Source organism: Hetaerina americana, unplaced genomic scaffold (genome assembly GCF_022747635.1).
Source record: "Hetaerina americana unplaced genomic scaffold, ioHetAmer1.1.p SCAF_7, whole genome shotgun sequence".
Classification (NCBI taxonomy): Eukaryota; Metazoa; Arthropoda; class Insecta; order Odonata; family Calopterygidae; genus Hetaerina; species Hetaerina americana.
Window position 1 is genome coordinate 82,308,146 of NW_027287316.1, and position 72,089 is coordinate 82,380,234.

At 43.1% G+C, this 72,089-nt stretch overlaps 1 protein-coding gene across 1 annotated transcript; it reads right to left on the reverse strand.

The window, feature by feature from the left end:
- Window positions 1-1,879: 1,879 nt before the first annotated feature.
- Window positions 1,880-16,614, reverse strand: LOC139696810 (protein cueball-like). Its single transcript, XM_071595675.1, has 4 exons — window positions 16,461-16,614; window positions 12,017-12,271; window positions 6,529-6,715; window positions 1,880-3,476 (listed from the first exon to the last, which is right to left on the reverse strand). Exons 1-4 carry the CDS (start codon window positions 16,516-16,518, stop codon window positions 3,026-3,028), a joined length of 951 nt encoding a protein of 316 aa, XP_071451776.1. The 5' UTR covers window positions 16,519-16,614; the 3' UTR covers window positions 1,880-3,025.
- Between the last annotated feature and the right edge of the window lie 55,475 nt (window positions 16,615-72,089).

Here is a 72,089-nt window from a genome sequence, read left to right on the forward strand (position 1 = left end):
ATACTACTTTCTCTAGTTCACGCTAAGTCGTCTTCAACATAAACAGATACTCAAATGTTGCCGAAAAGTATAATAGCCTTAATCCTGCTTACATCTCAGTTGTTTTTTAAGTCTGAAATTCTTTCAAGACATTTCATTCAATTCGAGGTATCGTAAAAATCAGTATACCTGCATACATGTACTTACAGGTAAAGCCCTTTGATCGGTACGCTACTGAAATCCATAATACCCAGACAAGTACACGAATACACACGCGCACACACATATATATTGTGAGTGAAAATATATGTTTGTGTGTATTCTATGTGAGTGAATATTATATATATATATATATATATATATATATATATATATATATATATATATATATATATATATATATATCATTGGTGTAAAATGATTCTCTGATGAATTTTTTTCCATATTTGGTGTTTAAGGAGTATTGAGATATACTCCACCTGTCCTTCGCGTTTGTTTTTAATTTCTAATGATATAGTTGCATTACCAATCTATTAAATTCATATTTTCAATGTTGGCTGCCTATGGCGGAAATTGCTGGGTATCATTAATTTCCAGTGTTATTAAGACTTATATGCAATAATTTCTCAATTTTGGGGCGCTGTAGTTCCATGGATAGGCCTCTCAGCTGCCGACTGGAGTGCCTCACTTCGGTTCCGGGTGGGCACATTCGCTCCTATCTAATTGCATGGTTCCTGCTCGCCATCACTAGAGTGTGGGGGGCGGGGGCGATTACACACAAAGCATTCGACATTCAAAATTAAGTCTTTCGTAATTTTTAGTCACAATTTATTTCTGTGAAATTGCTGGTTTTGTTAAAAACCAAAAAGACTCGTGAAAACTTTGATATTGAGCGTAGCGATGTACGGCGCGGAAACATGGCCATGGAAGAAGGATGATGGGAGTAGATTGGAGGCATTTAAAATGTGGGTGTGGATAGGTGAAGGTGAAGAGGACCGAAAGGAAAACAAATGAGGAAGTGGTAGTTATGGTGGGGGAGGATAGAAGGAAATCCTAAGGAGTCATGGAAAAATGGATGAAGGGCGGTTTTAATTGTATTGGGACGTTGAAGACTGCAATGGAGGTAGCAATGTTTGGAAAAGGAAGAAGGGGTAGGAATAGGATAATTGACGTTGAATGAAAGAATGTTGGACGGGATGAAGGGAGGAAGGAAGTACACAGAGATGGAGAGGGACTTGATGTAGAGTAGGTTGCTGGAGTGTGTTTTGTTAGGAGATATTTATTTGGCAGTTGTGTCCATCCAAAACATACCTTAACCTAAGATTACCTAATAATATACAATGCTAAACTATCATGTACCAGACGCCGGGAGATATCGACTGCATATACATGATTAGCCAACTCACTTCTTCGTGGTACACATCGCCAAGGGCCTGGAACGATCCTGTTGCAGATACCTAACCTCTTTTTACATCATTCCTTTGGGTGTAGGAAGCTTAGGTAGTTTTTTTATTATTTGGACTTTGAAAGCAGTAAACGGTGGAGGGTGTTGGTGGAGGCCACCCAGTAAGGAAAGGTCGACCCTGGTGACAGTAGTTACCTTCGGAGACAAGCTGAAGGTGAAAGGCAGTGAAAGCTGTGACGAACCTGTGGTAAAAATTGTCATCAAGATGGCACCTCCGATCCTCTCGTACCTCTATCAGCAGATCGATGGCCTTTCCCATATTTCTGTATCAATTCGGACGTTCTACTGCCAACTTTTTGATTGCCAGAACCCGACCCTTTAAGGGAAAGGGGTGTGTGTGTTTATTCTTAGATTCAAATAAATTATGAACTAAACCAGTATTCCGTCGGCATTGATTATCTGAAGCCACCATGAAATTAAAATATACGGTCAGACTTATTTACGATTTACAAGTATATTTACCAATTTTATCGTATTTATTTTACACAGGTTAATACAAAGGCCAGCTTCTTTTCTCTCTGTAAATATTATTATTATTAAAACACTCTGCTTTTCGTGGTTCATGTAGTTCACGGATGGAAATCCGTCGCCCCTTCACTCGAAACCGCAGCTCGGTAGTGTATTTGGGCATGGGGACAACCATTAAATGCCTGTAGTAGTAAATTAAAAGCAAAACTCGGGACATTGTTGTAAAGTCAATGTTTATCCGTAATTTGATGTATCATTGGTTAAGGGAACAATTAATAGCTTAAACTTGTTTATTTTTAGTCACGTTTGAAAAGAAAATTCCGGCTACTGAATGAACACTTTTTATATTTTTTTTCGGTAAACCAGAGAAGGTTTTTAAAGAGTTTTCAAGTGTATTTTTTATTTAGTCTTTCCAAGCTTTTGTCTTTATCGTTCCTCAAGTCTTTGCACAGATCTTCATATCACTTCCCGACAGGAACAGCAATGGCACCAGGTACAGTGCTCACTAGTTACTCTCCAATCTGCCTTTTCTGCGCAAGATTCGAACCTTCCCCCTTCACCACCCATGGAATCAGGCACCCACAGATGGGCCTCTCTGGTAATCGGGAGGAGGTGGAATCGGGGAGGTCAACTGGAAATCTAGTCAGGACAAAGAACCAGTGGGGGGGGGGATCACTCATCCACCTTTAAAACACAAACGTGTGCACAAAACGGGAACATAATGTAAACTGTGATTGATTGGAATTTTATGCGGGGTTTTTCGAAGCCATCCAATGTTTAAAATCAGTTCTTCGAGAAGTTTGGACGGTGGAATAAAAAAAATTCCAAGCGGATTAAGATAGAATAATGGAGACGTTTTATCGGCGTAACCTCTCCTTGGACTCATTACTTCCATCAAACCAATTTTCGACCCATCACATCAAATTATTCACTTTCCGATATTTTCGAAGACCGGTATCTATGAGCACATGCACCATATGGTAGCATTTATACCAAAGTTTGGGTCTATGTTCAGTCAATTTAGAACCTAAATATCAATTAGTCCTGAGTTTAGGTTTCTACGGAGGTACTGTGCGCCTCCACTGACTGGTAGGTTCCTCGACAGTCGTTCTCCTAGCACGCAGTCCTGTTCGTAAGCGAGCTTTTCAACAGAACTCCCATCGGTAGATCCCTGTGGCTGCCTCGGAAGGACATTGCCCTGACTCCTTTGTCTTTGTCGTCCAGGTCCAATGTCCAGACGGCGTGGCTCGTCCAGTCGGACCAGTACAAGGCTCCCTTGGGTGCCTCGGGGGTGGGTGGGGAGAAGGCCAAGTCCATGGGGCTCTGGTAGAAGCCTCTCAGCTCCGTCCTCCGGTTCCCGCCGTCAGTGTCGGCCGACTCGATCTTGTACCCGTCACCCTCGGAGTCATCCGTCCAGTAGATCCTCCCCCGTCCGGAGGGGTCGACCGCTATTCCATTGGGCATGAAGAGGTCATCGCGGACGATCACGGACGACTTCTTGCGCTGAATACGAATTCGATTAATAGAAGGCGATGTGTGGTTGTTGTCCGTCCAGTACAAGTGCCTGGAATACAATTCAGGGTAATGATTAAGGCCTAGCTTTGTGCGAGCAAAACATTAGCATACTTTCTGTAACATGTAAACGCAGTAAACATTTGTTCATGGGACCTAAAGATCAATACTTCCAAGCATTAGCGTCGAGCGCGGTTAGAGTCCATATCGGTCTTATCATCGATGCAGCCCTCATAAAAAGGGAAACAGGGTATCCTTCATGTGGACCCCTGGCCGTGTGGGAATTACTGACGAAGAGAAAGCCGACAAAGTAGCATTGCAGGCCCCTGACTAACTCGGGACCGGTTCAACGTTGGTACCTGTGGAGGCCGCCGTGCAAAACTTGGTCTTCAACTAGTAGAATGGAGCTTGGCGGTCTATCAACAACAACAAACCGAGAGCAATAAAGTCGGTCGTTTCGGCGTGGCCCTCATCCATTCGTAAAAATCGGAGGGAAGAGGTCGTCATCATGTGCTTGAGGATAGGGGCACTGTGCCCGGACTCACTTATACCTCTTCACGGAGGAAAAGGTGCAACCCCGTTGCGACGATTATGTCCTGCCCCGGACAGTGAGCCATGTGCTGAGGGAGTGTGACCGGAGGGCACGCGAAAGGCTGAACATGACGGGAGACCTAGGATCCATCCTAGGAGATGACCCCGAGGTTTTAAGCCGCGTTTAATACGCATTTTTAAAGGCTTAACTGGCCTCTTACGTAAGATATCAGAACAGTATCTGTCAGTAATTAAAATTAAAAACTGGCAATTTTCCACAAAATGAAATTTATGAATGCGACCGGTTTCAATGTGTAACTACATCCTCGTCAGATGTACCTGACGGTGATGACTCTTACCTGACGATGATGGTTTAGCTACTGCATTGAAACCGGTCGCATTAATAAATTTCATTGATTTTGTGGAAAATTGCCAATTTTTAATGTTTAATTGATCATGATATTCCACCATATCACGCCTGAAACGTCTCTTGTTATCAGTATCTGTCAGGCTGTTTTTTTTCCATTATCTATCTATTTATTCAGTTTTTCATTAAATTTTATTAATCTATTTCTTACATATTTATCATTTTTTCAAACTTTTTGCCTAAAATGACTTTGATTTTACTTTTAAGCATCATTTTCTTAAATTAATTGGCAATTATGCAAAATGACCTTAGCTGTCGACGCACCCAGAAAAACTAAAACTAACTAACTATTAACATTAGCTCATGGGACAAAGGGAGTCTGGGCCAACCGTTTTTATACTTCCTAGCGCCATCCTAGACGGTGCCAAGTGCAGTACACCCATTTCGACATTCAATTACCCTGTTTCCCCTGACTTCAAACTCCCCGCCACCTTCGCAATGCTCCAAAAAAGACCATCCCTTCCCACCACCAGTCCTAAGACCTCGTTTCTTTTCCTTCCAGGCCACTTTGTTTTTTCTAGTCTTCTCCGCGCACACAATCTAAAAATCCACCAATCTTTTCTTCAGCCTACTTCGCAATCGGGATCGGGGTGAAATCGCACTTAAACTCATTCATGGGGCATGCGTGTTTCCATGGGGAGGCAATGCCATCGCCGATGGAACGTCAGCGCTCAAAGTCAATCGTCATTTTCAAATTCCAATCGGGCTCCGCTCTCAGGACTGGCGTCGGCTCGTGGACTCCACTCGCCTCGGTAATCGCAAAGAGGCCTTTAAAATGAACGTCTTGGAAGATGGACTGTGATTCCGTGCGTCGACCCTCGTCCCGGTCGAAGGTCAATCGTGAACCTTAATCGTGCGCCTGAATCTAAGTTACGGTTGACTCTCCGTGTTGACGCCGTTCATGAGCCGGGATTCATCGGAGGAAGCAGCGATCCGGAAGGGGAGAGATTGAAGTGGAGGGAGGTGGGATCCCTCCCCTCCACCCGAGGGCTTGTTCACGCACACCTCATGATACGCACGAGGGTTGGCTGAAAACCAATGCGCACATACTTCTTAGACCACAAACAAATGGCAAGATCAAGCAAAAAGTACATTAAAATAAAATTCTTAGGTTTCAAAATAATATATTTATTTTTCAACATATGTAGTCACCGTTAAGGCTAACAATACATTTCTCTCAACGTGTAACATGTTTTTTCATTCCGTCACTGAAAAAATCTTCCGACTTTTCTCGAATCCAAGACTTGACAGCTGGCTTCGACTCATCGTCCGAGGTGTAATGATTACCCTTGCGGTGTGTCTTGAGTTGAGGAAGAAAATAAAAATCGCAAGATAAAGAGGGTTTTGTTTGTTCCCGTATGTGAGACGGCGTGGTACCCAGATTGGGTGCACAGATTTTACGGTATCCCAATTGTTCCGTAATGAAGCCGACACGTTCCTTAGATATTCCAATATGGTTTGTGATACGCTTTTGGCTAACTTTCATTTTGAATCAAATCTTCGACGAATTAGAAATGTTTATCGTCTGTGGCAGTGATCGGACGTCCACTGCGTGTTTCATCAACAATTATAGATTTTTCCAGGTTCGCAACCACGAAATTATACTACCCATTGATTTACAGCAGACCTATAAACAGCATATTTATCATAAACGGCCTTCAAACGACGATGAATCTCAGTAGGAGTCAATTCTTCAGCATTTAAAAATTCGACAACAGCACGCTATTTAACTCGCGTTGGCATAGCACTAGAATACACGTATCCATACTTCCGCTTCTCAAAATACACTGGAATAATGCAGCGACCTCAAACGTGCGCATGCGCGTAAAGGGGGAATTGTACTTCATTATATTCCTTGCCCGAAATTGCCATTTGTTTTTGTTCGCGCCCCACAAGTATGTGTGTATTACTTTTCAGCCGACCCTCGTGCTTCGAAACTTGGAATCGTCCATACCAAGGGCGCCGGACAGGCGGCGCCACATGCATTCGCCACCCTTCCGCTCCCCTCCTGCACTTTTCAACGTCCTCGAGTCGACTCCCGCCGAATTTTATATTTTCGCCGGAATTGGATTCGCTCCGGCCGTGATCTCGACGAGCCGTCTCGTGGAGACGAGTCTCGGGGGTGTGGCTTCCGAGACGGACTTACCCTCTGCAGGGGTCCACGGCGATCGCGGCGGGTTCTTTGCCCTCGGGAAGTCTCATGAGGGCGGTAGGGTGTTGACATCCGTCGTGGGGCGCGCACTGCCAGATGGAGTGGCCCAACATGTCCGTCCAATAGAGGGTCTTCGTCTTGTCGTTGTAAGCCAGGCCGCGGATGTGGCCGACGGACGTGTCTGCAAAAGAGAGGAGCTCGCTTTAGGTCGTGCGATGTCCATTGGGTGCTTGTCCTTTGGCTAGAAACAGCAACATACAAAATGGACGAGGTTGATGTCAAGAGGAAATTCATCTTTCGATCATCTCCGACTATTTGCAGTTTTAGTCGACTCTTCCCTGCTTATGCTGTCTTCTATTCAACTTATATGCAGAGGAATGGATGGGAGATGCATTAGAAGGAATGAAGCTAAGAATTTATACAATTGGGAAGATAACTGAGAATCAGTTATTTGCGCTGATGATCAAGCTGTCTGCGAAAGAAATTGGATAATTACCGAGCCCATTGCATTAGGAATGTATTGGGATACGTAAAACATTGCTAAAACTTAGGTAATGCGGATCTCTAGGCATCGGAAGGCGAGGTTAAACATTGAAATTTGAGACCATGAACTTGAGCAGGCTCAACTATCAAGGAGGTGTTTTGGACCAAAATGGTAGAAGCGGTACGGACATAAGCAGAAGGGTTTATTAGGCAAATAATGGTTGGAAAATGGAATGTAGAAGTGGTCTGAAATAAAAAGAAAATATCCTTAAGATAAAGTGGAAACAATGGTGATTGAGGACAGGGCATGGAAAAACCGATGACAGTTGGGAGCGTAACAAAAAAAGGATTTCGAAAGCAGCATGCGAAACTACAGGGGCAGCCAATAGGAGAAGGAAACAATGGAATACTGACAGAGATGATTAGGAAGATAGATTTAAGAAGTAAATGAAAGTGTGTAGATGCAAAAGGAGGTAGAAGGAAGTGCAAAGAGGTAACTAATAATAAGAGGTGGGAAACTGATAAAAAAACTGAGCAAAAGGATTTTGGTGGAGGAGGCGTTGCCGGGAAATGGAGAGCTTACAAATGGAGGGAGAAACAACGCGTGCGCTTAGCAGAGAGGTGTCTACATCTACATAGTACCCCGCAAGCCGCAGCAAAGGCATGTGGCGGGGGGTGTTTGGTAACCACTCATAATTATGAATATAACCGCATGTAAAACCCTCATACTCAAGCCATTTACTAGCAAAAAAACGTACACATTCATATGCAAAAACCTGTATAACACATGCGCATTAAAAAACAGTATTATCAAAAAACATACACATGCACCTAAAAATGCACCTTATTTCTAGAAAACCTTTAATCTTGTCCTGACCTGTAAATTAAATGTCTTTACTATTTCAATAATGACTTCGGTTTCTTACTATTATGATTCATGATTTTCTGGGGAAAGAATGAGTATTTGTATTTATCTGTGATGGAATCTATCTCCCTTATTTTATCTTTGTGGTCTGATCTACCTATAATATAGTGCGGGGGCCATTATAATTCCTTTAGTTGGATTTTTAAACTCGTTTGTTCTGAACCTTTCTAAAAGTCTCGCTTGTTCTCTTCGCTTCTCAGGTGGCTCCCAGCCTATATCCCCTAAAAGGCCTGTCGCAATCATCTTCTTATTGTAACAATTTTTAACGAAACTGGCGGATTTTCTCTGGAAATTATCTAATTCTTTTTGCCGTTCTTTCTCCCAAGAATTCCAAATGCAAGGCTCTCATATGACTTGCGGCATATTCCAAATGTGGACCAACTAGAGCAAAATACCACCTCTCTTTAACTTTTTCATTACACTTCCCCACCAACCGTTTTATGAAGCCGAGTTTCTTTAAAGCGGATCCGCATATTGTCCTGATATGTGCTCCCCGTGAATGGTGTGGTGCTAGAACTACCCCCAAATATTTAACTTGATTGGCCGTAGTCCGTACTGAACCCTCTATTTCGTAGTTTATATCCTGTTGTTCGTTTCCTTTGATCCAAAATTTCAAAACTGCGTATTTATCTATATAAAGTGTTAATCCCCATTTATTGCACCATTCCGAGATATTGTCTAAGTCTCTAGAGAGTAGCTCGCGATCTAGTTGGCTCCTTATTTCCATGTATACCACCGTGTCGTCAGCAGATAACCTCAAATTGCTACCAACGTGTGTGCTTAAGTCATTAATGTATATTAAGAACAGAAGAGGCCCTATTACACTTCCCTGGGGGACGCCCGAAGTTGGCGTGATGAAGATAGGTAGAAAGAACTGAAGCGGAATTGAAGTGCAGTAGGGTCGAGTGTCGGGTTTGTGCTTTGTTGGAAGAGGCAAAGAAACGTGAGGGTATTCCATGCTTTCCAGTCCAAAGCCTGCCATAGGCGTTGAAATACTAAATCGGGGTTGGTGGGAAAACTTCGTGATCCCACCTCATGTGTCGTCTCATCACGACGACATACCACTCGTCTTTCGTCGAGACGAAACCCGTGTCCTGTTGATTAGCGGATTTAGCCAAGTTTTTCAATTATATCCGTTTTGGAAAACTTTCCCAAAACAATGCCTGAAACATTTTCCTTCGGTAGACTCCGAAATAATAATAATACTGATACATTGGAGGTTGGGGAGGTAAATCAAATTGGCATTACGTGTGTAACCCACGAAGCACGCGGACTCGTATTTAAAAATAAAAATCCTAAACTCACAAAAATGATTCGTCATAATGATTTCCAGGATGAAACTAGCAAATGAAATACATTGGAATAATATTAATTAAATGGCAGCAAAAAACAGTAGCATTCAATGTTATAATAATAATTATAATTCTTTCATATTCATCTTGATTAAGGTTTACATTCTCTCACATTTCTTCTTATAAAGTTTTCCATGGGGTGGAATTTTAGCATACAAAAACATGTTAAGAAGTCAGCCATTAATGAGAACAATTTTGCAGAAATCTAAAAAGACAATGTTATTAGTACATAGAATCTACCTCCCTAATTTAGCAGTAGATTGTTTTTGTTTGCATTCAATGCAAGAAATGTGCGCGAAATCCCTCGGCGAAGGCACTGCGACGATCTGCGACATGGAAGTTAAGTGATCGGATTGCGTTGATTCAAAGAGTTCTGAGTATGTAGTATTTCGGAGAGTGACGGGATTGGCGTGGCATAGGTAAAGAGACCCTTAAGAGAGTTGGAGGGGATGTGAAGGTTGTCAGAAGGGGGGTGGGGGTGTGTGGCAGGTGCTGATGGCTTTGGAAAATAATGTGGGAGAGAGAGTTTTGTGGACTGCAGGCCTGAAGACGAAGACTTGAAGCAGTGGGGAAGGAAATCACCTTGCGACGGTTTCCGCCCCCTAAATGTCCTTACCCAAAGCCGTTGCATTCTGAGTAAAACGACTTGTCGTTCCAATCGTCCTCCACGCTTTGGCTTGGCCAATGGGAGGCCAATCGCCCCAAATTACTATCAAATATTAGCCGCAATCGACGGCATACAATGTCAGTAGCCGCATTTCAATATTAATTGAAAAAATTATCCAGTTGAATCATTCCAAAACCAAATAGGATTTCTCTCAAAAAAATCCCTCTCTTCGCCCACCACACAAAGTACTTTCTCATTTGTTTTCTTCTCTGTCCATTTCACCTTCTCCATTCTTCTCCACACCCACATTTGAAAAGACTCCAGTCTACGTCTATCCTCCTGCTTCAATGAACACATTTCCGCGCCGTATATAACAACACTCGATAACAAAGCTTTGACAAGACTATATGTAATAATTTGATTGATGTGTGGTGTATTGTATCATATGTAATAGCTTAATTTTTTAAAATTTTTCTTTTTTTTCTAAATGATTGATGGATGTAAATGAGATGGGGATTCGCTTGTTTTGTTAAAGAGATTTGTGTTTTGAAGTCTGATTTTATGTATTATCTTTTGCAATTATTTGGGACTTGTGTGCCACCTGACAGTGTCTATCAGCACATGTGTATTTTTAATAATAATTAATAATAATAATTAATAATAATAATGTGGAAACGCTTTAATAATTCATAATAATAACTGATTTTACGTATTCCCCGCCCACTTTCATTCCTACCTCCAATTCTTCCCATGCCTCTTTAATCATTTCCTCCACATATACGTTGAACGGCACCGGTGATAATGGGCAACCCTGCCTTACACCTCTTCCTAACACTGCCCAAACGGACTCCCCGTTCCCCACCCGCACCTGAGCAGTCTGAGACATATACAGGTTGCGGATTAGCCTCCTTTCCCTCCAATCTATTCCTATTTTCTGCAATATACTCATTAGTTTTTCCCAGTTCACTCCATCAAATGCTTTTTCGAAATCTACGAAACAGGCAAATACCTCCTGGTTGTGTTCTATATTCCTCTCGATTAATAATCTCATTACTGCAATGGCATCACGCGTACCTCTCCCCTTCCGAAACCCAAACTGAACATCCCCTAAGTAATCATTTGCCCTACTCTCTATCCTTTTGTTTGTGATCCTGAGAACAACTGTATCTGCGTGGGACATCAAACTTATTGTCCTGTAGTCGTCACATGATGTAGCCTTTACCTTTTTCGGAATAGGGAGTAACGCTGATCTCACTAAGGAAAGATTCCTTCCTCATAGATACTACGAATCAGTCCCTATCATCTTCCTCCCACATTTTCCGAAACCTTTTAGTAGTTTCGCAGAAGTGTTATCCACCCCATGGTAAAAGTAGTAGGGACGTAAGGAGAAGAATTGCGCTCCGCAAATAGGCTCTCACTGGGAGGAGGGAGTTGATGACAGGGACGTTGAGTAAGGATATTAAGAAAAGGCTCGTGATAAATTTGATATAAAATGTAGTTTTGTGCGGCGCGGAAACGTGGTCATTGAAGCAGGAGGATAGACGTAGACTGGAGGCTTTTGAAATGTGGGTGTGGAGAAGGTGAAATGGACCGAAAGGAAAACAAATGAGGAAGTACTGGGTATGGTGGGCGAAGAGAGGGGTTTGTAGGGAGAAATCCTATGGAGGCAGAAAAGATGGATAAGGGGCGTATTGATCGGCTGTGGGATGTTTAAGACTGTAATAGAGGGGAGAATGTTATGCAAACGAGGAAAGGGCAGGAACAGGGTAAAGGTATGTTGGAAGGAGGGAAGAATACGGGATCGTAGAGGGGCTTGTTGCGGAGTAGGATGTTGAATTGTGTTTTTTTGGGAGAGGCAGGAGATTTATTTGGCAGCTTGTGTCCATCCAAAACCTACCTTAATTGGTAGATTACCTACATTATACATGTATGTAATCATACGGATATAGTAGCCTTTTGTCTTAGAACTCAGTGTCTTATTCCGAATTGGCGGTGGACTCTCGCTGGAAAATTAGTAAGAAAAATACCAGAAGGAAGTCTTACTTGATAGTTAAGCACCGCGCGATGTTATGCGCCTAGGTTGGGAGGAGGCGGGTGCCACTAGGTGCCACTGACCTTCGAGGGAGAGCGACACGGGCTGCGGGTTCGGGCTGACCCCTTGCCACACGTTGACGTGCTTGAGGCGGGTGATCATGCGTCCGTCCGGCGTCAGCAGCGGCAGGCTGTAGAACACCTTGGAGTCGAGGGGGTCGGCGGCCAGGGCGACGGTGCGGTGCCCGGAAACGGCCGTCGCGTTCTCGTACCGGAGGATACTCCGCTCGCTCGCCTCGTCGGCTTCCACCAATCCCTTCTCCGTGGCCACGATGACGACTGGGAGGGCCGTTTGGGAGAGCGGGTGGTTCCATTAATTGACAACGCAAGGCGATCCGAACGGTAGATACTCTCTCTTTCATGGCCGCAGGCCTCAAAGAGCCATGAGGTAATAAATATATAGTAGTACTTCTTGCACATAACATTAGAATAGGTAAATAAAAACAGATCATGTACCATAACTATACCAGAACATAAAGGACAATTAACGCACATATAGCGATTGTTTGGATAAAAACGTTAAGATGCTAGTCTGATATAACATATATTACATATGACCATCATTTGAGCACTCACAGAATGTAAGGTTACATAAACATAGAACGGACACAACTTGCATTATTGACCCTTCGATATTAGAAGGTAGTACTCCCAAGGTGAAAAGTAAGATTAATGGTTTTGTAAATTTATCCCAGGCACGTCTATTTTGTGAAATATTCCTGAGAACTGACCGATACATTTGAAGATTTAGCCCTTAGAGACACATCCCCTATTCTCTAACGCCGTGACAAATGTGCCAGGTTTCCTATTACATACTACATAGCGTTTACGTTGTTGCAACTACTGATCCCTCCTTAGAGCATTGGTAAAAAGTTAAAACATTTAAAAACTTCAAAATACGTATAATAGGGCAAAGTATTAAACTGTTTTCTGTACAAATTGAGATCATTTGGGTAGTAGTAGTTTTAAGGGGAGGCGACCGACAGCTAAGGTCATTTGCGCCATAGGGGATGGACGGGAGAGGATGGAGGGTGGAGAGAAACCCGGCGTCGGCATTAGCCTGCTCTTTACGAATGGCGCCAAGGGGTCCGCAGTTTAACGTCCCATCCGACGGACGGCGTACTTACTCAAAGTGCCCTCCACAAAGCACCTCGAGCAGGGATCGAGATACCTCTGAAAAATATTCAACACCGCCGGGATTTGAACCCGCGCCCTCAGGGTGGCAAGCCAGTACGTTAGCCCCCGCACCATCTCGATCCCCCGATCATTTGGTAATACACTTAAGGTACGGAGCGGAGTATATATTACCCAAACAAACACGCATCTACTGGATCGGTATACGTATGTGCATGCCAATGGAAGGGAAACTACCGTAAACAAAGAAAGTTGTTTTTTTTTAGTCGGAACTTCTCCGGTGGCAGGAGCGTAAAAGCCTCGGTGTAATCATTTCACAAATACATTAATGCTTTTCACGAAAATAAGCGACATTGCTGCTACGTATGTTGAATTTGACTTTGGAAAATTAAGAATTTCTTCTACATCGTAAGTTTTTTCGAGATACTACCTATATGTATATTTATACGCAAGCACATAAATATACATGTCTGTAGTATCTTGAAGAGTGAGCCCAGCTCCGTAAATGGGGCAATGCGGAAAATTTACTTCCATAAAAAATATAAGTTTCGCAATGTTTATCCCAAGCAGTTTAATAGCAAATCTAATCTTTCAGTTTAATATTTTGAACGTCAGCCACAAAAGTTTAAAGCTCCTCTATTGATTTGCGTGGGAAATATAAATCAGCGATTCTTTTAATGAATAAGGACGCTCCTATTCACTCTCTCAAGTTGAGGACTAGGAAATCTCTTTCTTTCGTCCGAAAACTGCAGGGTCATGCTATTGTCTCCAAATCCTTAGAATAGAACGTATGGACAAACTTATTTCATTGAATTGTAAATGATGCATTTTTCAATGATGCTCAACCTAGTGAAGTAACAATCGCATCCATTTATCTATGTTTTGATCAAATATAAGAACTAGCATTACTTTTACTGGATTTTAGCTCCTTTCAATAATTTTGTCGAAAATTGAGATCTACACTGGTCTCGGGGAATATATATATATATATATATATATATATATATATATATATATATATATATATATATATGTGTATATATATATATATATATATATATATATATATATATATATGTATATTTATTCTGTCCCTCTCTTCCTTGATAAAGGTGGCCGCGACCACCAAAAATTCAAAAAATAGTGAGTCTCTCTTTTTTGTGTGTTTCTGTGTGTTTTTGTCTGTGTCCGCTGGTGCTAAGTGTTATACATTATATTATATATATATATGTATATATATATGTATATATACAGGGTTCGTCCGGAAAATAAATGTACTGACTCCTGGGCTGGGCTCCAGGCGCGCCCAGCACCGCTCTGACGGGCTGCGATTGGAGGGGGGTATGTTGGCAAGCGACGCTGAAAAAGGCAGTCGGCTCTGAGCTGTGGTGTAGTGAGGAGCTCTGTTAACGCGAACCTCCACGCTTCGACCCACGTCACGGAACGCGATGCCGAAGTTTTTGGAGCAGCGTTATTCCATCAAATTTGCGGTAAAGCTTGCGAAATCGTCTACCGAAACTGTCGGTATGATTAACCAGGCTTACGGGGAGTCAGCCATGTCCAGAAACATGATCTTTCGGTGGCACAAGATGTTCGTGGAGGGCAGAGAAGAGGTCGACGACGAGTCTTCGAGAGGTTCCCGATGATGCCTTCGCGGGAGCGTTCCAGGAATGGGAACGCCGCTGGAACAAGTGTATCGACTCACAAGGGTCCTATTTTGAGGAATATTAGCTTAAGATATGTAAAAGCGTAATAAATGTTTTTTCCTGAGCTCAGTACACCTATTTTCCGGACGAACCCTGTATGTGTTCCTTTCTCCGGGAAACGGTATTCTCCCCTTAGCATCGTTTTCAAGTTGAAGTGCACAAGATTTGCTCAATTCATACTGTAGGATAAACCATCTGTCTTGAAGAACTGGAACATAACGGGATGAAATAGATGTGAGGGATTCCCAAATGGAACAAGGGTTTTTTGAATGCTTACGTCTTAAACGATGGCGAATATGAATCAAGTCATACCGCGATTGTCACCGAATGATCCTCCAGCTCCATTCCTCTTTCGCCGATGCGATCCGTCTTCCTTGGTCCATGTTCCCTTGTCTAAGTAAGGCAACTCGATCACGATCGAATAGATATGCGCGAGTTTTCGCATTTGTAGCAATCGATGGCTGATGTCGTATTGTGCTCGGGCTGCAAATTCAAAACTAATTTGATACCGAAGCTGACAGTTTTTTCGCTGATTTTTGCCGGACGAACCCTAAGCTGAGGGGATAATATGTTTCTCGGAGTATCACAGTATTATCTCGGAGTGTGCCAAGAGTTATGAGACTACAGATTTCTTCTTGGCTTCACTTCTTACATTCTGAAATCGATTTCGAGCTAATAGCACGATGCCTTCTTTTTTCAAGTGATATGATGACGCCTATACTTAAGCGAGGATTTATGTGAAAGTAGCTTTTTTTTCAAGGAAATTAGAATATTCCCTCTTTTCTTCAATACAATAATGTTTGCTCCCAATCGTTGGCAGACTGCGTCACATTGAACTGAAACCATGGCAGTGCGTCTTAATTTGATGGTTCATTATTTTCAAAGCACGCCAGAGTTATACGCTTAATAGCAATTTTTGAGGAGCGATCGACAAGTAAGTGGATCAAGCTTTCGGATGAACTTATGGCCTTGGGTTCGAATCCCTGTACCGATGTCTCAGTACAGCCCCATCTAAAAATCTTACAAGTGGTACAATTATCCTATCGGTCGCTAGAACTCAGTGAGGACTCGAATGGAGGCCCTGGAAACGAACTGGTCCTCCTCATCAACATCCTGTTATCACATTTGAATACGTATCGTGCGTCGCGACGGCACGTAGGAATAAGAACGAGGTGAGCGCTACCTTCAAACCAATTAAACAGACATTTAGGTTTGATAAGTGTAGCGATAGTGCACGCAGATTATGCCAAACACTTCTAAGTCTTTTATGTTTTTTTGGGTATCCGCAGCTCCCATAACCGACTTGGTGCAACTGCCAAGCATTTACCCGACAGAGTAATTGCTTCCCCTGTTGCTATTGCCACACTTCTCTTTCAGAGAAGCTTCTCTACTGTGCCATTATGCCATGCCATGAGGGGTGCAATGGGTCGAATGTTATTTAGGGAAATGAGGGGCACTATTTCACGTTTTGTAATTTCACGGTGTGGCCGCCAGATCGCGGCTGGCAGAAACTGCTGGCTTTCGACTGAAGGACGACCCGTCTGGTTCCAGCTGGATAAAAGTCTGCGACGGAATTCGTCTGGAGAAAAGTATTCGAGACTTTTCTCCAGTCGGAAACGAGCCCTTACCTTCTCCATGCACGCCAACTACGAGGAGGACCAAAAGGCTGAGGTAGAGGTCCTTCATCTCCGATGGCAGCTTGTCTCCGAGTGGAGGCGCTCGTTGCTGGATGGGAAGGACGACTTAGTAGCGTGTCTCTCGGTTAAGTGTGACTAGAGCGAAGCGAACGAGGATTTCTAAGCGAGCGGAGATCGCGTCTCGCCCTTTTTAAGTCACGCTTGCGAATCTTGGCGAGGGCTTGCGTCACCTGGGAAAGACGCTATCCTCGGGGTCAATCCAACGCGACAACAAAGTTCGCACGCCCCGGTCGTACCGCCGGCCGGCCGGCCGGGATAGCCTGGCCGATGGTGCGCTCGGCTCGCGATCTTGGCGCCCAGGGTTCGAATCCGTGACGCCCCCACAAGTGGCGTGACCGTTAAGGGAGAGCGACCCTCCCCCCCCACCCTCCTCCTTTTCCACGAATATATGTGCTTTTTTCTCCTTGCACGTTTAGCTTAGTACAAGGTCGTCTCCGCCCCCACCCATAAAGCTGACCTTTGGCTTAGTGGCTGTGGCTCGGTTTGTTATTGCAAGTGTTCGTATCGATTACGCACAAGTTGGCTCGTTCCAGTTTGCTTCTTTTTCATGATGTTAGCGAAGCGTGAGATGGAAGGAAAGAACGGTCAATTCTGCAATGTGAATTAAAATAAGTTTTTAATCTCGTCAGAGTGTATCATAATTATCGCTCGGACTTCTATTCGAAGGAAAGAATGCTGAATTGTAACTTTTTTAGTTTTCCCCTCTCTTGTTCTAGTCCACTGCTGTTTCTAAGGTCTCATCTACATCTATCACTACCCCGGAAGCCGTGACGAGTACGTGTGGCAAAGGGTGATAGGTGACCAGCCATACTACATCTATTCCAATACTTGCAAAAACATCTGGCACGCCGTGATCAACTGAATGATCACTTGGGAGGAGGTCGACTCTTCACAGAACTGGTACCATTTCTCATTGTCCTGTTTAATCCCGAATTCAGATCTTTCTGCTCATGGCCCCAAATGCTTGGATTATATTTTAGGTGAGGTAACACGAAATCTATCCTTACCTTTTGATTTGAATAATTGGCTGCCATTCGCGAGACAATTCCAAGTTTCCTACTAATGAAGCTCCGAGTAAGTATGCTCCTAACGAGAAACCAGAAGTAATGACCCAAAAAATCAACTCGGACGCCAGCGTCAAATGAATTTCTCGAACACAACAATAATTGCAAGTCAAGATATATTGTCATTGGCACTGCATTTGTCTCGTTTAATTTTCATTCCTCCTTGAAAAATGTGAGAAAATCAAGTCCCCAAGATGAAGTTGCCGTATATTCACTGCCCTTCAGTTTGAGGAACCCTTTTCATCTCTCAGTTTCGTGACCGCAACGAGGGTTATGCATCGCATTCTGCAATTTTTGCCGAGATAAAAATGTCCTCACCCTCGTCTCGGGGGGTGGGGATGGGGATCCTCCCGCTGCCGGCCTGCCGCGGTGTGTCACATTCCCTATCTGTGCCTTTGAGGGCGGAGACCATGAATCCCATGTCCACGTAAATGTAGAATTTCCCCTCCTTGCTTTTCATTTCTAATTAGCCACGTTATTAAAATAGATTTTTACTACATTTGTAGGTAATTGTGCAAGTTGATTGATAGCACATATTCATGTATGTATTTCCATGCGCGTAAGTTAAAAAGTTAAGAGCATTAGGCTTTTAACCTAAGGGTCCTGGGTTCAAGTCCCTGTTCGGGCGATTTTTTTGCTGAGTAAGTTAAGCATCTAAAGTTTGTAAGTTGTACAAAAACTTCATCGTAATCGACTTCGAAGACCAAGAATTTTCTCAGTCAGGAATGCACACATGGTATTAGTAGATCAGGCCACCTAGTTACGATTATAGAATATAGAACTTTTAACTGCTAATAGTCCGTTTGATTTGCCCCCTGCCACACACCTTTTTGGTGGGTCGCGGGGTATCGATATATCTGATCGTCTGGGCGTACTTTTTCGAGTAATCGAGAGGTGAAAGAGGAAATACGTGTTGGACGGATGGAAGGGAGGCGTGAAAGATGCGGAGTGCATGTAGTCTTGGTAGCGACGTCTTCGTCAGAACCATAAACAGTGCTTCAACTCTGGCTAAACATGCGTGGATCGAAAGAATCCTCTCGATATGAATGGTAATACATCATTCCGTTCCTCGGGTGTGCAATTATTCGATTTCAGGTGACTCCATTAAACATTAGAGTTAACTGTTCACATGTGATATCATTAATCACGCCGTCATTGCTAAAACGCGTGAATATAATCGGCCTATATTTGATTTTCATACTGTTTGGAAGCAGAAAACATGTACGAAAAATGAAAGTAGAAAATGAAGATAATTAAGATGGAAGACTGGGTGCAACGTTACATGATTTCAATCAATATTGATCGACCAGGATTTTTTGATTTTTATTAGAAACATATCTTTCTATTTTTCTAATTGTTCCCTGTCCTTTAAAAAAGCGCGAAAAGAAATATGAAGACGTAGTATTTGAAGAAATTTATGGAGATTATAGAAGAGCACTCAGGGAAAGAAGGATTCCTACATCTACATGATACCCCGCAAGGGTTTTCGGCGGGGGGAGGGGGGGTTAGTTCTCCACCCGTAAAAGAGAATAAAACCGCATGCAAAACCAACAAATTCATCCCAATCTACGCCCACAAAATCACATATATTCATTAAAAAACCTTATAACTTAACAAAACCATAAACTCAGTCATCATCATAAGCCTAAAAGTTAAAATCATAAACCATCAACCCGAAGGTCGGTTTGGAATGGGTGATGGTAGAGTTCACCCAGTAGTAAGCCCTATAAGGCGTGTGAAATTAACACACCAGGGTAATTATGGTGGATAGTGCCTTTCCCAGTGACGGTCATGGTTCATTTAGATCTGCTACCCAAAAAATCACATAGCTCGGGCGAAGCTGAGGGTGCCCAGAGAGGCTTGCTCGGGAATGGAACCCGGACCCTCCGCTAAACGCGGTACCCCTGGACTCCCGCAATCCAGCCTTTATTACAAGCATGCATGCAATTGCATATATTACCAACTAACATGCACATGCACCTAAAAATATACCTGATGTCTACGCGGCGTTTGAATCGCGCCTACCGCGTGGAAAGGGGGCCTCCGAGCACCAATCATGCAGCATGCCTACGTACATATATTACGGATATCAAATGATGAGCAGCGATTCCTATGCCGAAACAAAGAGGGCATGAAAATACGTTGAAAGAGGGCAGGCGTACATTCAATACAAACACTTATTACCGGTTATTATTCTACGCATTTCGGACGGGCAATCCACAAATACAATGGGCTTCATATACGATACAATCACCAACACCCCACCCGGCACAAGGGCGCACGGCGGAGGGCGTTAGGACGCCAGACTCCAGACGCCTGACGAAGAGAATTTTGTGAGACTTTAATCTTGTTATATCCCTATTTTCGACCCTATGCGATATCTGCTTGACAGAGGACACCGCCAAACACAGAATTGAAGAGTGTATCCGTCATGAAAAAACAAGGCTAGAAATATGGCATAACATGGCGGTGAAGAAAATTAAATTGCGCGAAATAGTATTATTCTGCTTAAACACCAATTGTAAACTCCTATTTGATTTCGTCACATGAGTGGTAATTAAGCAATGTAAGCAGACACATCTAACACATTTTACTGTCAGTGTAAATTTTCCTATTTAACGTGCTCTACAACTAGGCGAAAAATCAAAATATATCATACATTCACGATACAAATTATTTTTATCTGTATACATTATGTTGTATGTTTCTGTACTTGTGCTGATTATTGTGAAAATATGTACGCATTGTACTCGAAGTGCCTAAATTCAAATGTTCTGTGTATTCTGTGAATGGTTAAGTGTGTAATTCCAAATGTATTATTATATATGTTTTGGATACTGGTGAGTTCATGTAAATAACTGTTTAAAAATCTCACATCGAGTAACTTTGGCGGTTGAAGACAAAAGGGGAATTTAAGCTTGAGCAGGTATCCCCTCAATCAACATATAGCAGTGTTGTATAACTATGTATGTTGCTACTGGAATAAACTATTGATCTACGGGGAGGAGACTCACCGTAGTATTTTAAAAAAAAAGCGCGCACCTATTATTTTCTTAGGCGTTCCCCCATATATTGCCGTCGCGAATAGTGCGCGGGAAAAACGAATACTTGAATCCATCAGTTCGCCGATCTAACTCTCTCATTTTGTGGCAATTGTCGGCCTTGCCAATGTAATTAGGGGGCCTAATTATATTTCCAATGTCGGATGCAAATTTCCACGCTTCATATCTTTGTAATAAGTTTAAACTATCCCTGAGTATTCGCTTATCTGAAGGTTCCCGCACTAGATTCGGTATTTAATGTGTAAGCGATATGTACCTACGAATAAACCTTATGTCTACGCGACGTTTAATCTAGTCATGACTCGTAAATCGATTTACTTTCATATTTCTATGGTGAATTTGGTTTCTTGCTATTCTGATTTCTGATTGTTCGGGGAAGGAATGAGTATTTGTACCTATCTGTACTGGAATCTATCTCCCTTATGTTATCTTTGTGGTCTGATCGACCTAAGTAGCGTGGGGCCATCATAATTCCTTTCGTGCCATTTCTAAACTCGTTTCTTCTGAACCTTTCTAAAAGTCTAAGCCTCGCTTGTTATCTTTGCATCTCAAGTGGCTCCCAGCATAAATCCACTAAAATACCTGTCACATTTGTGTTCTTATTATGACAATTTATAACGAATCTGACGGATTTTTTCTGAACTTTATCTAATTATTTTTGTCAAATTTTCTCCCAATGATCCCAAATAGTCGCGGCATATTCAAAATGAGGTCTAACTAGAGCAAAATAACACCACTCTTTAACTTCCCCATTATATTTACCCACCACCTGTTTAATGAAGCCGAGTTTCTTCAAAGCGGATCCAAATATTACCCTGAATGTGCTGAGGACTGAGAATAATACGCGATTGAAATGTAAGAAATAATATGTAAAGTAATGTATCACTGAGGAACGAGAATTATGGCTATGATCAGCGACTCAGGTCTTTATGGAAACCCTTCGGAGGAGAGAAGATTTTTTATTGGTTTGGGGGGGGGGATGTTGGGATGCAGCAGATTGGAAGTCCGGAAACATCAACTGTAAGGGACCAACTCAAACGTTTCGTGCTAATTTCAATGCATTCTGTCATTTTTGTCCCACTCGAGGTTGCTTCAATAGGAGTGTGTCCCTCTCGTAGACCTAGACAAGCGTATATTTGTAATACAAAAACAAAGCCATTTTTGTTTAACCAGTTAAATTGCCTTATTTAATCAATCATATGATTTTCAACTATTTATACGATTTCTTAAACATTTTTCTTGGAATCTATTATTCCTTGGTTTCTCCTTGTCTCCGTTTTTACATGTCGTGGCTGTATTAGCCGTGTTTCAGTCACTGGGAACCTTGTGACCTGGATTCTCGTTTAAATCATCAGTTAATTGTTTCCTATTTAATTCGCTTTAGGCATTCCGAAACTCCTTTTTGGCTGGAAATTGGAACTACAAGTTATTGGAAAACTATGAAATGGAATCGGTCTCGTTACAACTTTGATTGCTGCAATAGGTCAGCAGGCCTAAGTTCACAGCGCCCGCCCACGGACGAGGAAAAGTCCTGGAGATAAAAAATGTACTTCTCCCTTCGGCCATTGATGGCGGGGAAACCCGCACTCATGCCTTCGTACGTTTGGCAATCCCTCTATCGGGAAACGAGGAAACAAAGAATTCGAGGTCAAAAAAAGTCATGAAGATAACTTCTCGGGTCTATTATTGACGGGATAAAATATCATGGCGGTTTATTGTTGTAGTTGGTCTGGTTTATGGAGACGCCATGGACATCTGTCGTCACTCGCACCGCCGAAGATGGTCAATTTGATAGAGGTTGGACATTCTGTGCAATGGCGGGAGGAAATCTGGATTGTTCTAATTGGTTTAATTTTATGCATACAACCATAGGTACCAAGGATGCAATTGAAGTGTTCTTCGCATGGCGCTGAAGTACGGAACGGAATAGGACTGAAAATTCAATTCCACCGCTGGGATGCAAACTAGGGTCCTCAGGACGCGAAGCCCACCTACGTACCCGGTCACAATGCTTGGCCTGCCACACACAAGGCTGACTGGCCTCCTCCGTTTCGATTAATGGCACCGAGGACGAGTGCAAGAGAATGTATCCCTCCAAAATTCTATCGAGTGGCTGCGGTAAGACGTTGATTTTAAAATTTATTGATTTACGTCTTTCCTCGATTCGATCACATTTTCCTGGTCAAACGTCGATCCGAAGATATTTGCATATATTTTTGATCAGGGGAGGCTGTGAGTCCCATGGGTTAAATATGCGCAGTGTATGAGAGAGTGGGAGGTCGGCATTTCAATTCTCTTAATCAAGAACTCAATTAAGTAGAAAATTAAATTATCAAAGTATACAATTCTCATATTTATCGGACCTCTTTTATTTCTACTTAATGTTGGCGACATTGACTCCGTGGTAAGACTAGTGAGATACTCGCACGTTTTGTTTTTGCCGACGATGCACTGTTTTATAGATTTCTCCAAAATCCTGAGGAAAAATCAGCTTTATCAGATGACCAAATAAATGCCATACAACGCTGGTGCGGTAGTTAGAATTAACCTGAAAAAAGTGAGCAGTGGTGGTTTTATGGGCAAAGAGCCATTCCCTCCCGAACGCCTAATGCATCGGGAACACCGAAATGGAATGTGCAGACTCGATTAAATTCTTAGGCACTACGTACCTCACTATTCTGCTCTCTTAAGTTACCTTCTAATTAAGCCTTTAATTAATTCTTCTTCCGTCTTAAGAAATGTAAAACCTCCCCTTGATTTACTTTATACTACAACCTTGACGTGGTGGAAGGGCTTGTGCGGTCCGATGACCCCTAGAGCTGTGCTGGCGGGAGTAATAATAATTGCTCCTGTTAGGGTCACCCATAGGTCAAAGGTTAGCAGCCAGACGAAAGGTAGTCCACGCAGCGTCTGTTTCACCCGGTGAGGCGGCTGCAAAGGCGTCTGGTCTCAATTGGGTGGCCATTTGAGAGAGGGTTTCACGTTAAAAACACTATTGAGGAAGGCTATTTCACGACTCCAACAGTACACTATGAAATTTGTTAATGGATTAAAAAATTAATATTTGTATATTTCATCTAAGTAATAGTGTTTTATTATTTCATTTTTATTAGGAAAAGATTGTCGAGCACCAATATGGTGCGTTTAGCGTGATCTTTGAGGCGGCATGGTCCTTAGCGTGCATTGCAGTTTTTCGAGGAGCGTGGCAGAATGGAAGAGAGGAAATGAGATGAGTGGAGGGGGGCCACGGCCTCATGATGTGAGGCAGGCGAGGGAGCAAGCCGCTGCTCGTGGAATCCGAAGAAGGTAGAGGATCTATTGGGGAAATGTGAATAGGGAGCGGGAGCCGGCGCCTGAGGGAAGAATCCATCATTCAGTGGCAATCTGACTGGGATAACAGCGATAGAGGCTCATAAACAAAGGACATTTTCCCTGTTATTTGCGATAGATTAAAACTAAAAATCAACCTTTCACACAAATGTACCCAAATGCTATCAGGCCATGGAAATTTTTCCAAATTACCTTCACAAATTTGGGAAATCGAGAACTAGCCTATTTGATACCGACAAACACAGAATTGAAGAATGTATCCGTCATGAAAAAACAAGGCTAGAAATATGGCATAACATGGCGGTGAAGGGAATTAAATTGCGCGAAATAGTATTATTCTGCTTAAAGACCAATTGTAAACTCCTATTTGATTTCGTCACATGAGTGGTAATTAGGCAATGTAAGCAGACACATCTAACGCATTTTACTGTCAGTGTAAATTTTCCTATTTAACGTGCTCTACAACTAGGCGAAAAATCAAAATATATCATACATTCACGATACAAATTATTTTTATCTGTATACATTATGTTGTATGTTTCTGCACTTGTGCTGATTATTGTGAAAATATGTACTAATTGTACTCGAAGTGCCTAAATTCTAATGTTCTGTGTATTCTGTGAATGGTTAAGTGTGTAATTCCAAGTGCATTATTATGTATGTTTTGGATACTTGAGAGTTCATGTAAATAACTGTTTAAAAATCTCACATCGAGTAACTTTGGCGATTGAAGACAAAAGGGGAATTTAAGCGTGATCAGGTACCCCCTCAATCAACATATAGCAGTGTTGTATAACTATGTATGTTGCTACTGGATCCTTGATTGGGATGTTGTTGAGGCCGAGGTAGTGGAAGGTAGAGCGTTTGATGAGCGGGGCCGTCGAGTGCAACGTAGAACCACCAGGTTTGTGAAAAATTGTAACAAACAAAGTAGCAGTGTCACGACACTATTGGAAGAATTACGGTAGGAGTCACTAGTTAGTTGACCGTAGGCTTAAATACAGGTTACATTTGCTGCGTTAATTTGAGGCAGGTCACTTGTCTGAGGATTTTCAAGACACGTTACAGGCCCCCAATTACTATGGTGGATCAGATCACCAACGTAAAATCAAGGAGATTCATTGTAGAACGGATGGATTTAAAATGTCGTTTTTTCCTCGAACCATTAGAGATTGAGCTCTAATGATTAGATGCGACAACTATCGCGTTAGAGATAATTAGAATTGATAGCGTACACATTTTGTCGATATCCTAAGTTATTTTTAAAAATTCAAAAGACCCATTTTTTAAACAATGAATGGGCAGCACTTTCTTTTGCGTGATTAACAGATTAACATTTTTTGAGCGCATGATCAAATTGATATTTGCGTAGAGGTAACCAGATTGCGGGATTGGAATTGCTCATGTCATGCCCGGCTGGTGACCAAGCACCCCCCGCCACTCGCCCTTGGGGCGGCTTGCGGGGTATTGTGTAAATGTAAATGCAGAGGAAGGAAGAGGAGGTGCTCTTTGGACCACCTGACGGAAGATGCGATAGAAAGTGCGTGGAAGGAATTCTTTTCGTGGACTTAATACATAAGAAGTATGGGCTGCCGTAAATTTTTAATCATTCCTAAAAATAATCGAGACAGAAACTTCATTTTCATTTGTTGATCTTAAGACTTCTTTCTCACCATCCTGAGATTTATTCATATCTCCCGGCGTTTCTCGACCTTTCGAAGGCCGCCATCGTACAACTCAGCAGATTTCGTCGTAAACCATTGTTCCACCCCTCGAATGACGTCATTTATGTTGTCCAATCGCCGACCCCGCAATATTTTTTGAGTTATGGGAACAATAAAATAAATATAAAGCCAACATGGGCGATATCGGGAGTATGTAGCTATCTTTGTGCGATTTGTGGATTCGAGTGCATCCGTATGGTTTTTCCGTTCCCCCGGGGTGGGGGTGACGGGGAGGGGAGGGGGTCGCTCAATCTCGGAATCCAGCCAGACCTCCGTTCGCACGTCGCCACCCCCTTCCGCGACCCCCTCTCACCAAAAATATCCCTCCACCACCCCTCCTCTCTCTCCCGACACTTCTTTGCCATCGTCATCCCCGTTTGCCATACCCCTCGCCTTCCCCACCCCATGGATCCCGGGACACGTGACCCGGGAGAGTCTAGGAGGGAGATGGGGGGGGGGGCGGGGGGCTCGACACCCTTGGGGAACCAGCCAGCTCCCTTGGCGACTTAGTCACCCGCCGTCCGGTCACCCGCGCTCGTATCGCACACTCATTCCCGAAGCGCCGCCTCCCGCGGGAATCGTCCCAGGTCCCGTGATTCCGGGAAGTTCAGCGACTGTCGGAAGTGTGACGGGTTTCGTTTCGCTTCTTCTCTTTCGGAATTCGTCTCGGTTTTCGGTGTCGGGTTTCCGCGCAACGATTGCTTTCCTGTTGATTGGTCGACTCGAGTGTCATCGCAGAAAAGGACATGGAAACCGTGTTTGGTGTCCTCACGGGATGAAATTGTGATTGTGATGAGGTGGCCGTGTCTCTTTCGTGCGCCGTCGCGTGCCCTCCCGGCCTCCCGCAGCCTCCCTGGGGACACGAGCGTGTGTTTCCGCACGTGCTCTCCGAGAATGTTTATTTATACACACGCGGCTGAAGCTTCCTGTTGAGAGTGCCGGTCGGTGGTTCCACCTTGCGGGCGGCTGCGACAACGCGCCGAGCGGAGTCTTGGACATACATCGGCGTCAAAGTTCGTATTTTCTTCATCGCTTGCTAAGTTTTATTGCAAAAAATAAAGAAACAAAACAAGACGAGGGAACGGATAATCGAATCGGTCATTGCCGGGCTGGCAGCCAACCGGGAACAAATATGTGAAATATCACGGGAAGAAATTGCTCTCGGTTCCTTGTCTTTCCCGCATCCTATTTAGAATAGGGTTCCAAACGGTCGAGGGTGTTTTACTAAGGGCGGCCGAATCGGCGGTTGCTCGGCAAAGAAGAAAGGAAACCTCCCTTCCCGAAAGTACTCGTTAAATATTTAGTACCAAAATTATTTCAACTTATTTAGTCGGAATAATTTGCACAAAATTTCAATCTTCATAAATTATGCTTGAAAAATATGATCTTAAGTCATGAAGATTATTTATTAAATTTATTGCTTATTCTATACGCAGCAATTGGAAGCGTTAACGTGCATGTCGATTTCAATTTAAAATTTAAGAAGTGCGAAAATATAAAAAATGGCAAAGTTGGCGGATGCTAGAATCTGAAATCTATGGCAACCCCATCATCTCTGAGGCGACAATTATTATTTATTTCTAAGGAGTGATGTAAGTGAAGTTCCATAAAGGAACAAGTATTGCTCGGCCAAAGGGGATGAGAATAATTAGAGTGACCGTATTTAATTTTATATTTCTCTAATATTTTTTTTCCAAAAAATGTGTTAATTGGTCGAAAGCATCTAGATAACTTGTGTGAGACGAATCAGCGGCATCGGCACTGAAACTAAGATGGACGAACAGGTAGCGAACACATCCTTAAGAGAAATTTGCGATTCAATGATACATAAAATTTAAATTAATAATTTTTTTGTGTTTGAATTGATTGATGTACACATTTTTTTCGAAATTTGTAATCAGGACTGAACTGTTATTGAGAAAATAGTGCTGGTCGCATCCGTTTCTTAGATGAATGTTCCCTCCATAAGCTCTCTTTTCTCTCTCCTACGATTTCTATGCCGCTCGCCGTCGGCCGCGGGTCAACGCCGGCCGGCCGACCGACCGAAGCAGCTGGTGCCCCACCTGACACGACACCAACAGCCACTCACACCAATAAGGCACGCTTCAACTCCGCACAATTCTTCGGTGTCTTCATTCCAACATGAGTGTCTAGTCCATCTACTTCGCTTGTCTATCATCCTGCTCCTCTCTATGTGGTACAAGGTCTGTCCCAAAAGTAGTAGGACTGAGTCGATAAAAAAAAAATATTTCCAGAATTGATACATTCGCTAATAAGTGTTCGAAGGAGCACCCTTGTGCGTCCACAGCCCCCCCCCGTCCATCCAGCGGGTGTTCCACGCCTCGCACACCTTCTGGAAGGCGGCGCCCGTAAATGCTGCCAAGCTCCCTCGTCACGACCTCTTGTAACGCTTCCACCGAGCCATGATGACGTTCTTTCTGCGCGGATTTGTAGCGGGTGAAGAGGAAGAAGGAAGGGTGGGGTATTGTCTACAAAATATGGATCTTCGCTCACATGGTCCAGAAGCTCTTCGCAGATCCGCGTACACTCGCGGCACCAACTTCGTACTCACCTTTCTCGTGCCCATGCTTTCGGTCACAAGTCAATGCACATCGCTTTTAGGGATACCAAGTTCATCAGAAACCATGCGAACACTTAACCTACGATACCTGACCAATAAAGCCTACGCTCTTGCAAGAATTTCGTCACTTTCTGAGGTCGAAGGGCGTCCTGAACGTTCGGCGTCTCCAAAATCTTCTCAACCCTCCCGAAACAGTTTGTACCACTCAAAAATACCCGATCTACCCATTGCCTTAATACCATAAGCTGTCTTGAGGAGCTCATGAGTCTCTTTCCCAGTTTTGGCCAGTTTCACCCAACATTTGATGCCGTAGCGCTTTTCCATTAACCGGTTAATGATGAAGCGTAATGAGGTCACGTTATAGAGGTTTCGCAAACGAGGTTCCGCACTCCGCAAAGGCTGGGTGGTAGCTGCCATAGGCCTTCAATGTTTCTTGAAACTCTCCTCTTTCGAGCCCAGCCAGAGAAACCGCCGCACGTCTGTCCCTCTACCTGGGAAAATATTAGTCATACTACCTTGGGGCAGACCACGTCTTACCACTCTTCCTTGAGGTCAATGATATTACCTCTTTGTCATAGGAGGTCATGCACGTAGGGTATTCCCTGCACATTATGTCTCCCATATCAGATTTTCAATAATCTTGTGACGCATACTGTCATAAACAATTTTTAGGCAGTTGGGCCTCGTTGCATTTTATCTCGTTCATTTGAGAAACTAAATATTTACTCTATCAGGTACCGAATTATTAGATACTAAATATAAGGTGCTATTATTATAGATATTCTATCAGTGACGGGAGATTTTGGATGGCCAACAGAGCAATACATTCGACGTCAGCTCTGAGGTTTCCGCGGCTTTTATCTCTTTCGGGCCTTCACCGCGTATGTTGTCATTGCTGACAACAGTTTCGCTAGCGATCCAACCAGCATCTTCAGGTGGAATGTGTCGATTGAGTTTCTAGGTTCCCACTTTAACGATTCCTTTTATGCAAAGGACAGTTTACTCTTAGAGGTTCATTTAATTCATGATGAAAGAGCCTGACAAATCCGTTTTAGGACGTAACTATCTTCCGGTAATAGCGGGACAGAATATTAAATTTATCATTGATGAAGTTGCATTTCGGTTTTGCGTGCCTTCACATAGGGTGTGGCTGACTGCTTCCTGATTGGCTCTTTCTCGAAGGACTCTGATCCAAGCACTATGGTAAGGGTATCAGTCTTCTCTATTCATGTCCATGGGCGTTTTTGTTAAGCCATTGAAATCACAAAAACGCCCGAAAAAATAATGGGTAGAGAAGATGGATATCCTCTCCACACTGCTTGGATGAGAGCCCTTGGAGAAAGAGCCAATCATGAAGCAGCTGGCTCGCTGTACGCCTGATCCTTCTAATCCGGAAAAAACTTCAAACCAACACCTTCGACCTGAAGACGCTGGTTGGAGCACCATTGAAAGCCTTGTCAACAGTTTCAACGTGCTCGATGAATACCATAAAGATGGAGAGAAATTCTAACGATACATTCACATGCCTCTCCTAACAAAACACCACCAAAAATCTAATACTGCAATAAGTCCCTCTTCAATTACGCATATTTCTTTTCCTCCTTCATTCCATCAAACAAAGCTATTCTATTCCTTCCACTTCCTCGCTTTCCTAGCATTTGCTACCCTTCCATCACTGTCTTCGACATCCCACTACCGATCAACACGCCCTTCATCCACTTTTCCTGCCTCCATAGGATTTCTCCCAACAAACCCCTCTCTTCTCCCACCATGCCAAGTACGTCCTCATTTGTTTTCTTCTCTGCTCATTTCACCTTCTCCATTCTTCTCCACACCCACATTTCAAAAGCCTCCAGTCTACGTCTATCCTCCTGCTTCAATGATCACGTTTCCGCGCCGTACATAGCTACGCTCCATATCAAAGTTTTTACGAGTCTTTTCTTAACATCCTTACTCAACGTCCCCGTCATCAACTCCCTCCTTCTTGTGAAAGCCTCTTTGCCCAGCGCAATTCTTCTCCTTACGTCCCTACTACTTTGACCGTGTTGGTCCAAAACACTTCCGAGATACGTAAACTGTTCTACCTGCTTTAGTTTTTGCCCTCCTACTTTAATGTTAAGCTTAGCCTTTTTCTATCTAGAAAATCGCATAACCTATATTGTATTTATATATATTCTCATCCCATATCTATCGCCTTGGATTTTCAACTCACTCAGCAACATTCTCTCAGCAACTCGTGTTTTCGCGCCGAACAAGACCACGCTTCATATTAATGTTTTGACGGGGCGTTTCTTAACATCGTTACTGAATGTCCCTGCCATCAATTGAAAGTCTGATATTTTCAAATGCACCAGGCCTATTTCTAAATTCGCTCCAATTCCCAAAACCCCTTCGGCTCCATGCAATCGTGTTGAATGCAAAACCTGCTCCATCCTTGTCACACAATCCCTTTGTATTTTTTATCACCGGGCAACCCACGCTAGGGTGCGTGGCAGGGGGTGAATACACACCAGACAAATTTTGACCCGGAAAGACGGGTAGGAAACAAGCGACCTCTCCTAGATGAAACATAGTGTATAGTACAAGCATACTTTTGACACAAAAAACATTTCACCCTTGCGCGGTTGGACAACTTTATTCTGACACCTTATGAATTGTGGATAAAAATGACATATCAAATCTATTTGTTCTGCTCATAATTTCTGTAATCTTATTGAAATGATCTCTCCTACCATAGTACGATGGGGGTAATAATACATTTTCAACATCACTACTGAAGAGACATCCTTCCAATTCATATGCAAAAGCTTCAATCTGTAATTTAACCTTCGCTCCATCGAGTGATTCCCAGCCAAGCTCCTCTAATCTTTTGAATGCGCTACTAAGTGTATCAATTACAACGTTTTACAAATCCAGCTCTGCGCTGCACGCGATCCGATTCGGCAATCAATCACACTTCGTGAGGATCCCATATATGTACTTGTAGCATATTCCAAAGGAGGCATCACCGTCAAAAGATATCATTTATCATCGACCGTTTCATCACATTTACCATAGTGCTCTTCTAATAAATCCTAATTTTTTATTAGCTTATCCACATACCCGTACACGTTTCACGCGAGAGAGATCGTGAGTGAGGGTAAGTATTTTATCGAGTCTACACATTCCATTTCGGTGTTCCTAATCCAGTGGGCGCTCGGGAGGGATTTTTTTGAACGCATTTCTAATCGCCAGCGTTGTATATCATTTAGGTGATTTGATAAAACTTCTGTGCCCTCAGAATAACGGATAACCACTGCATCGTCGGCAAATAAACGTATCTTACTAGAGAGTACGGAGTTAATGCCGCTAACGTAAAGGAGGAATAAAAGAGGCCCCATAACATTTCCCTGGCGAACACCTGAAGTGACCTCCACTGCATTTGAGCTAACACCGTCTCTGGCTGCTCTTTGCACACCACCCTCCCGCAAAAAACACCCGGTAAAATATCTCCTCTCCCTCCTGCATTCCTTAAAACATCAAGTACCGTCTGCAATAAACACTCTGCCTAGCTTTTTATCTTGATCAATGCACCGCGCCCCTCAATATTAGAATGAAGCATCCTGTAACCCATCCTCTCCCCGTCCGCCTCCCTCCCAGTTCCCAGACACGCAGCCACCCTCGGCTATAGTTTCCACAATTTCTACGAAGTATCCAATATTTTCTCCCTCCCACCAACAGCCAAACCAATCCCGTGAGATCCGCGTGCCATCGGCGGCACGTGATATCGGAAATGACGCACGATCAAAAATGATTTTGAAAAGTCGATATAAAGCAGTCGAAAAGTTTGTAGTTTCATCCGTTGTTGTAATGCCTTTTTATTCTTGAATATTTATATCTAGCGTAATATGATCCACTTAATAAGTAAATAGCTCTCGCATATTTTAATGACTCGTGTAACTAATCTAAGGTCATTCCGAGTCAATCAAAATCCTCAAATGATTTCGAAAACTGATTTCTTTGGTTGTGTACTTGACATATTTAAATTCAAAAATGTAGAGGTTATAACAATAACAGTATGATCACAAGTAATTAGAAATGTCTTGCTGGGAACACTCTACGGAATCGCACACACCGTGTTTGCAATACTACGGTCCTTCGCTGCGTTCCGGCGTTCAGAAATTCAAATTTCCGCGCTTTCCTCCATCACAGTTCATCCGTAGGGCTTTAGATGGCGACACCATTTTCGTTCCCGGGACCGTAGGGAAGCGACCGAGTGCTGCCTGCCGTTTGCTCGCGCTCTTTCGCAACCGCCCTCCTTGAGAACTCGGAATTACGCGCGAAATTCTAACTGCCATCATGGCGTGATTTAAATGTATTGCTTGACAGACGACCAACCAAACTATTGCTTTGCTTCCAAAACAAAAATCTTAGCTAAGTAGGATATACTCCTCCATCTATCTAAATATCTTTCCAAATTGGGGGGATCGAGATGGTGCGGGGGCTAACGTACTGGCTTCCCACCCTGAGGGCGCGGGTTCAAATCCCGGCGGTGTTGAATATTTTTCAGAGGTATCTCGATCCCTACTTGAGGTGCTTTGTGGAGGGCACTTTGAGTGAGTACGCCGTCCGTCAGATGGGACATTAAACCGCGGACCCCTTGGCGCCTTTCGTAAAGAGTAGGCTAATGCCGACGCCGGGTTTCTCTCCACCCTTCATCCTTTCCTGTCCATCCCCTATGGCGCAAATGACCTTAGCTGTCGGTCGCCTCCCCTAAAAACTACTTCTTTCCAAATAGTCGTGACCTGCGACCATGGTCACTCGTTGCTCCCTGGACGTTGCAAGATTCATATTGCCTTCCAGTCGATCCTAAAAAATGGAATAGCGATATTTATTGACGTAATTAACCTGATTACTGCCGTACGCATATATTCTGGAGTATATTTCACTTCTATGCACATGGTTAAGTATGATGGTAACAATTATGCTTCGCTCCGAAGGGTTCTTAATGATAAAAAATACTGTTCCTTGAGAATCAGATGTGCAAGGTGGAGTAAATATCCAAACAAATATTTAACATTAAATTTTGTTTCTAATTAATTTATGTCGTGAATACCGTATGATTAACGATCTCCGGTAAACTTATTTAATTCCCTCTATAAAAGAAATGCACCAGGATTTCTGTTTATTGCGTTGTTTTCCCATTATTCTCTCGTTGCTTCCGTTAATACTCTATTTAAATACGGGGTCTGTCCAATAAATACGCGAACTGAGGCCATAAAAACTTCATCCAAGCTGTGTGGTTTTTCTGGGCGCTAGGTCTTCCTCAGAGGGTAGTTGGTGGCACAGGGACCCTTAATACGAGGTCTGCCCAATAAATAAGCGAACTGAGACCATAAAAACTTTATTTTGCAAAATAAAGTCTACATAGATTTTGTCCCCCTCAAAGTACTCTCCATTCGGGTGGCTATGCACTTCTTATTCCATCTACTTTTCCACTGTTTAAAGCACCCTTTGAAGTCCTCGGCAGTGTCGCTTTTTAGTTTTCTCGTCATTTCTTGCTTTATCGTGTCCACATCTTCCCAGTGATGTCCCCTCATCACATTTCTGCATTTTGGGGGAATAGGAAGCAGTCGCAGGGGGCGAGATCTGGCGAATAAAGAGGATGATCAAGGATCAAGGCTATTGAATTTTTGCCAGAATCTGGCGAAGAATCAATGCTCTGAATGTGCAGGTGCATTGTCATGGTGAAGGATCCATCCATCATGCTCGGTTAAAACAGTGAGCACTGTTGATTTTCCTCAATTCAGTTCATCAGATATCATTCGGACAATTTTTCGACGATTGGTAAGGACAAGGGTCCGCACACGATCAATGTTGTCGTCAACACAGGTGGTTGAAGGTCTTCCCGGCCTTGCATCATCCGTGGCGTCTTGTCGGCCATCTTTAAAACGCTTAATCCACTTGAAAACGGATCTTTTCTTCAGAGCATTATGACCATGAATAGCTGTCTACATTTCAGTAATTTCCTGATGACTTTTACCGCAAGTTAACAAAAACTCAATTTTGATTCGTTGCTTCGTGATTTCGTCAATTTCCATTTTCGACAAATAGTAAAAACAAGGAAAACAGACACTATAACATAACTGGCACCATACGCACAGCTCGACGATCCGCCAAGCACAGAAGACTCATTGTGTCTCAGGCAACTAGCGCCGCTAGCGGGTGGGGCTATAGTCCGCGTCATGACCGCCAGATTGCACCAGTTCGCGCATTTATTGCACATACCACGTAAAATGAATTAAGTTACTATAGGTGAGTAGCCATGGCTAGCTGGCTTTTCCAAGAATTTACATTGCTGACTTTGAGCGATAGGACACTTACCGTGCAAGTTTGTAATTGGAAACAGTATAATTGAGAGAGAAATAATGGAATCCCTAGTTTATTTTACTGCGGTCAACTGAAGTGCTTTCGCAAGTATTGGTGGACAAAATCAGGTGTTCATTTTGACAGCAACTAAGATATTTTCCGGTAATTTTCCCACATATTTGTTCAGTACTATTACCACCACTTGCTGCCGGTTCTCTTCCCATCAGCTGCACTTTGCCCTCGGTCATTATGGTTCCAGTAATCCCCGCCGTCCTTCCATCTCACCTTGCGCAGTCCTAATATGTCTTTATTTCCTCTCTCCATCTCCCGCTTAATATTTTCTAACTTTCCTGTCCTCAGCACTGTTATAGTATTACAAATCCCTATTATAACTAATTCGATTCTCCTATCTGATTCCATTCTTCTGTCTTCCTATCCTGTGCTGCTGGCGTCAATTTTGCTTTGCAAGGATTTCGTGAATTTACGACTGTGAAAATCTCTCTCCCCCGCACGGCGCTCGGCCTAGTTTGCCGGGTTCCGCTGTCGCATGCGTTCAAATTCAAAACTTCGTGCGTCATAAGTTCGTGGGATTAATCTTCGAGGCGGCCTCTCTCTTCGCCTTCCACAAATTTAAAAAAAGGTGCGGAGAAAGGCCGCTAGGTTTGTGAAAAACTCGCACCAAAGGACACAGAGTGTCATCCACATTTTATACATAATCTGGTGTGGGAACCTTTAAATATGGGAAGACCCAGGACTAGAGCTAACTTATTACGAAGATGTAAAGCGCGTGGTTTTGCGTCCAACACTGGAGATATAACCAGGCCCCCTTAATTGGCAGGGCTGACAACCGCCATCAAATTAAAGAGGTAAACTGTTAAACTGATGGATTCAAGTATTCGTTTTCCCACGCACTATTCAAGATAACAATTTAAGTGGGAACACCTAAGAAAATAATAGGTACACACTGTCGGAAATAGGGGTATTCAAGATTAAATTCCCACAAAACGCTCTCCAAGTCTGATATAGATGTAGTCTAGAGTGTACCATTTTTTGCTTTCGAAGGACTTCCCTAACGACATTCTTGTACTACCTGGAGTGAGGACATGTTTTAACGTATTTTATAGGGATGACGTCCTGACGCCCCCCTCCATGCGCCCTTGTGCTGCATGATGTGTAGGTTATTGTATATAGAGTCTATTGTATTTGTGAATTGTCCGTCTGGAATGTATAGACAAGTAACCGGTAATGAGTGCCCGAATTGTGTATGTGAGCCTGCCCTCTTTGAACGCATTTTCTTGTCCTTTTTACGTAGGTACAGGAATAGTTGCTCTTCATTTGATATTCGCAATATATGTAGGCATGTCGCATGATTGGTGTTCGGTGGGCCCCTTTCCACGCGGTTTTTGGGTGGATCGCGGGGTGCCAGGTGCATGAGGGAATATATGTAGAATGGCTGGTGACCTACCACCCCCTGCCACACTTCCTTGCGACGGCTTGCGGGGTATTGTTTAGATGTAGATGAACTACGTAGTCATTCATTTGAATTCCTCTTCCATTTTAAACCCATCCTGTGCGATGTCTTCATTTGGAAACAATAACTTTCGTTTTAGATTGTTAGGTATTTAACTCTTACTTAACTATCTTTGGTTGGCATTGAGGCGATTAACTGCGATTAGGGATTTTCGCGTTATTTTTTTGCGATCATTCATATCTTCGCACCGTGGATTTTTTTGAGGGCATTGACTTTCCCCGACACAGTGGAAGTTTGTTTCTTGCTGTAATCATTTCGAAATTTGAAGGAATAACCTACTTATTTGGCAATTCAACCGCCGCAACGTTATGCGAGCGGGCATTTTTTCATGCCGGGAGAAAAGAGTTGGGCCCATATTTTCCCGTCGACCGGAAGAGGTTGGGCCCAAGTTTTCCCTTCGCTCCATTGGGGTGCGCCGAATCCGCAGAGGGGCAGCACCTTTCAGTCGCGGCGGACAAAAAATCAATTAGGCGGACGAGGAGAAATTCGGGCCGGATGCCGATGCGGCCTAAGGCGGTCAAGTGGTCCACGGCGCGCGTGTCCATTTGGTGGAATCGGCGGGTGGGATCCATTCGAACATCCGATGAAATGTTACCGCGTCGGATAACCCGCGGTGGTAATACGACAAATGAGATTAGGATTCAAATGTGTGAAGTACCTCCTCAGGTGTACGAGGTTTGCGTAAAAAGTATCGGATGGAAAATGGGTCCATTTTAGATATTGCTACATGACCTTAAAGCAACCTCAAAGTACATCCCTTGAGAGCGTCGACACACTTTTGACAGAGCGGCTTTTCAACGACTCGAAGGCTCACTGGTGGGCGGATTCCGGAAGGGTATTAAGGGTATTACAAGTGCATGCTTCTTTGACGGCTTGACTTAGGGTCCCATTATGTGGTAGTGCCCTTTTGAGGGAGGGAGGATATCACTTTTATAGGGAATAGGAAATAGTTTGCTGGAGCCAAGTCGGGACTGTAAGGGGGTGGGGAATCGTAGCGATGACGTTTCAGATGGTCTTCGCGAGCAGACATTCGACTCTGCTTTTGGTCGTTCGTCCGAACATCTTCGGGAGGACGACATTAGTGCAGATCTTGCCAATCGCTAAATTTAATTGACAATTGTGTGTTCACTGTCATCTGGTATCCAATGCCAATACGACATCTGCGATCATACGCACACTTATCACATATTTTTTTTTGGAAAAAGAGCAATTCCTTTCCGAACCACTACTGCATCGGGAATACCGAAATGGAATGTGCAGACTCAATTGAATGCCTAGGCATTATTCTCCCCCACGACCTCTCCTGGGTGAAACACATGCGGGGAATATGTGGATAAGCTAATAAAAAATAAGGATTTATTAGTAGAGTATTGGGAAAATGTGATGAAAAAGTCAGAGATGAATTCTGAAATTATGGGGACTTTAAAGGAAGAAGATGTTGTGACGAAATATCGTACTTACAATGTCACAGGAATTCAGAGTTTAGGAGGACGCCGCGATAGCTTAACTGGGGTCAAGGATAAATGTTATCTGTCGCTGGTTAGGCCTCATTTAGAACATTCTGCAAGTGTATGGGATCCTCACGAAGTTGGATCAATTGCCGAATTGGATCGCGTGCAGCGTAGAGGAGTTAGATTTGTGAAACGTTATAGTAGCGTCTCCAAAATATTAGGGGAACTAGGCTGGGAAATTAGAGATTAAATCTCTTGCATAAATTGGAAGGATATCTCTACTTAGCTAATAATTTTAAAAATGCAGTAATACCCCATCGTAGGAGAGATCATGTCAATAACATTAGACAAGTTAATTATAGAACAGATTGACATTTTTCCCTCGAACCAATAGGGATCAGAATAACATTGTCCGACCGCGGTAGAGTCGCATCCGGGCAAAAATTACTCTGGCGTATATTCACCCCCTGCCACACACCCTGGAGATGGCTTGCAGGGTGCATACATAAATAAAAAACAAATAAAAATAAACAGACTGTCTGAATTCAGAATTTCTCGTACACGTCAGGAAAAAATGTTACCGACGCTTTCTATACAGGCCTTGTATGTAGTGACGATCTGAACTCGGGGATTGAGGGAAGGCACTGCGTCGTGGGGACTGTGGGCGGGGCGGGGGCCCTGAGGGAGGGGGGAGTCGCTCATGCTCAGCTCAGGGGGGGCGGGCGGCGCGCGAATGCGCCCACCCGTTTGGCACTGCGTGCACTTAGCGATGCTCTCGTCAGGCTCCTCGGGACCAGACGTGCCAAATGTGAGTATAGCCCACAGTCTGCGACAGACAGTCAGTAAACGCTTCATTGTGAAATACAGAATTATGACGAAGGAATCGATGCTTTCAGACGTTTGTCAGACGCGTCGGAACACGCAGTACCCATCATAAATAAAAATCAAGTACGCGGACGCAGCTCGAAAAATGTGGAAATCACCTACTCATCGCCGCGGAAACCTTCGAACGAACAATCAAGTGTCTTGTTAAAAATTCAGGAGAAATTAACTTTTTGTGGATAAATTTCAAACTTTGGGCCACAAGTCAAACTTTCTCAAGTGATATTCTTTATGCAGTATGCATAAAACAGCAACTCATTCACAGCAATTTGCAAAGAGCTAGTTTACCTTAAATTTCAAAAGTTTGAAATTTTTAAAAATACGTATTAATAATAATAATAATAATAATAATAATAAGGAAAGGTGGTGAAGGAGTTTCCTCAATCACAACTTTCCTTTTTTTATTGCGGAAGCAAATACAAAAAAAAATAGCATACAGAAAAATAGCATGATATGTTGAGGGCGTTCCTGCTCTCGCTTAATCCCCTTTAGTGTTCTGATATAATTAACATCAATTACACAATATGAGAAAAATAAATATCAAACAAGATGACACAGTAGCATTAAATTACAGAAGTAATGTACAACCCAAATTTAGTACAATTAGAGTTAATAATTATTATAAGAAATAAATATATTATTCTATGATAACACTTCAGTTTACAGAGTCATACAACATTTTTTTTTCCTTTGATCGTACACGAGGCAAAATAGTACACGTTAACTTAAAATAGCAATTACATACAATTTTATTTACACAATAAACGAGCAATACAATTACTAGTTTTATCAAAAAAAATACGTATTATAAAATGCAAAACACGTTTTGTTAAAAGAACGATAATTCATTTGTAATTGATAAGCAATGATCACTCTGCACTGTTTCAGGATCGCCGAGATATCGTGTGCATGCCCTCGTATTTATGTTGGTTGGATATGCTGGAATGTCAACTGCATTCTTCTTGGAATTTCCGGAGCAATCTCTCTCTCTCTCTCTCTTTGACTTCTTGTGCTCTCAATTGATAAGCCTTGTGGATCCCAACTGCATTACCTCTGCATAATACCCCGTCAGTCCGCAAGTTTTACGGGTAGAGAGCCAACAGCCCTCGCCACACTCCCCAGCGGGGTGTGTGGCGAGGAAGGTTGGCTCACTGCTCGCAAAAGATAATAAAACTATATGCAACACCAACAAATTCGTGCAAATCTACGCCCTCAGAGGCGTATATACTCAGTCCAAACCCATTTTAACTTACAGGCATGCATATATTATCAACTAACATGGACCTCAGAATGTAGGAAAAACTTATCCAATAAACGTGCAAATCAGAATTTATAAGTTAGGAGGGGAAATGCCATTACTGCAACAGTTAAAGACTACAAACTTATACAATCGGTCTGAGGCCTAAGAGACCTTAACTGTTTGATGTTTCTTAAAGACAATGGACGATTACGCCTTTTACAGGTTGTACGAAAATATTAAAAAGTCTTACTGATAAACTAATGCCCAAAAAACGGAAATATATTTGATGAAATTGATTATTTAATAGCCTTTCAGCCTTTTCAGTTTCATAAAAAGAGTAAGTTTATTTATATTGGAATTGAAGGGAAGCATGATTTTTTAAACTAATCTTTTTGACTGAGTCAGTTCCTTCAACATAATTGCTTCACTTCATCACTCACTGAAGTCACTCTGGGTGAGACTGGAGAATGCGTTTGCGTCAGGAAATGTCAGGCCCGTCAGCTCAAATTCTGTGTCGACGTGACAGAAAATGTTTTCGTCGCTAGTTTTAGTTCGTGTGTTGTGAGAGACAGCCTCTTACCAAAGTGCGTCCGAGAGGGCGAAGTGTCTCCTCCTCTCGGAGGTTTCCAAAGCGATGGCGACGTTCTAAACCTTTCTTTTCTTTTTGAGAGAGGAGGGGAAGTGGCGCATTTGAGACCCTCGGAAGTGGCGGGGGACGGGAGGGACACGCTTCGGGCATTTCTCTCCGTGGTGCTGCTTGCTATTTTTACCCCTTCACTCAGGGTTCAGCCAGGGTCGTCCTGCGGAGACAGTGATGACGATTAGAGCGGTCGCTGGAGTGGAAAATATACTCTTAGATAAGTGCTTCTCTTCCCTCGCGTCACTCGACATTATATCAGTCCTGTGCTCGTTTTTGAAATGGCGGTCGATTGCTTTGATTGATTGATGGGCGGTCGATTTTATTTAAATTTAATATCTTCAAAGGTCTACAATTCATAGTTCATGCCTTGGCCATCTAAAAAGTTCAAGCTCGGAGCTACTATGGTTTTTTTTGCTCGCCGAAAGACAAACTCTTTGACTCGTGTTTTTCTCCACGCATACATGTGAAGCTACACCATTTGCCTCAAGTAGTAGTTTTGAGGGGAGGCGACCGACAGCTAAGGTCATTTGCGCCATAGGGGAAGGACAGGAAAGGATGAAGGGTGGAGAGAAACCCGGCGTCGGCATTAGCCTACTCTTTACGAAAGGCGCCAAGGGGTCCGCGGCTTAACGTCCCATCCGACGGACGGCGTACTCACTCAAAGTGCCCTCCACAAAGCACCTCAAGTAGGGATCGAGATACCTCTGAAAAATATTCAACACCGCCGGGATTTGAACCCACGCCCTCAGGGTGGGAAGCCAGTACGTTAGCCCCCGCACCATCTCGATCCCCCATTTGCCTCAAGGGCACGCCCTTGCTTTCAAAGGGGGTGTTCACTACCCTTATCAACGAACAAACCCTTAGTAAGAAATAAGTCCACTCTTGCTGTATTTGACAAAGTAATTTTGTCCCATTCTGTTAATGAACCTTTTTCGTTAGAAGGATAAATTTACTAACTATTCGTAAATAATTACCATATTTAACATATTCCAATATGCTTTTTTGCCAGAATTGGTACAGTAACTCAGTAGTGTTCGAAGTAGCACCCTTGCACCCGTCCACACACGGCTGTGCCAGCGGGTGTTCCACGCCTCGTACACCTTCTGGAAGGCGGCGCCCGGAATGCTGCTAAGCGCCCTCGTCACGGCTTGTTGTAACGCTTCCGCCGAGCCGCGGTGACATTCTTTCAGCACGGATTTGAGGCGGGGGAAGAGGAAGAACACTGGTGGGGCATCGTTTAAAAATCTGGATCTTCACTTCAATGGTCGAGAGGCTCTTGGCAGTGATCTGGGTGCGAGTGACCTTTGGTTCGTCCGATTGCACTCGCGGCACCAACTAAGCACACACCTCTCTCATGCCCATGTTTTCATTCGCAATTCGATACAAATCACTTTCAGAGATGCCAAATTCACTATAAACCATCTGGACACTTAATCGGCGATCCCTGTCCAACAAAGCCTTCGCTGTTGCAAGGATTTCGTTTCTTTTTTGAGGTCGAAGGGCGTCCTGGACGTCTTCAACCTCTTATCTACCCTCCCGTAACAACTTGTGCCACTCAAAAACACCCAACCGATCTACCCTCGGCGTTATCACCATATGTATGTCATGAGTCTCTTTCTCGGTTTTGCCCAGTTTCACGCAAAAATTGATGGCATAGCGCTGTTCTAATACCGGTTCATAACGGGAAATAACGATGTCATGAACTAGAGGTTTCCCAAACGAACGATCCCCACTCCGCAAAGGCGTGGTGCTAACTGCCATATGCCTTCAATGTTTCATGAGACTCCTCTCCCTCGAACACAGCCAGAGAAACCGCCGTCCGTCTATCAGGGAAAAAATTAGTTATACTTCTTTTGGGACTGATCTTGTAGGCTGCAATGAGATAGGAAGGTCCAGTCCCGGTGGCTTTGATCTTGGGATATTAATCAAAGAAAGCGGTACCAACGGTCACGGTACTTATTATTCTTTGTTGGCTGAGTATGGATACCATCCCTGCTATTTATTGGCATTACAAAATGCTTGAGGGGTTGGTACACAAGAGAAAATAAGTAGGCACAGGTGGCATGGTGCCAGTACCTTGCATTCGGATCCCAGGTGTACTGATATGGCACCAATCCCCAGATATGCGTAGTGTCCTCGGTACGCACGTCTTCCCTCCCTGAGGTCTGCGGTCTCTTCAGTGATGCAATGCGCCTCCGTTTGCAGTGCGACCCGCCGGTCTCCGTTCGCCGCGAGGGGGCGGTGACCGCCGGCCGGGATCGTTCCCTTTCTCGCCACAACTTTCACCCTCTCACTCTCACCGCTTGACATAGATGGCAGCACACGCCGTCTATTGTTGCGAAATTATTCCATTCACGCGGAGGTGTGCGTGCGTGTGTTTACGATAGGATTGACTATTTCTTCCATACTTAATCTCTCGAGTTTTTTGACGTTTTTGAACGTATTACCTGGAGACGAATTTTCCTTCCTCTTTGATTTACGACCAAAATGCTTTTGGATTCTCTTTCAAATTTTCTGCTATACTTTTCCTTTTTAATTGGATCAACCATTGCTAAAAACGTTTCCTGACTTTTACCCTAGGTGTCTTATAATCTTAAGTGATCTCATTCATTTTGTCACTAGCATAGAGATATCATCCCTAATATTTTTCATCTTGGCGTGACATAGCTTTTGATGCCGTAATGCTTTTCTAACATACGCGTTGCTCCATCTATGGTTCCGTTTTATCTTTTATAACTTGACTGGGAATGAACTTGTTGACTGCTGAGCGCGTGATCTCAAGGAAGTGATTCCAAGTATTCTTATTATTTCGAAGTTTACTACATTCCTCAAAATTAGACTCTGTATACGCGTATTGTAAGCCATTTTAGCCCCTTTCTTTAAACAAGTAAACTTTTCCCGGATCCCGTATTAGCGAAATTTAATATCTACTGCTCCGTGGTCACCAATACCAAGCTATAATTTGTTTTCGAAGGTATTGAGTAGTTCTAAAGGTCGTTGAATGTTCCAGCCAATGATTGTTTTGTTGAGAAATGCAATTATTTAATATTATTTCTTTACGCCCGGCATTTCACCTTGTGCTCATGGTCATTTCCCCCTATAAACTTAATTCTCTCCAAGCTTCCTCAAAGTACGTGGAAAATTTCACAAAATCTGCTTATTTTTCTCCTGATTTCTAAGGATTCCCAGCCCAGTATTTTTAACATTGCTGTCAGATTCGTGCTGTCCTCCTCTGCTTTCCCAATACATATCTAGCAGCCTTTCTTTTTCCCTTCTCCAGGGTTGATACCGTAATTGTGCGGGAGGAAGTAGTTGTTTGAGTCCTACATCCGCACAATACCCCGCAGGCCGCCGCAAGGGCATGTGGAACTAGATCGAGTGCAGCGCAGAGCACAGCTGGGTTTTTTCAAAGTTGTTACGATCAAGGTAGCAGTGACACACTATTGGAAGAATTATGATGGGAGCACCTAGTTTACCGTGGGCTTAAACACAGGTTGAAATTACTGTTTAAATTTGAGACGGGTTGTTTATCTGAGGATGTTAAGGAAATATTACAGGCCCCCACTTACTTACTATGGTAGATCAGGTCACCAACGTAAAATCAGGGAGATTTATTGTAGAAGGGATGGATTTAAAATGTCGTTTTTTCCTCGTTCCATTAGAGGTCAAAGTAGATATGAAAGCAATCGCGTTGGAGATCATTAGAATTGGTAGCGTATATATTTTTAGATATCCTGCATGATTCTTTCGGTATGTTATTCCTTTTATTTAAAAGACCCATATTTTTAACAGTTCTACAGCGTGATTTTAATATAAATATCCTGTTATTGAATATTGTTGCGTGTAAGTACTTTATTTTGTGTGATTAACATTTTTCACGTGAATGATCAAACTAATATTTGTGTCGTGGCGACTTGATTGGAATTGCGCATGCATGGTTGATGACCTAACACCCCCCGCCACACGCCCTTGTGGCGGTTTGCGCGGTGTTATGTAGATGTAGATGAATATGTATTTGCACGGATATTCATTTTAGGGTCATTTTCATCTTATTTTAAATAAAGGGAAAACGATTATTATCTTCCCTACAAAATGTAAGACAGGGATGAAAGGAGGAAAGCCCGAAGACTTTTAATTCCATTATGCTATCAGTGCGTAAAATATATTTTTTGGCACAATTTATACAAAAGAATTGAAAATATATTCCTTTCCTTGAGAATCTCGTCCACCATGAATATCAAAAGGATTTTACTTCGAAATGAAAAAGTGAGAGCAAAGCAACACAATATGAAACAATTCCAATGGTAGGATTAAGAATAAATTACACATACCTTACATAATGATGCGCAATGCGAAGGGATCTCAGGGAAAGTGAGGGCATTTGTGATCACTTCGGTTTTATCAGAGAAGGAAATCTTTGGACGTCCCCAAAAACATTTGCTTCGACGTTTCGTGCCGCTGTCCACCCTGCCTTCTCCTCTGCGCATACTCTGCGTAGTGTGGGTCAATTTATTCCCCAAACGCTCGCTTTCGATTACGAAAAAGTCCCATATCTTTCCAAAACTCGTAGCTTTACATACCAATTTTCGTGAATGCGTCTTAAGTGTTTTTTGATCTTAATATGAACGTGCACACCGTGTTTCACGCCCCAACTTCCCATCGTTTTAAACAAAAAAAATCTGCTGTGGCCCGCAGATTTAACTTTCTACACGAGTTTTTTCCAATAGATGCATATAAAAATAGCATTATGTTATTAATATTATAAAGCATATTGCCATGTTCTAATTAAAGATTTTTTTTGCTTTTGCGAGGTAAACTGAAGGGTGTGTCAAAAAAATCTCTCCTTAGAGTTTATGAAAACTGAAAGCATAGTTTCCTCGGGATCGTCTTTATTTCGGCTTGAGGGATGGGGTGGGCATTTTTTTTTTTTTTAGTATTACAATCCTAGAATCCTGGGGTGGGCATTAGCCCTTTAAAAAATGGAGAATGGTCCGCCACCCACAAAATTTCCATGATAATCTTGTAGTTCAAAATAATACACTAAAAATTCCACATTTGCACGATGTTTATGCATTATATATTCGTGCGAAAAACGTGTAAGGGAGTTATGAGAATACCGAGTGAGAAGAATATATAATTCTCCAATCGTGTAATTGTTCAAGTCTTACACTACTCGCTCGATTCTACGTATTTTAATGAGAGCGTACAAAGTTGCTTCATGAAAATTCGTATTAATTTCAATTGAAGTAGTCCCCGCGGTCTTTTTAAATGTTTACGAGATACGGGGGGAGGGGGCTCCACTGTCAGTAATTAGATATTGTATCTCCACCCCCTCATTTAATGTTTTTTCCTCTCTTGGTAACGCCCGGCAATGACACGCGTGGAAAAGTTGTCGGAAACGGTCACTTCCGGCGGGTGGACATCGATCAGAAACTGAGCGATTCGTCCTCAAAAATATTAAATTACCAATGAAATTTCATTGTTCTTTGCTATAGTTTTTTTCATATTCACACACACACAAAGACAGAATTTGTGAAACAGTCAAAAAGTGTTCAGCGCGCCTTAATACAAGTATTTCTTTTGTAAATCTCTAAGTCGAATGTTTTTAAAGAAATTGAAGCTTTCCCCTTTGCCTTCGACGGAAGCAATAAAAAAGGCAAAAGGAAAAATCATCGCAACCCCGGGGGATAATTTGCAGCGTATATGTCCGGACGTTCAAGGGTCGCGCGAGGGAAAGCGCGGCCCCTGGTGGGGGGGAAGGGGTAGGGGGGGAAGGGTAGCGGGGTTGGGGGGACCGTTTCCACCCTCCTTCCAATTAGGGTTAGGGCGACTCCGTTCCCGTCCCCTCCCCTGGCTCGCCCTTGGCCTGCGAGTCTTAGCGGGACCTTGCGCGCTCTTTCCTTTTCTCCCTCCAGTACGCGGAGAGATCAAAGGAATCGGTTGCACTCGAAAGCGGGCGTCGAAGCCCTACTTGGCGAGGCGGGGCTCCGCGAAGCTCGGCAGGGAGTCCCGCGGGGCGGGAGTCGCCTATTACGTACGCCACTTGCCCTGGATCAAGTCATCTGTAGTTGACCATCCTTCCCCCTGGCGAAGTTCTTTACTATACAGGTCTCCTATATACTCCTTCCATCTCTCTTGGATACAATTCCCCCCATCAACATCAAATGTTTCCCTGCGGGAACACACGCGATTATGTCTTCTAACTGATAGTATATCCTATCGACCTCTTCTTTCTCATGGTTGCTCGGTGGCATGTATACTTGAATAATAACCAAGTTCGTCGGTTCTGCTTTTATCGCTATTATTAATAATCTATCCGTTACCTACTCTATGTTGACTACGCTTCTTCCCACCTCTTCATTTAACACTGTGGCAACCCCTCGTTAGCTCTCGCCCCCGCCGCTGTATATTATTCTATAATTATCAGTCCAGTAATCCCCGCTATCCTTCCACCTCACCTCGCATAGACCTAAAATATCTATATTTCCCCTTTCCATCTCTCGCTTAACATTCTCCGATTTCCCTGTCCTCATCATTGTCCTAAAATTCCACGTTCCTATTCTAACTAATTTGGTCTTCTTCTCCGGCGTCTTCTGTCCCGCTGCTGCTGGTTTTCCCTTTCAAGGGTTTCGTGGGATGACGACCGCGGAAGCCTTGCCTCCCCCGCTGCCGGGCACGACACACGGCCGATTGGGCCGAGTCCCGTAGTTTCCAGGACTCAAAATCTCTGTTTTGTCCATCATTTAAATCTTGGGAATGATAATTGAGGTGGTTTCCCGTTGCCTTCCTGAAGAGTGTTTTTAACGTGACACCATCACTTACTGGCCGCCCCACTGGGGTCAGACGCCATTGCAGCCGCCTCACTGAGGAACAGACGCTGCGTGGACTACCTTTCGTCTGGCTCCTAACCTTCGACCTATCTGGCATGGGTGACCCTACCTGGAGCAATTACTATTACTCCCGCCAGCACAGCTCTAGGGGTCATCGGAACGCACAAGCCCTTTACCAAGTCAAGGTTGTAGTCCGGGGAGGGATATAAATAAATACATAAATATAAATAAATAAATAAATAAATATATATATATATATATATACATATTATCAAGCTAATGTTATAAATTCAATACGTCTCTAAAATTTACTAAATGGTCACAGATGTGGTATCTAGGAGTTTTAGGGAACGGTGAGGACGTATTAGGGAACTCGCACCAGCACCACAGACTCGACGCAGTGGCGGGTGGGACGCGTGCGCATTGAGCGATTCCCGTGCTTGTAAATGCCACTAAATATTATCAGTTTAATTGAAGATAACACGTTAATTTAAGTCTCAAGAATAAATTTCAACTTTGACTTCACTATTTCACTCCATTTCTTATTAATCCTTGTTTCCCATAGGAACGATGTTTTTAGTGACGAGGATAATATCTTAAACTGATTATTAATTGCAAGGCTCTTTTTCGTTTTTAGAACCCATAATGACGAATTTGCGAATGTACACTGCATTTTCTTGGCGTTTTGTTGCAGACCTTTAAACTACATAATTTATTGAGAATAAACCCTTTGCACTAAAGATACTCGGGCGAATCGATTTTTTAATTATTTGGTATTTGTAGCCTTCGTATAGTTTTAATAAATTGCAAAAACGTTCTTTAAAGCATAGAGAAGTGTGCATTGCAAAATAGATAAGGGCTTTGAAAGTCTTTTTAAAGACATTAAAATTCTGAAAATTCGAGAAACTGGTGTTCCCGCAATTGGCTTCGCTAATCCTTAATTTTAATTGGAATTTTCAATGTGTCGCCATCATTGATGGTTTTTTCTAACCATTTGTAACTATCCTGTTCCTATTTTACAATTGTAAATCATAATTCTCCGTTCTCCAATCTTATTAGGTAATTACTTGCGCCTGCCTTTCAGCGTAAAGTCATTATGCTTAAGCCTTACCGTATTTGGTTAAAATAAACGAATTAATGAAGGATTTGTAGCATGGTTAGTCAAGATATGTGTTACTTATGAAGTTCGGAAAACTCCGGTTGGTAACAATACCTATCTACGTGGAAATACTTAGCACTTGCCCCGGGAACCGAAACCTAGGATTACTGGCTTGGGAGGTGGTATGTAGTAACTCGATTACCAAGAAATACCCTGGCTTTTTGTACTAGGTACCGTAGAGATAGGTGGTATCGGATATACAAGCCATTGAAAGGCCAGATCTCCCGATTCCTTAGCAGCGGGAGAGTTGGTCAATGAATGTCTGTCTGGTCTAAGATATTTCCGACACCAGCGCTTGTTACTGCATACAATGTGCGATGGTGTTACATGTTCAATTCTGTCACTGAAATACTTTTCTTGGTGTTATTTACATAGAAACATTTTTTTAATCATGTTAAAAATAAATTGATACAGTCACTTGTAAAAGAGCACAATTTAGGCCGATAAATGACTTAAAAAATGTCCCGCCCTATTCAAACTATCTATGTATCGCGAATAATGTGCCGATGTATGGCAAAACCCCCGCCATCCCGAATGTGGGCGCTCATCGTCCCGCCCGCCTGTCTCTAACATGAGCAGGATGTCGCTTCCGTTGCACTTACATTCTCGCTTGAAACGTATATACGTATATCCCTTCAAAGTCTCCCGGCGAGACCCTGGGGTGGGATGACACCGCCCACCCCCCATCCTCGCTTCGGGGGCTTGGAAGTGCGGCCGGGTTGGGGGGGGGGGGGGAGAGGAGGTTTGCCGGGGGCCGCCGTCTCGGGAGCCAGCTCCTCCCCTCCCGAGGTCGATCCTTTTTGCCTCTTAAGTGGTATCCAATTTCTCGCGAGGGGTCGGTGGGGCGTTGGAGGGAGGGGGCGGGAGAAGGAAGGGGAGGGAGAGGCGCGGATGTTAAACTCGGGAAAGACAAAAATATGCCAGGGGAGGCACATTCGCATATTGAATGGCAGGATCAGCAAGTGATGGAAGAAGACAAAATGGACGTGCCTATTTCAATTGAGAAATAGGGCAAGCAAGAATGGATTCCCCGAATGCGAGCAGGAATGGCGAATAGCCTTCTACCCTTCTGCAAACGGCAAAATTAATGTCCACGTCGGAAAATATTCCGTCAATCCCTTAAAAATGGAGTTCGGGGATCTGCGCCATTGCAACGGGTGTAACGGGGTCCATTGTTGTCATATTTCGTATGCCGTGGCCTTTTATTTGCATACATATCCACGTAGTAACCCGCAAGCCGCCGCAAAGGCGAGTGGCAGGGGGTGTTCATTGATTTATGTACCCTGCAAGCCACCACTAGGGTGTCTGGCAGGGGGTGAATACACACAAGACTATTTTTTCCCGAACATGACCCTATCGCGGTAGACCAATAATCCCTTATCGTTCGTGGGAAAAATGACATCTTAAATCTATCTGTTCTACAGTTAATCTCTCTAGTTTTATTGACATGATCTCTCCTGCCGTAGTACGATGGGGGTAGTAATACATTTTATACATCACTGATAAATAGACCTCCTTACGATTTATGCAAGAGCTTCAATCTGTTATTTAACCTTAGCTCCATTAAGTGATTCCAGGGTTAAGAGTTAAATCACCACTCGCAAAAGAAAATAAAACCGCATACAAAACCCACAAAATCATGCCAATATACACCCACAAGTGTGTAAATATTCATGCGAAAACCTTTACAATTTAAACACATGTAATTGCATGTACTATCGGCTAACATACAGATGCCCCAACGAATACACCTTACGTCTACGCTACGTTTGATCTCGTTCTGACTTGTATATTGAATGTATTTCCCATTTCTATAATGACTTTTTCTTACTAATATGACTCCTAATTGTCCAGAGAAAGATCAAGTATGAATTTTGTATTTTTATGGATCTGCACTGGAAGGTTTTCCCTTATCTATTCGCCTTAAGTGTCTTTTTGGTCTGATCCACCTAAGTAGTGTGGGGTCATAATAATTCCTTTATAGTTATTGTTTAACTCGTTTATTCTGATAGAGAAGTCTAATAGTATCGCTTTTTTCCTTCGTATTTCAAGGGGCTCCCAGCCGAAATCCCCCAAGAGACTTGTGACACTTCTATTCTTATCATAACAATTTTTAACGAATCTGACGGATTTTCTCTGGACTTTATTTAATTCTTTTCCTACTCTAAATAGAGTAAAATAACACCTCTCTTTAACTTTCCCATTACATTTCCCCACCACCCATTTTATGAAGCCAAATTTCTTTGAAGCGGATCCGCATATTGTCCTGATAAGTGCTCCCCATGAAAGTCGTGGCGTTAAAACAACCCCCAAATATTTAACTCGATTGGCCGTAGTTGGTACTGAACCCTCATGTTTCGCAGTGTATGTCCTGTTCGCCACTTCCTTTGTTCCAAAATTTCAAAACTGCGCATTTTGCCCTTGTTTGGTACTAATATCTATTCCTTACAGCAATCCTATATTGAGTTTAAGTCTCTATAGAATAGCTCGCAAAATCTGATGGGGCCCTTATTTCCCAGTATCGTGCACCGCGTACTGCATACACCGTGTCGTCAGCAAACTATCTGAGGTTGATACTAACGTGTGAGCTTAAGTCGTTAATGTATATTAAGAAGAGAAGCGGCCCTATTACACTTCCCTGGGGGACGTCAGAGGTTACATCTCTATCCGTTGAGCACAACCCATCGATGATCATGCATGCAACCTTTTGCCTATGCATGAATTAATTTTATCTCTGATCACTTTTAAAGGTTTTTGATTTTCCCAGTGCCCCACTACGCCCAGCACAGCGAGTCAGTTCTCGACCAAAATAGACTGATTTCGACAAGTAGTAGTCAGTTGTCGGAGGGTGAATTTCACCGCGACGCCATATGGTGACATAAAAAACACTATCCATGAGCGTTCACTTTCCACGGGGATTCATTTTCTTCCTTCAATCCTCCAGCATATGCTGTTTAACTGCACGCCTCTGGTGGAGAAAAACTCCCTCTTGATTTACTATTTTTCGTCACCATCTTTTCCCCTACTAGAATATCAACATTGATTTTAGTAAAGTTCTGGAATTTACTCTCAATCTGGGATAATCTCCCAGATTACAAATTAAGGTTTCTCCGTTCATTTATAATATGGATCACTCCATGATGGGTTTGGTTGTGCTCCTCCCCAATCAATCATCCTCGGCGAATAACATGTAACCCCGAGCAAACCGAAGTTTTGTCGTCCAAGTTGCTCGCCATGTTGTTCCTAAAAAAAGAGAGCTAGTGTGGAAATACAAGGTCCGTCCGAAAAGTAGTGACTTTTTTCCCGGATAGACGGACGGACGGGCGGCGGTTCCTCTGGTTGGGCTCGAGGGAGGGGAGCCTCAGGTAAGGCTGGAGGCCGGTTACACTTGGTTCCAAGCTTCTGCGGAATGCAGATCATTCGTTTACGAGACCCATATAACGTGACATCGTTACGCTCCGTCATGGACTGGTTATTAGGACAGCGCTACGTCATAATAGTTTGCGCGAAACTGGCCAAAACCATGAAAGAGACACATTGCATTCTCAAGACAGCTTATGGTGCTAACGCCTCGGGTAGATCGGGTATTTTTGAGTGGCACAAGATGTTTCGGGAGGGCAGAGAAGATGTTGAAGATGCCGAACGTTCAGGAGAACGCCCTTTGACCTCAAAAAATGACGAAAATCTTGAAAGAGTGAAGGTTTTATTGGATAGGGATTGCAGATGAAGTGTTCGTATAGTTTCTGATGAACTTAGCATCCCTTATCTTTATGTGCATCGAATTGCGAATGAAAACATCGAAATGAGAAAGGTGTGTGTGGGAAGTTGGTGCCGCGAGTCCACTCCGGACGAACAAAAGGAAACTCGGCACGCGGATCTGCCAAGAGCTTCTTGGCCACTAGAGTGAGGATCCAAATTTTTTAGACAACGCCCCAACTGACATTTCCCCGCCTCCGTGCTTAAAGGACGTCACCACGGCTCGGTGGAAGCGTTACAACAGGTCGTGACGAAGGAGCTTATCAGCACTCCGGGCGCCGTCTTCCAGAAGGCGTGCGAGGCGTGGAACACCCGCTGGCAAAGCCGCGTTTGGACGCACAAGGGGGCTACTTGGAAGATGTTTGAGTCAATGTGTTAATTTGGACAATATTTCCCTTTCATTGGCTCAGTTCTACCACTTTTGGGATAGACCTTGTGTATATAAGTAGAGGACCGCTTTGGACGAGTTTTTGTTTAACAGAAGTATTTATAGGAGGGAAAATGTAATCGCTGTAGGCGTCCATTCATCGCCTTGTGTTTGCATCCAGTCGTACATGGCAACAGTGGCCGCGATACGTTTCGATACGTTTCGAGGGGCTAGTTTCTCATTGGATCCCGAGATCATGTCCCCGGCGTCGCCCTACGCACGCACTCGCCCTCCTCGACAAAATCTTCGCAGAGCCGCACTCCTTGAAAGGGTGAGAGAGGATATCATCCCCGTCAAGGCAGACACGTTCCTAAATAAAATTTGAGCATGGGCCGTCCTTAGGACCAGTGGTGAATTTATGATTTTATTCAAATTATTAAAGAGGGAATATATATCAAGTTAGAAACTTTCCGTCAGTTTTTGGTCGGGGTTTCTTTGGAAGATGGAGCGAAACGATATTTTTAATTTGAAAATGAAATTGGTGCAAAAATAATATTTGGTCGGTGTTGGGAGACAAAGAGTGAATATTCATGAAGGCTAATTCATAACGAACCCGCGAGATGAAGAATATTCATGGAGGCACTCCGTCGGAATGTTCTTTCCGTAAGGGAAGGGGGGACTCGGATGGCAGGAGGGTGAAGGAGAGGCTGAATTGGAGAGAAGACGCGTCGAATGAATAGCGTGCGGGGAAATGAAATGAGATGGTCCAGCACGAGACAAAGACGGAGATCAGATGACGATGCCGAGTGAATTAAGCAGCTGTGGGAAGAGCGGAGCAAAGAGACCAAACTGCGAGACCGTATCTTCGGAAAGAATATCTAGGGCAAATTCGCAAAAAGCATACGAGAACTTTATCGCTCACTGGAGGCGATAGTATTATAGTTTTTCATGGCCTAGAAGTCATTTAAGGAACTAATATTGCCTCATTTAATAACATATTTCCATGAAATAAAATTTTAATGGTATGGATCGGCTTGATAACTTGATACCAGTTTACCTATGTCCGGTTTAATGTCACTTGGCAGGAGCCTTAGATCACCGCGTTCACAAATCTGAGGAATGTTTCTCTGCATGGAAATAAGCTGAATGACTGCACTAAAACCACGTTCCATCAAACATGAAGTCGGAAATGCAAGGAGTTTTTAACCAACATAAATAATTCAGGATAGCAATCGGAAATCTCCTTCTGTAGACAAAACTCTTGATAATTTAAGTTAAACTTTGGATTCAATTTAACGTCATTTTGTATTCCAATCAATTCTTCCTCTAGTACTGCAACTTCCTCAATATCTACAAACGGATATATCCCCCACTCTGGAATTTCCAACAAAATAAATTCCTCAAAAATTACTGCGTCTTATTCTACGCAAGGTTGCTAAATGGTGAAAAAAGAATCTCAAATCATCATCACCCATACCAGGTTGCTATCCATTGAGGGAAGCAATCTAAGCAGGGAAAGAAATGACAAAGCTCGCGGCGACCTATGTTGTGCTTAAATAAATAATACAACTTGGAAATAAACACAGTCACCGCAGGCTTTGCCTTTATAAGGCATTTCCTTGCAATTGTAAATTCATTTCATTGAACTTCGCAAATACCTCGGACAAAAATTGAACGCCACTCCTAATGTCTTCAAGGTTGTCGCTGAGAAAAGCTTCTTCCTCCTCAAAACACTGTTCAACAGTGTCAAAAAGATTATGAAAGGGCCTTATACAGTTGCCTTTTGATAGCCAACGATTTGCCGCGTGTAAGCACAAACGTTTAACGACCACTCATTGACGGAGATCCGTTTGTCGCAGCAGTAAGTATGTTAGAAAGTGAAATTTTTTGTCCCTCAAGAAATGCTCTACGATACGAAATATTGACTCCCCTTTAGTGTCAGTTTCTTATTGCCTTGCAATTAACAACTCTTGAGGGAGATTTTCATCTTTAATAAAGCTTACGTAAGCTAGAAGCACAGATTCATTGCGTGGCAAAGTTGTCTCGTCCAACTATAATGCAAATTCTGTTGATCTCAGGATGCTGCACAATATATCTTCCACATTTTCAGCCATTTCGTCAATTCGTCGTTGAACTGAAGTGATGCTTAAGAGAATTTTATTGTATCAAATGGTGGCTTATGCGGGACAGTGCTCAGGACTTCGCTCACTGCTGGTAAGATGAGTTCTTCACCAATTGTGTACGTGGCTTTCCAGATTTGACAATTAATAGTGAAATATTGTATGATGCACGCAAACCATCGGTGATATGTTTTGAAGCATTACCCCACATTCTTGGAAGTGTTGGACGATTTGGTAATCTGTCACGAAGTGACTTAAAAAATGTTTAAATATTTTCTGCCTTATCAATGATGTGCCTTCCTAAAATGGACAATTGGTCTAGAAAGTTTCACCGCCTCATTTGAAAACACCATTTCGCATAGTAAGCACATTCTCATGTTCTTGTTCATGCGTGACTCTATTAATCCGTATATTGAGATAATTCACATTATCTCGTCTACATTCCTTCTGTGATGAGACATTTCCTGCCATTCTGTTTCTAAAATAAAGGTTTAAATATTAAATTTTGATGAAATAACATTTAATATATATTAACTAAATAGAATACATGTATGAGTTGAACCTTGCAACCTTTCCGATTGGGCGTCTCTAGTTCTAGTACATGTTCTTGAGCCTGAAGTGACTGCACTTACGTGGTGTTCATTAATTATCCTGACCTAAATAGATCAGCCCTTAAGACAACACGCAGGACATTGTTCATGTGGCCACTCTTAGTTTTTCAGCGGATTCATCCATTCGGAGGCATAAGGAAATTGTAACTTCCAAAACTTCCAAAATATTGGTACTCTCGAATTGCTCCACAGGATTATTATTACTATATTTAAATTATAAATTGATGCATCACCAGGAATATGGGGAAAGAAAAACAGGAAAAAGAGAAGGTAGAGGCGTGGAGAATGGGATAGGTAAATCAGTGGACTGTGGTATTAATAGATGCTATTGGTCCTTCAGGTGACATACCTCTTGCTTCTGCTCGTTCATTGTCCCCTAAATAATCGCCGAGAGATGGCAAGTATTTAATGTTCAAGTTTCAGTCTCATAATTAACCGCACAAAAACATAATTTTCTCTTATAATGCTATCGTCACTTAAAATGTTTACGTGGTATCAATTCCATTGATTTGATCTCAGAATTACGCCGGCGGCAAGCGTTGAATGTTGAAACATGTTCATTCCTCCTACGCCTGCTTCAAATAATCAAAATTGCTCGTAATTTACGATGCGCGGCCGTGCACCATAGAGTGGTGCAGCATCCGGCCCGTTGCCCTCTCTCACTTTCAAAATTGTCACCACATATTCTCAGTTTGCTCCATTTGCAGATGTGTTTCGCTTGCTAGACATACTGGTGCACTGGTGTTTCATGGATATCGAAATATTATATGAATCTTAGAACCTAAACCTACAACTTATTGACGGTAATTAAAATGTTCTTTTCTCTTTCGTTCTCAGGTAAGTGCTGAAATTCAACCCGATTCTCTCATCCTTTGGTGCACAATTCTCCTTGTTCGGTGAGTTGGCAACATTTGAAATCTTCATAATTAGGGTACCGTGTTAGCGACGCTGGTGCGAGTGCCCGAGTCCGGCTGCACGTTTCCCACCGCTCCGTGTGAGCTATCCGCGGGGGCAGAACGTTCATCGGCACATTCGGGTCTCAGTCGTTGACACCAAGAAGGAAGGATTGAAGCTCTCTCCTTAGTCATCATGGACCGTCCGCGGATTCAAGCGGGGAAGAAGGGAAGGTCAATCCGTGACCCGACGGATTTCGGTCGCGTGGGTGGACAGAGGGAGAGGGAATTTCCGACTACGCACCTCGTCCTTCTTTTATTTTTCTTTCGATCTCGGCATAGCTTCCTCAATCTCTTTGGTTTGCGTTTTTTGGTGATTCTCACTCGTGTCGCCGTAAATAGGGAGTGGAAACATCGCAAATAATACTTTTGCCCAGCGCCATTTGCCACGACGTCCCCGACCCGCACCCTTCCATCGCCGCAGTCGGACGTGCTTCCGCGCCGCGCACACCACCCGAACCGCTAGTTGAACACAATCTCATTCGTTCAATGCTGCACGAAGGACATAATTCCATGCGCCGCATTGCACTCGTGGGAGAGATCACAACGAGAAGACATAACGCAAGCCCGTCGAAGAATTGTATTCACCCCCTGCCACACACCCCAGCGGTGGCTTGCTGGGTACTAAAATAAATAAATAAAGAAGTGACCGATGCGAGAAATCGTTTTTTCCTCGCAGAGTTCGTTACAACAGTATTCACTTACAACCGTCACGCACACACGACAATTTGGAATACTAGGGCCTAGCATTATTTCCGTATGCTAATCATTCCCAACAGCTGTTGACCACACGCCATGCAGTGCGGTTTAGTGGCGCCTTGCACACTCGGACCATAATACACTAGTGTGTTCAGAAAATAACAGGAATTTTCGTTTTTTGAAAAAAATATTTATTTATCGTCTAAATCAATGTTGTCGCCTTCAAAATAGTTCCCATAAGATTAGCTGGCTTGTGCCAGCGCTTCATCCAATCCTCGACACACTTCTCAAACTCCATCTTTGGGATAGCCTTTGGCTCTTTCAGCGATGCGCTTTTAATGCCATATCTGCTTGTGACACCACGCCCCTTTAAGATTCTCTTTATTTTTGGAAATAGGAAAACGTCACACGGAGCCATGTCTGGCGAATATGGAGGCCGGGACATCATTACAGCTTTGTTTTTGGCCAAAAGTTCACGAATGAGCCGTGAGCAGTGTGAGCAGGGGTATTATCGTGGTGTAAAAGTCATGAATTGTTTTGCCACAAATCCGGGCGCTTTTTTCGAGTAGCTTCATGCTACCGCGTTGAACTTGTAGGTAGAACTCCCTATTGACCGTTTAACCTCGTGGAAAGAATTCGTGATGCACTATGCCATTAAAATCGAAGGACACAGTGAGCATAACCTTCACGTTCGACCGCAATTGTCGAGCCTTTCATTCGGTCTCGGCGATCCAGAATGCCTCCTCCTCCACTGGGAAGATCGAGCCTTGGTTTCGACGTCATCTCCCTAAACCCACGTTTCGTCACCTGTTACTACAGCACGTTTCATTAATCGTCTTTGACTTCATTCAGCGACTCCATTTAGCAACTTCCATTCGCCGCTGTTTTTGTTGTTCATTCAATTCAACAATTTTGGAACAAATCTTGCTGTCACGCGTTTCATATCCAAAACATTCGAAAATATTTCATGGAATGAGCCAATCGACAAACTTTCCAGTATCATCAGCGGCTTCTCTGATTGTGATTCGGCGATCCATTTCGTATCCATTTCTTTGACTTTTTCCACGTTTTCATCGGTTGTTAGATGTGCTGGGGCGTTCGTCATCTTCAACGTCTTCGCGGCCATCTTGTGAAAAACGCTTATAATACATCTCGCAAACTCTTGTTTCACTCATTTCAGTCTTTTCATAGGCCTTTGTTGACATTTCACACACTTTGTTAAAATTATTTCATTTTTTACGCTAAATTTGATACCAATTCTTTGATCCATTTTTTTAAAAACCGAAAATCGCCGAGCACATAGTATAACGTAAACGACTGCCACAGATAGTCATCGATGAGTCACAAATTTAATCATACTTATACATAGGGGAATGTATACACACATAATAAAAAAATTGACAATTGGGTTGATGCTTAAGAGGATGGATGAAAGGATCAAATGTAAGACGGTTTCCACGGAAATGGGGAGAGTAAAGCACACTGTAGCTAAGCGACAAACTTGGGCGAGACATAAACAGGGCCACGGAAGTGCGATGAAAAGATCACTACGAGGATATGGAGGGATATGAGATGCAAGGAGAAAGTAGAAGCTCAATGGCAGAAGGGAAGACGTTTGTCAGGCTGTAGCAAGGGGTAAACGAAGCCAAGCATACGAGATAAGGCTGGTACTAAGGCGGGTTTCAGAATTAATTCAGCGGCGGCGGCAAAAATACGTAGAAGAGATCTATGGGAAAGATATTATCCTAGAACGGCCTGTTTAGAAATACATCTACACAAATCACCAAAAACCGTCGCAAGGACGTGTGGCAGGGGGTGGTAGGTCACCAGGCATTCTACATCTATTCCCTCTGTTTCCTCTTGCAACTGACACTCCGCGATCCACCAAAAAGAGCGTGGAAAGGGTAGAACTCATGCTTACCATTCATGCAGCATTCCTACACATATTATACGAGTACTACATGACTAGCAGGTATTCCTATGCCCATACAAAGAGGACCAGAAATAAATCATGAAAAGAGGGTGGGCGCACATGTAAATCCTGCCCGCTGCGGTGTGCCAAAGTCCCCACATGTGTCTTTGGGGGGCGGAGGCCATGTGGCAGTGGAATTTCCCCTTCATACTCTCCAGTTCTAATTTGCCGCGCTCTCGGATAGATTTTTACTTCATTTGTAGGTGCATGTGCGTGTGTGTATTAGTTAGTGGTATATGCATTTGCATGCGTGTAAGTTAGAAAGGTTTTTGCATGAATATATTCGCCTCTGCGGGTGTAGGTTGGCACGAATGTGTTGGTTTTGCGTGTGATGACCGAACTCCCCCCACCACTCGCCCCTGCGGCGGCTCAGGGGTCATTGCGCACACGAATGTACGTACGCAATGTAGGTCTTGAGCGACCTAAACGTATGAGCGGCATAAACATTATTGTTTATAATTATCTCGATGCTGCTGAGCGTAATGGCGACATTGAAATATATTTCAATTAAAAAAACGAGAACTAAGCATAAAAATTCCATTTATGAATTCTAGAACTCCTCCCTTCAGTTAGATTTCCCAGAAGTCGGGACCGAGCGGAATCGCTTCGAGGATGGACCCGAAAATGAAAGATTGACGCCGTTTCAGCGAAATCTTTTACCCGTCTCGGGATGGATTGCGCAGTGATTTTTCACCTCTTTCTCCAGGTACTCGTGTAGGTTTTATATTTGTTCCAATTAAGCCGAAGAAGCACGCCGACGTGGCTCCGAGAGCGCAGAGAGGGCGCGGAGGGATGCAAGTCGCGAGGGACGACGAGCGGTTCCAATGCTGCTGGCATGCCGCCGCCGACTCACCTTGATCACGTGACTCGTGCCGATAATGTTGACCTCTTGCGACGCCTAGCCGCGAAGACGGTTAGGTACGTGATCCACTCTGATTCCGGAGAGTTGCTTCTGCGGTCGAAATGAAGAATGTCAAGATGTCGAAACTTCCTCAAATCAATGCAAGTATCGCGTGTGTGTGTCGTTGTCTGGGATCTGCCTTTCCCGTTTTTTTTACGAGGGTGGTTTGAAAGGTTCTCGGAATCACCAACAGATGTCGGCGCTAGCGTTACGAGTCTCCCGCGAAGTAACACGCAACCCTCTATCAGTAAACAGGTAACGCGTCACTGCTCTGGGAAGATATCTGTGGTTCGGACGCCCCTCTCTTGCTGTTCCCGCTTAATGATTTGTGACGATGGGAAATATTAACGCCCGAGCAATGATTAAAATCTTCGTAAAGGAAGGTAAGTAAGGAGGTGGATGGAGTTTCTGTTGGGGAATCTGAAGAAGGCACACAGAGAGGGTGGGAGGAAGGTGAGGGGTGGAGTGGGAGGCCGAGAGACTGCGACAGGAAATAGAAAAGCATATGCTAGGTTACTACTACCTACTGGCATAGGATAGGTTTACTTATAATGCATTATCCTAATGATGTGTTTATGGTTGATAGTTTGTTTGTTATATGATATTTATGTTGTTTTATTGATGATATTATAATGTATTTGCGTGCGTGTCGAATGAAACGATTTTTGCATGAATGTATACGCCACTGTGGGTATGATTTTGCATGTATGTGTTGATTTTGCATGTGGTTGTGTTCCTTTTTTACGGGTGGTGACCTAACACCCCCCGCCACACGCCCTTCTGGCGGTTTGCGGGGTATTATGTACATGTAGATATGTCGTACAATCGTGGTTGCATGGCAAATAACATTGAATAAGAATCATCTGCTGGAAGTACTTATGACGATACCAAAAAGTCGTTTCTTTTTCAATTATGCGACGGAACGACAGTGTTAAGGTAGAAGTTTGCAGCGGTGGGTAGAAACGGAATTTTCAGGATGAGAAAATTTGGGATCGAAATGGGAGAAAATTCCGGTGGGATTAAAATGTTGAGATGAACAGTGGTTCCAGTTTGTCTCAGGTTCCTCTTGGTGGATGAAGGAATGGATTCTGCACATCGCAGTGTCAACATACACCATATTGTGTACTATCTACATCTACACAATACCCCGCAAGCCGTCGCGAGGGCGTGTGGCAGGGGGTGGTAGGCTACCAGCCATTCTACATGTATTCCCTCTATTTCCTCATGCACCTGGTACCCCGCGATTCACCCAAAAACCGCATGGAATGGGGGCGACTGAACAGCAATCATGCAACATGCCTGCATATATTGCGAATATAAAATAATTAGCCACTGTCCCTGTGCCTACACAAAGAGGAGAAGAAAATACATTAAAAGAGGGCAGACACACATGCAACGCAGGAAAATATTACCGGCTAATATTCTACGCATACCGAGCGGACTATTAACGGAAACAATAGATTTCATATGCGTACATTCGCCCACACCCTACCTGGGCCAAGGGCGCTCGGCGGGGGGCGTTAGGACGCCAGCCTTGGAAAGTGTTTTGTTGGAATTTAATCTTGTTTATCCCTCTTTTCGACAGCACGCACCTATTTCTTGCTTAGGAGTTCCCCTTTTATATGTATTTGTATAAAACCTACAGTTTTAGCTGCAAAACATGCAAAAAATAATGTTTTTTGGCCGTGATTCTAATATCATCAGTATTTCAATCCTAAGATTGGTTTACTGCAGCCCTCCATTCTTCCCTATTTAGCATTAATTTCCTCACCCTCTGATAGGTTCCCTATTTTACGTCCTTCTTAATTTGTCCTATTTACTTGTCTCTTTGCCGTCCTCGCGGGGTCTTTCCTTCTTTTATATTCCTAATCAATCCATTGTGCCACAAGGCATGTCCAATCCATCTATTTCATCTTCGCCGTGGAGTTCTCCATATGGTCCTATCCTCTTCTGCTCTTCCATACACTTCCTCGTTTCTTACTTTCTCACTCCATTTAATCTTCGGCATTCTCCTCCAGCACCATATTTCATATGCTTCTATTCTTCGTTGGCCCACTCTTCCAAATATTCCATGTCTACGGTACGCAGAGGGCCATGCTCCACACGAACGTCTTGCCAAACTGCTTCCTTGTTTGTAATCTTATGTTCTTTGAACAAAGAAGTAGTTGCCTCTTCTCAAATAGCGCCTTCTTTGCTTGGGCTTGATGTCGGTCGAACCTCTTCCACCCCAAGTTATACTGCTGCCCAAGTAGTTGAAGGATTCCTCTTGCTCTAGTTTCACTCCTCGAATTGTGATATCCTCATTCAGCCTCTCTCTTCCACACTCACAAGGATTTTCGTTTTCTTCTTGTTGATGCTCACATTATATTCCCGTAGTGCTTGGTCCATAGTATTCAGGTTTGCTTGCATCTCTGCTACTACTGTGACATCGTCTGCGAACCGCAGCATTTTCATTTCTTCGCCATTCTCCTAATTCTAATTTACATCAGCAAAATATAATAATTTTTTCGTCCGTCTCTCGTGTTCCAAGTTGAATGATTTTTATCTGTGAATATCTGTTCTTTCTCAATCTTGTTGTGGAGTGATCTGAGGAATTTGTTGAAGTCATCCCTCAATGGAGTATTTTTTTGCACCATAAGCTACCCACTAGCGTAATGAAAATAGCATTTCTAACGTTTCATGACCATGACTTCGGAAGTTCTTCTCGATTATTTTTCCTTTGCACTCAATATGCCTGGATGCAAACCATTTAGGTTCTTTAATAGGGTCTTTTCCTGCGTCCCAGATTTCAATCATTCGCCCTAGTGTCCTGAAAATTATCCGTCGCATGTCTAGAGCCACCCAACCGTAGGTGCTTCAGTTCGATGGGAGACATTGCCGAAACCAATTCTAGAAAGCGTATCTGATTCAGGTTTCTTTCACCTTACGCATCAGATGCATAGGCGATTGCAGAGGTCGTCCCTAGGTAAAATAGAGGTACGGGGTGTGCAGCATAGCTTGCCGATTTTAAGGGTCGATCCAATTCAGGTCAGCAAATTATGCCGCACCCTATTCCAGAGTCTCAAGTTCCTTGAACGTTTTTCCTCCATTGAGAAATGAGAGGATTTGATCTCCTTAAGCTGGACCAAATTTTCTCTGATTAATAAAGCTCAATTAAGCTTTTGTGTAACTCTTGGTGATTATTTAATTGCTCTGTAAAGATATATGAATGCGTTTCATTAATTATACAATTAAAGGGTTTTTAATTTAAGAGAAATTTAAGGGCAAATTTATATTTAACGGATCCAGAGTAACATATATGAAGGATATTCTGAATGAACAGATTTTTCGGAAGTTTTCGTAGAACGTTTACAAGAGGATAAAACATTCCATCACGATGAATGTCAAGGTTTTGGCGAAGGAACAGGAGATACCATTGCAGATTTGTAATTCCACCTTTAATTAATTTCTTCATAATCGGGTTTAGACTATTAAACTGAGGATGAGGCATCATTTGTAAATGTGGGTTGTGGGTAAATTTTTAACCTTTCGTCGGAAATATATTTTAATCGTTTTCCTTTCATTAGCAATTACAAATAATGGGCTCAAAATGAGAATACATGTGAGTGAAACATCCTCCCAATACGTTTTTAACTTAAGATGAACACATGCGCCCTCTACTGAAAATTTACCAACCAATCACAAATCGAATGGATATTTAAGACACGCATTCTACACAACCTGTCATCTTGCGCCAAATGTGCTTCTTGCTCTATTTAAAACTCGAAAAGGTGTTCCTTTTTTGCTCAACTTTTATTTTGGCTGGGTATTGAACAAAAATGTTCCGGGTATTGGACAAAATGCACTTTCAAACCATTTGTGCTTTCTTGGAATCTGTATCTTTTTCAGGGTTTATCTTTGTTCGAAACGTTTCGTTTCTTGCGCGGAAAAAAAGCTAGAAGGTAGCAGGTTGAAGGCTGAAACTGCGTCATTCGCGTCAAGTGCGACGACACTTATGTCCTCATCTGCTAAACCCTCCCAGTGTTCCCGATTGCTTACGATTCCTTGGATGTTAAGAGTCTTTAAATAGTTATTAAACAGGTTCATAAAATTTATTTAAAAAGTAATAGTTTAAAAAATTTTTGTTTTAGCACCGTAGTATTCAAAGGCATGGCCTACTTACCCTTCAGCAGTACTTAGGTGGAGATATCTACTGGAGAAAGTTTCAAACATGAATGAGATCAGTTTCACAATCAATGTCCGCCAGAATAGGGAAGAATTGCGGGGATAGGAGTTTGTTAGATTTGAATGTGAAATTCCTGAGGAACGGGGATGGAAGCCCCACCAAATGCCCAAACCTCCCGATCCGAAGGGAGGACGTAGAAGTTTGTCGGAAGGACTTCCATGGAATTCATTCTGCTTCGAGTCATTCGTAGACTTGGCTTCACTCGGAAACGGCCGATTGCGTCTCCTCCTCTGAGCGCCCGCAGTCCTTCGAATGAGATCCGACTCTGAGGCGAAACGAAAGAGACGCCCTCTGCGTCCTCTTTTGTTTCGAGGAGGGTGTGAGGGGAGTTCTCCCGTGACTGATGGCCGCTCCCGACTTCCAATAAGTAGCAACGGAGGGCTAATCAGGGCCGCTGGAGAAAGCACGGCATTGTTGTCCGCCGGCCGACCGCCCCTCCAAATGTCCCAAGTCCTCCCCCTCTCTCGCCGGAAAGCCTATTTTGGGACGGAATGCGCTGCTGTTGTTTAGCCCGTATCTCACGGCCATTTTAACTTTCTCATACGCATAAAGAGGGAAAAGCATTTCATTAACAAAAAATCGGTTTTGAACTTCCAACGGTTCCAAATAGTTTTGTTGTTTGAGGTTGAGCGTTTGCGATGTTTATCGTCTGTAGCAGTGATCGGACGTCCGCTGCCTGTTTCATCAACAGTTATGGCTTTCCCAGACTCGCAACCACGAAATTTTACCACCCATCGATTTACAGTAGCCCTATCAACAGCATCGACGATGAATCTCAGTTGGAGTTGCATTTTCAGCAGTTAAAAATTCGATGGTAGCACGCCGTTTAACTCGCATTGGCATAGTGTCACAGAAATGTTAGATACACTGAAATGGGAGAGTTTGAAAAATAGAAGAAAAAGGAGTAGGTTAGGCGCGATGTATAGAATTGTTAAAAAGGACGAAGCGTGGGAAGACATATGGAAAGAGATAGAAAAACCTAACTTCAAGGGAAAAAACGAACATAGTTTCAAAATAAAAATGAGAACGCAGAAAACAAATAAGAAAAAATACTCTTTTTTTTAATAGAACTATTATTGATGGGAACCAGTTGCCTGGAGGTTTGTTTGAGCCCTTTCCATCCAATTTTAGAAGTTTTAAGTATAAATGTAAAGCAGCCACTGGGTAATCAAACTTCATTATAGTTGTTAAAATATTGATTGTATGTGAAGTGGACAGCATTTTGTATGTGATGTGGAAGTGTCATTGTATGTAAAAATATTTTGTCTGTTTTTCTAGAGCGTGTGTGTATGTAATTTTCGTTGTAAGAGTGATCATTGACCAAAATTGACCGTTGCCATCAGGAAAATCGCCTAATTGCAACGTAATTCTTAAATAATAATAATAGTTCTAGAACACGTCTCCATACTTTCGCTTTTCGAAATACACTGGATGGACGCAAGGAACTCAAACTTGCGCATGCGCATTGAGGGGAATAGTACTTCCACGTGCCACCTAGCGCGCTTCTGAAGGTCATTTCGTTCGTACTCTACAAGCATGTGCGCATTACTTTGCAGCGTGCGTATTAATACATTGCATGTAACTAGAAACACCACGTGGTACTCCCTCGAGCTTGATGAAGCAGCTTCGCGGGTATTCTAAGTTTTTTCTTGCTGATGTCTCCCTTCCGATAATCCCGGCTTCACTGCCCACAAACAATCTCCCATTCGGTGGTGCCACTCTTCGCTATCGTTGCGACCCCAGAGGGGCACAAAATGATTACGAGGTTGGGCGAGTAAACGGCAAGGAACCAGCGAAGCGATCTTGTTAGCGGGGGATAAATGATTGATGGAGCAACCGTTGGCCCTCGTGAGCCACGGCCTAAATGATCCCTTAACTTGCGCGTGGGAAATGGTCGCGTGAAACAGGCCCTGGGGTCCCAGAATCACGGTCCATCGATCAAAAGATGAGAGACGGGAGTCGTGGACACTTTTTTATTTCCTTGTCACCAAATGAAGGGTGTCCAACCGTCCTCTTTAATCATTCGAAAATATTAGCGCTGCGGTCTCGTGGCCGAGCTATTGAGTGTGCCCCCTCCGAATTGACCTCTGGAGGTGACCTCAGGGCTTTCCACAGTCGTGGGCGAAAGGCGAGGGCAGGCAGCGCGAAGGTGTGTAGGGCAGGAAGACGCTTCTTCCATTTCATTTGTTTCGCATGAATATTTTCTCAGAATGCTTTTTTCCAAATGCAGAATGCAACAAAGGCCTCGCAAAAAATACACTCAAAAAATGGTATCCTGTCAAAATACATTTGTTCTAAAAATATTTTCCCTACAAATTGTATTTGATTTCAAAGCCAAACATTATGAGCCGTCATTCTTTAAGGTGTTAGAACGGCTTCGGTTGCATTACATCCATTCAATCGTAAATCTGCTCTTTCTTTTCAAATCTCCTACTGTATTAGCCATTTTTAAGATGCCCGTTTGAGTATTTTAATCTTTGATCCGAGGACGCAATAAATATTTATTATAATTCTTATTGGAAACTGAAATGGAGGAAACCATAGAAGAAAATCATTGGTGATATGGTGTGTCTGACTATCGACGCTAGGAATATCTACATCTATCTACATATGTAGTACCTCAGGAGCTGCCGCAATGGTGTTTGGCCCTTGCAGCGGATGGTCCTTTTTAGGCCACCACATGTAAAAGAGAATAAAATCACATTCAACACCAAACAACTTCATGAAAATCTACATTCACGGAGGCGTACTATATGCATGCAAAAACCTTTATAACGCACACGTATGTAAAGACATATGTTTCAACTAAAATACACATGTACCTACGAATATACCTTATTTACATATACAGTATACAATATACATAATACCTGTATCTACATTACACACCGCAAGCAGCCGTAAGGACGTGTGGCGGGGGGTGTTAGGTCTCCACCTGTAAAAGAGGAAAGAGATACCTTATGTCTACGCAACGTTTAATCTTGTCCTGGCCAGTAAATCGAATGTCTTAACTATCTCTATAGTAAATTTGGTTTCTTACTATTATGAATCATGATTGTTCGGGGAAAGAACGAGTATTTGTATCTATCCGTGCTGAAATCTATCTCCCGTATTTTATCTTTGCGGTCTGATCTACCCAAATAGTGTGCCGCCATAATGATCCATTTAGTGGCATTGTTAAACTCGTTTGTTCTGAACCTTTCCAAAAGTATCGCTTGTTCTCTTCGTACTTCAAGTGGCTCCCGGCATAAATCCCCTAAAAGGCCTGTCACACTTGCGTTCTTATCGTAACAATTTTGAACGAATCTAGCGGATTTTCTCTGGACTTTATCTAATTCTTTTATCAACGTTTTCTCCCAAAGGTCCCAAATACCTGCGGCATATTCAAAATGATTCCTAATTGGGGCGAAATGATACATCTTTTATTTTCTCATTACATTTCCCCACCACCCGTTTAATGAAGCCGACTTTCTTGGGGCGTTAAATGCCGTCGACGCTTCCAGACCATTGCCCTGAACCTCATTGAATCTGGCACAGTGGGGATCGGATGGAATCTTTCGTTATTGTTTCTCGAAAAACTACGCGGGAGAATCATCTTTTGAAGCGTTAATCGGTCGTCCCGTTGGAAACGTGCGGCAGGGTGTGGTTTAGGGGTGGGTTGAGGGGAGGGTTTTTACTCCAGGGGTGTCCGTCTGGTCCGGCCGGCGGTCCCCCTGCCGAGGTCGCCCGCCTGGCTGTCCCCGTCCACCCTCCTCCGATATGGCGGACGGACGGACGCGTCCCGTCCCATCATTCACTCGTTTTGACGTTCTAGGGAGACCGGGCGTCCAGTTTGCCCCGACCACTCTAAAAAATGACATTTCCTCGACCGAAGGGGGCCTTTCTCAATTGCGACCTTCGGAGGCGTCGCCCATCTTGCGAGGTGTAACCAAAACATTAGGGCCCCAGAGCAAAAGGGCCCTCCGGCTGGGGGCGTGGGTGGGAGGGAGAATTCCAACCACCAACCCTCCCTCCCTTCCACCCTCTCGACCACTTTTTGTCGGCGCCCGGAGACGACGCCAACAGCGGAGAATCGTGAGAGCACGTGGGGTACTGTGCGATGTTCGGTTTTCATTTGACTGCCCAACATACGTAATTACTGTGCATATGAGGAACAGTCAAATGAAAAGCGAGCACCCGCCACAACAACCAGGCCACGCACCGACAAGGAGGACATAACCCTACGACAAATGCGCCTGTGATGAGTGGTCACTCTATGCAGTTGTCCTACCACAGCGATATCGCAGTATTCATACGTAAGAAGCTAGCTTTTAGCGGTCTGCGGGCTATTGTTAGGGTTTGTGGCAGGGGGTGATTACGCATCAGACTACTTTTGACAAAAAATAATTTTACCCTCCTAGCGCTGTCGGACAATGTTATTCTGATCCCTTATCGTTCGTGGAAAAAATGACATCTTAAACCTGTCTCTCCGGCCCCTAATGCGTCCAATTTCAATGACATGACCTCTCCTACCGTAGTACGATGGGCTAATAATACATTTTCAGTTTAAACGCCACTCTTCCCTCCTCAGACCCCTTTCGCTCGCCGCGTGCCTTCGAGCGGCTTCCGCCGAGTACTGTCCGAGGGCCGCCGATAAGACAAGAGAGGTGTCCTCTGCCCGTCACCCGGCGCCTCCCAGGTCATTGCTGCCTGTCTCGGTTTCCTTCTGTTTTTCCGGGGCGACCGGGGGACCGAGGGTCGAAAAATCTTGCCTCTTCACGAAATTCTGTTAATTTCGAAAAGGACTCCGACGGCCAAGTTATTATTTTAAAGAACGGTACCCCGGAGCGCAAAGGCTGAGTGGCTTCGAGCTGGTCTCTTTGGCGATGCAGCTGAAAGCGTCGCCCTGACCCCACCGCGGTCGCCACGGCATGGCATCTTATTCCCACCCGAACGCCTAGTGCATCGGGAACGCCGAAATGGAATGTGTAGACTCAATTAAATACCTAGGCGTTACCCTCACTCCCGATCTCTCCTGGGTGAAACACACACGGCGAATATGTGGACAAGCTGACAAAAAATTAGGATTTGTTAGAAGAGTACTGGGTAAACGTGATGAAACGGTCAAATTATCTGTCGCTGGTTAGGCCTCATTTAGAATATACTGCAAGTATATGGGATCCTCACAAAGTTGGGTTAATTACCGAATTGGATCGCGTGCAACGTAGAGGAGCGAGATTGATCAAACGTTGTAACGATAAAGTTATTAGCGTATCCAAAATATTAGAGCAGATAGGCTGGGAATCACTTAATGGAGCGAAGGTTGAATTACAGATTGAAGCTCTTGCATAAATTGGAAGGACGTCTCTTTAGCAGGGATGTTGAAAATGTATTATTACCCCCATCGTACTGCGGTAGGAGAGATCATATCAATCAAATCAAAGCTATTGAGGGTAGAACAGGTTTAAGATATCAATTTTTCTACAAACTATAGGAAATCATAAATAAATCGTCCGACCGCGTTAGGGTCATGTTCGGGTAAAATTATTCTGGTGTGTAATCACCCCGTGCCACACACCCTGGCTGTAGCTTGCAGGCTATCTAGAAAAAAAATAAAATAAAAACAATAATTCAAGAGAGATGGTGGAAATTGAATTCGAGAGTCACGTACGCACAATCAGTAACCTTCCTCTCGCTATAGAACAATTTATTGCTGACCTAAAGAGCACAATAAGATGGAGCACGCAAAACTTCATCAGTCCAAATTCACATAAAACGCAAGCTATAATGATTGGATATTCCAAACTGCTAAAATCTATCGCCGTATTTCAACCATTCAACTTGTATCTTCAAGGCACACTCATTCCATTTAAGAATGTTGCTACAAATCTAGGCCTCCTTAAAGATGAAAATTTCTCATTGTCTTCACAAGTTTTTATAACTTGCAGAATCATTCCCTCCACTCCCTTCAGTACTTTATGCCCATCACTTTAAAAAAGCAAATAGTTTCTTCTCTCATTATTCCTCACTTTGATTATGGTGACATAGCGTACCTTTCAAACGAGCTATCGGTAAAACTGCAAAGGGCATTTAACTCATGCGTACGCTTCATAAACAATTCGAAAATCGCAGATCACATTGCAGAATATTTTTAAAAATTTAACTTGTTATTTCTGGATTCTCGCAGGAAACTCCATAAGCTGTCCTCCTCTGCCTCTACCAAATACTAAATTATAAAACCCCTCAGTATACCACCAATGACTTCAATAGCCTTAATAGAATACATAAACTAAATACCAGAAGTAATTAGAAACTCGTTATCCCTCATCTTAGATCAACTACATACAATCAGTAATATGCAGTCAGAATGGCATGTCGTCATTGGAATGAGCTATCATCCAATATAAGTAATGCACCATCCCTCCCATCATTCAAGGGCGCACTTCATAAATCACTCATTTCCCAGCAAACCAACCAGTGTAAAAATAGAGCCGTAAACAGACTTCGAGGTGCATCCTTGTTCTTTCGCAGGAGCATCGTAGTACTTCGCATTTGCGTTTGTACATGTAACCAGGAATATCGTTTTACAAGTATTGTTTGCACATATTGGTATGTGTATGAATAGTGCGTGTATGTATTGTATGTGTGTATGTTGTATACTGTGTGTGATAGCTAGTAATTTAACGAGGCACTTATGTACTGCGTTGCTGTATGTTAATCCTAAAAATATAGGTATTCATTTTATTGCTATTTACATAAAATTTGTGTTATTTTTTTATAAATTTAATATTGTAAATGTGTGACGAGGGGTTAGGTGGTAGAACAGACTCCATAGTCTCAGTCTTGTCCCAAACTAAAGACGAATGTCTATCTATTGTATCTACACCAGAACAGGTGGATATGGAAATGTCATTTTACCAGGTGGAAATGACATTTCCACCTGGTAATAAATTTAATAAAATTTAATAAATTAATTAAAAATAATTTAATAAAATAAATAAATTTCAGTTTTAGTTAGGCGCAAGTACTTCATCCACATGTAATTATATCATCATCAGTATGCCACCGTGTCGTCAGCAAATCATATGAGGTTGCTACTAACGTCCGAGCTAAAGCGTAAGTTGTGGTATATTAAGAAGAGAAGCGGCCCTGTTACACTTCCCTGGGGGACGCCCGAAGTTAAGAATCTGTTTCCGTTGAGCACAACCCACCGATACTAAAATTTTTTAAATCCAAGCCAACACAAGGGTGTGTGGCAGAGCGTATTAATCGCCAGGCATACACAAATAAAAATTAAGTTGCCCTTAATTGTTAGCTACAATGAAAAAGTAAAAGAATTATTAGTCCACTTGTTAGAATCCAATATAAAACCATCTAACTGGTGGACATATTAATTTCAAGCTGCCGATTTATTTTTAATTACATCGCCTCATACATTGTACTTGGACGCATGATCTGAGGCACGAAGGGAAATTCGAATCTTGCATGACGGATAGAGAACTTGGTTTTGCGTTCATTTTCTGATTAATTCTCATGAACACCACGTACGTACACGCAATCCATCAATAGTGAAGCTCGCCGTTAAATTAATATTGGTGGAATATTCAGTTTAAAATAATTGTATGTTGATTTGTGTACATTACGCTGGCGTTTATCCCTCGTCTCTCTCCGTGGGGGGACCCTCCTGCTACCTGCTGCGTTCTGTCACATGACCTAACTGTGTTCTTGGTGGAATAGACCATTGTTTGTTTAGCACGGCCATGTGATAGTGGTATTTTGCCTTCTAACTTGCCAAATTCTATTTTGCACGTTATTGCAAAAAATGTTTACTACATTCTAAGGTGCATTGTTTGTTAGTTAATAGCATATGCATTTGCATGCGTGTACATTTAAAAGGGTTTTTGTGTGAATGTATACGCCCCTGTGAGAGTAGGTTTGCGTGCATGTGTTGTTCTCTTTTACGGGTGGTAACCTAGCACCCCCCACCACACGCCCTTGCGGCGGCTTGCGGGATATTATTTAGATATAATTTATTGTACTGATTAATTAATGGCGATTTTTCAACAAAGACGCATTTTTGTGAAATGGTGAAAGATTTTGAGGTAAAATCAGCACCGAACAAATTTCGCTCATTC

What these genes read in the sequence shown, in the direction of transcription:
- LOC139696810 (XM_071595675.1), bottom strand. Translation starts at nt 16,518, where the DNA reads ATGAAGGACCTCTACCTCAGCCTTTTGGTCCTCCTCGTAGTTGGCGTG. An exon ending in AGTTGGCGTGCATGGAGAAG is followed by an intron (nt 12,272 to 16,460) that starts GTAAGGGCTCGT and finishes CGGCCCTCCCAG; the next exon opens with TCGTCATCGTGGCCACGGAG. An exon ending in GCCGTGGACCCCTGCAGAGG is followed by an intron (nt 3,477 to 6,528) that starts GTAAGTCCGTCT and finishes ATTGTATTCCAG; the next exon opens with GCACTTGTACTGGACGGACA.